The sequence below is a fragment of the Vidua chalybeata genome, chromosome 2, assembly GCF_026979565.1.
Source record: "Vidua chalybeata isolate OUT-0048 chromosome 2, bVidCha1 merged haplotype, whole genome shotgun sequence".
NCBI classification, from domain to species: Eukaryota; Metazoa; Chordata; class Aves; order Passeriformes; family Viduidae; genus Vidua; species Vidua chalybeata.
The window spans coordinates 5,486,448-5,555,842 of record NC_071531.1 but is presented as its reverse complement, the minus strand read 5'-3'; the positions used below and the strand labels follow the sequence as shown (position 1 = coordinate 5,555,842).

At 47.3% G+C, this 69,395-nt stretch overlaps 3 long non-coding RNA genes across 3 annotated transcripts; 1 reads left to right on the top strand and 2 right to left on the bottom strand.

Annotated features, from left to right (window-relative positions):
• Positions 1–30,905: 30,905 nt before the first annotated feature.
• On the bottom strand, positions 30,906–37,632 carry LOC128783975 (uncharacterized). The gene is made up of 4 exons (XR_008429314.1): positions 37,254–37,632; positions 36,132–36,216; positions 31,505–31,676; positions 30,906–31,146 (listed from the first exon to the last, which is right to left on the bottom strand). It is a non-coding gene; the product is annotated as an uncharacterized LOC128783975 (long non-coding RNA).
• Positions 37,067–38,329, top strand: LOC128783976 (uncharacterized). The gene is made up of 2 exons (XR_008429315.1): positions 37,067–37,305; positions 38,073–38,329. It is a non-coding gene; the product is annotated as an uncharacterized LOC128783976 (long non-coding RNA).
• A 21,833-nt stretch (positions 38,330–60,162) lies between these two features.
• On the bottom strand, positions 60,163–60,871 carry LOC128784497 (uncharacterized). Its single transcript, XR_008429505.1, has 2 exons — positions 60,608–60,871; positions 60,163–60,419 (listed from the first exon to the last, which is right to left on the bottom strand). It is a non-coding gene; the product is annotated as an uncharacterized LOC128784497 (long non-coding RNA).
• Positions 60,872–69,395: the final 8,524 nt, after the last annotated feature.

Below are 69,395 nucleotides of genomic sequence, written 5' to 3'. Positions count from 1 at the left end.
CTGCAGCCCGGCTTGCTCACAGCACTCTCAGTTTCTGTGAACTCTCTTCAGCTCATGCTATGAAAGCCTAATTTGGAAGAAACCAAAAGGAGCAACTCCTCTATTGCCCAGAGTGTTCCTGCTCTCACCACCATAAATTATGGGAGGGAGAATTTCTCCAGGCCTGTGCTCCTCTGCCTTTTAGAAGGGAGAGTGCTAAGATCCTAAATAAGAATCCAAAGATCCTAAATTAAATGCTAAAATCCTAAATGAGAACAAAACAATCCTTCCTGGAGATCTTGAGGGAAGACAAAAGGACAAAGGGCATTCTGGAACTCGGAGGAAGAGAAAAAAGAAGCTTGCTTCCAAGGACTCAGCCCTTAAGCACAGTGACGTAGAAAGAAGGAGATTCTGTTTACGGAGGAAGTGAGAAAGGAAATGAGTGTGGGGGAGGGATAAGCAGCTAGCCAAGGAAAGCTCGTCCTTGGGGACAGGGCAGAGAGGTAGGTCTGTTCCCTGGGGAGCTGTCCCTGGAGCAGAAACCTCTCTGGGTGGCTGCAGTGCCTGTGGGCCAGGCTTTGAGGAGACCTCTGTGGGCTGTGCTCTCCTTCCTGCTGCAGCACAGCAGAGCTGGCTCCCTTCCCTCCCCTGGGGGATCCTGGCTGGATGCTTTTGGAATGCTGAATCTGTTCATTCTGGAAGAACTCAACTTCCCTGGAAAATAAAACGTATAGTCAAGGAGTAGGCAACCTAATATTTGGAGTATGTCTTAGGAACTGGAAAATGTCCCATGTGTTTTGTTTCTGATGCTAGCAGGAGCCTGGAGAAACTGATTGGGTCTGCAGCATTGTTCTGCCTGTGGATCAGCACCTCCCAGGCCTTCAGGCAGGCACAGCCTGTGGTAATGCTGCTCCTACACCTCATCCCCCAGTCAGGTCTCAAAACATTCCTTCCTTCCTTCCTTTCACAAGGAGTATCCTCCCCATCCTGCTGAGCCGCTGGTGCCTTTGGCCTGTGTGTCTGATCAGCTGGCAGCAGGGAAGCTGCAGTGATGCCACCCCTGAGGGGCTGCAAAGCCTGTCTTCACCAACCAGGCTGATACTTCAGCTTCTCTGCATCAGCAGTGAGCACGGATTGCAGCAGGGGATGAAGAAGGGAAAACAGCAGCAACAGTGCCCAGAGTGCTGCCCAGCCTTACCTGGCCTGTCTTGAGCAATAGGGCTGGGGCACCAGGAGCTGCCCAGCTGTGGCAGGTGCCTTCTGTCTGCCCCGTGGCCACAGCCTGCAGAGAGGAAGGCAGGCAGACAGGTGAGTGCTGTGAGCCTCTGTTAATCCAGACCCTCTCCCAAGGGCTCACTGCAGTTCCTTTCCTTTCTCTGCCCTGCAGGGGATGCTTTGTTTTTTTTTACCTTAAAAATCTCGCTGTCCTTGAATTCAGAATAGTAGCCAAGGCCAAGGATACAACAACAGGGGCAGGGAAGAAGGTCTTCCTGATTGTTGTCTGATGATGGGAATATTTTTGCATTTCTTGCCCTTTTTACTCTTTTCCATTAAGACAAGCATATTCCTCTGTTCTCCTCTTTTTCCTCCTGTGGCCATAAGCACTAGATGTGGATGAACCTTTGTATTGGAAAAGGCTGAAAAGTGCTGTGTTGGCTCTGGTCAGCAGCACCTGATGCTGGTCTGATTTGGAGTTGTGTGATGGGCTTGCAGAAAGCACCTTCAGCATCATGCCCTGCCAGCTATCAACTGCAGGGCTTCAGAGCCTGTGCCACAGGGGGCCAGGACAACATCAGCCATGAAATGCTACAGGTGTAGCATATATTATGTCCTATTTAATAGAATTTCTGCCCAAAGCCAGAACTAGCCTGCAGCTGAGCAGCAGGGGAGCTGTGTGCAGGCAGCTGGCTGGGTTTGGGGGTGACTCAGCTTGCTGGGCATGTGTGCCCTCAGATCTGGTCATTTCCCACCTCCTGCCTGACTTCTCTCTCTTACAAAAGTATTTGAAGAGCTAACTGAGAGTATGTGCTCAACAGCATGACACAGGGTATGGGTTTCAGTGAACAACCCAGGTTTTCTCTTGAGAAAACCAATGTGGAATGTTTGGGGGAAAAAGTTGGATTAGGTTTTACTCTTTCTCTTTTTTCTCATTTGTGGTGTAAGACTTAGGATACAGAGCAAAGCCAGCAGCACAAAAGGACAGAAGTGTGACTTTGCCAACAGAGAATTGAAGCAAAATGTAACCTCAGCACTGATGATGTCATTTTCCAGATGAGAAGCACTGAAAGGCATTCCCAAGCCATTACAAACACTCTGCTCCTCACCTGTCACTTAGGCAGAGCCAACCCTGTGTGTGAGCACTGCAAAGCAGATCTGTGCCAGTGTTCCTGCTGTACCAAGGGTTCTGCATTTGCCTGAGCACCCTGGAGTGTATCTCTTGGCTCTTGTGGCTGGGATGCTCTGGAGTTCACTCCCAGGCAGTTAAAAGGAAACTTGCTTGTCCTTCCAGGAAAGTCTCAGGGAAAGCAGTGGGAGATTTTGAAAACTGATTTCCTTCCACACCTTCTCTGTGCAGAGCAGGAGCTCAGGGCATTACTGTTGCCCTTGACCACACCAGCTAGTGGAATTTCCCTGAGCCAGAGTCCTTCTAGGTGGAAAGGTATGGGGTAAGAATGAAATTAGTATGTCTGAAGAGAAAACAATTATTGGTGAGAAATCCACCTTTTGATGGGCAATTTTTTTCCCCAAACCTGTCTCCTTAGAGTTTTTCATAGTAGGTAAAAATATGTACAATGAGTGCAAATGGGCTTCTTGCACCTCTAAGGTGCCTTTCCCTGCAGGTGAGGAAGAATTTGAAGGCTTCTTTTGTGTATCTCAGTGAGGATGTGCCACTGATTCTTTCTCCAGCAGAATTAATATTTGCTTCATCTATTTAGAGAGGAATTGGAAATTCCAGCAGCTGCCGTCTCAGAGGAGCACTGCAGAAGGGTATGGTTAAAATCCAGCATTTTGTGGAGCTCCTGGGAAGGCATCTCTCTCCTAATGATGACATTTTTAAAAACACTCTAAAGGTTTGATCTTGGTCCCATTGGGCATTTTGCCATAGATCTTAATGGCTCTGTGGCTGATCTCTTAATCTCCAGTGCACCTGTGCAAACTTGACAGTTTATTGCAATTTCATGCTTTTTGGAAATCGTCTCACACTAACACCATCAGAGAGACCAATTTTTAAGGTCATTAGCTCAGGACATAGCAAATAAGTACTGAGAGAAAACAATCTGTAAATGTCATATTTGTTTAACACACAAAGTGGCTCCTGAAGAGGAGTTATCCTTATGTCTAGAGACAGCATGAAAATTGCATCCTGTGGCTGAAAAATGTGGATCTGTTGAAAGAGAAAGGAGTATATATAACATGGCTGTTTGTCTTCACTGCTCTCTTCCCTATCTCCTCATTGTTCCCGATGCATCTGTTGTTTGACTTGTTCAACAATATTCTTAAATTTTTGGACTGCAGACCAGGGCTTAAGGAATAAATAAAGACCTGCAGGTTCTGCTGCTGAGATTTTATAAAAGGGTTTTTTTTTTTTCTGTTTGGAGGATAAATAGTACTTTCTAACTGCTATTCCCAATAAAAAGAATTGTGGTGAGTGGGAAGTGTTATCCCTTTTCCACCTCAGTATAAAAGAAGTCCACTGATGTAACCTGGATGTAACCTGCTGTAAATGCTCTCTGAACAAACAAACAAACAAACAAACAAAAAAACCCCCAACAAACAAACAAAAATCCAAACCAAAAACCAAACCAAAAAAAAAAACCAAAACAAAACAAAACCCACCCACCAACCCACCAACCAACCCCCCCCCCAGAAAAAAAAGGCAGAAACAGGTGAAAATTTAATGAACTGAATCAAGCCTGTGCCATCAATAACTCTACTTTCTCTATTGTGTTATGATTCCATGGATAAGAGGCTTTGTTCTGTCACCATCTACCCTTCCTCTCTCCCATTCTCAGCACAGGATCCACTTCCCAGCAGTACTGGAGACATCTGCCTGTGAGACATCACAGATTTACTGATTTAAGAGAAACCTTGACTCTCTTCTGGGTAATTTTTGGAGTATCTGTGGGAAGTCACTTAAAGTGACTTTCCCATTGGTGAGACCGGAAGAGGGCAACCAAACCCTCAGCTCCTGAGATGAATATTTCGTAAATATTCACCCTGCCCTGCTTTAGCCATCTGACTTGATACATTTTTCAGCTCTACAAAGACTGACTGTGGCCCCAAGTGAGTCATTTGAAGCACCCAAGTGTTTCTTGGTTGATACACTTGGGCCTCCTAGGGATTAAATGCAGTGGTGCCCAAGATAAATGGGGTGAAATGTGCACTGCTTTATGTGCTAAAGGAACACCAGGTTATCAGCAAGCCCAGATAAGCTTCAGTAATGGATAATTATTACAAGGCATTGTGTCACACTTGGGTTAAGCATGACAAGAATTTCCCCAGTGTAAGAAGATGTCAATGTTTGCTGAAAGTATGTGCAATTTTCTTGCCTGCTTAAAATATTTGTTTGGAGTAAGTTAACACTGTAAATTTACATTTTACAATGTAAACATTAGTCCACTAGCTAGTTTTTCTTTTTTTGGCCAAGTTTCTTTAAATATTAGCAACATGTTTAATGGTTGCTTTATTCATTTCAGTTTCATACATTCCTCTAATTTATCTTACAGCTCAGCAGGGTGGTTGAGGCTTGAAGCAGGGCTTCACTACCGTTATGATGACGTCTGTTTGCTTTTATCAAGCCCAGTGACTCAGTTTCAATTGATTTGTACATCCAGAGTTTCAGCCACTCAAGGGTGTAGATGCGATTTCAAATAAAGAGACACAAACTGAAGTGACTATAGAAGTTCTGTCGGTTTCGTCATGGCAGGGGATTCGGCCTCTTTGAAAATTCAGCTTCTGCAAAAGGCTTGAAGTTTTGTCCAGTGGAAGTGTGAAATGCCAGCATTGGCCGTTCAAGTGGCAGGTGCAAGAAGTCAAAACCTTCTGGCTGCTGAACTGACCTGACACTCTGCCTCAGCAGCAACCCAGACATTCCCACCCAAAACGTGCAGTGACAACAGCAAGAGCAGTTCTTGCTCAGGCAGGTTGTTTCCATGTGCTGGGACTGGGCAGGCACAGCTGTTTCAGGTGGAATCACAACCCACAAACCAGATTCCTGTCTCCAGCAGGGAACACCACCAGCTGCTCTCAGGGAGAATGCTGAAAGTCTGGGAAATAGGGACTTTTCTTAGGAAGAGGAGGGGGATAGGATGCTTGTTCCTGAGCCCTGTTGTTTGCTCTGGAGCATGAGCTGCCCCCTTGGCTTTCAACAAATGTAGCTTGGCCTCTGCCCCACACTCTGCCAGGAGAAAGCCCTGCAGTGTCTCTCCTGCCCCAAAACAACCCCCACCATCAGTGCTAGTGATGCCTTTTTGGGCTACCTAAAAACAGAGACCAAACAAAATTAGGGAATAAAAAGCAATTGTATTTATTGAAGGGCCTTCAGGTACATTTAGGGCAGACAAAGCCCTCCCAGGGGCTACACCCAAAATGGATATGGGTTTTCACACTTTTATAAGTTTGGTCCATTTGCACATTGGGGGTTAATATTCCAATTACAGCTTCAGGTAATGAAGTCATTGACCCCAAATTTGCTCCCCCCCCAACTCAGTTTTGTTTACATTTCTCAGGGCCTGAGCCAGTGAGGTGTCCTTGATCCCCAGGCCTGGAGAGGAATTGTGTTGTCTGGCCAAAATGGGAAAGCAGCAGCTCACACTCTATATGGAGGTTAGAGTTATACACTGAAGAATTGCAGGATTACAAATATATGAAACATACAAAAGCCAAAATCCTAAGGCATCACGAGGGGCCAGCCTGCCCCTGGTCTGTGCCACAGAGCCCTCAGCAGGGCCTTGTGGAGTGTCTGTCCCCTGCCTGGGCCCAGCTCTGCCATCCCAGCTCGGCCATGGAGCAGCTCTCTCCCTTAGGGGGTGTTGTAGATGCTGAGGAAGTTTGTGTGGATCCAGGAGCAGCTTAAACACCTTTGTGGAGGGGAGTCCACTGAGCATCACCAGAAGGGCTGTGGGCACTGCGGCTGGCTCGGGAGAGCTGGGGCACAGGTGTGTCTTTAGGCCAGAGGGGCACTCAGGAGAGGCAGCAAGTACAGCTGCCCTGTTCATGGTGGGCCAGGGGAGCTCAGCCAGGCTGTGCTTTTGCACTGTGCCATCTTTGGCAGGGGTGGGCACCCTCAGCTTCTCACCTCTGCCTCACACTGGGGCTCAGCTGCCTCCTCCTGTGCTGCCCAGCTGCTTTTGTCCAGCGCTGCCAAGACACCTGAGCTGGGTCAAACCCCAAGGATTCTTTGCTTGGGCATTCTGCACGATTTCCCTACTCACTTTTCTGCTGGATCCATCCCCTAAGCCAGTCCCAAACGTGGCCCCACAGCCAGCAGAGCTTGGTGCTGTGAGGGAGTGGCACAGGGGACGAGGAGGGAGGGCAGTGTCTGTTGTCTGAGCCAGAATTGCTGCTGGTGGCCTTGTGATGTGGAGCCACAGCCTGTAACTCCTGGCACCCTTGTGTCCACAGGAACCTTTGCAGATGAAACCTCTGCTGATGGTAACAGCTGTCTGGTAAAGTTAGGAGAAGAGTTCTGATTTACAGCAGCAAGCAGTGATTTTAGAGGATATCCCATTGCTCCAAATACTCCACATCAATACTAGCCAGCCTGAGAACAGGCTGCTGTCCTGTAGGAACGAGCTCTGCAGGCTGCCAGAGCTGTACTGCATCATTTGTAGTCCTATAAGTACAGATCTGGAAAAATATTTTCTCTTTCTCATTCTCTCTCTCTCATTATTCACATGAATAAAGCTAAAAAACTGCCATTTTTTCCAGATTTGAATCCAAGGTTTTATAAAATGTCTGTGGCTTTTTTAAAATTTAATTTCTCTGTTAAGAAAAAAAAAAAAGTAGAAAATATATTCCTACATATGTATAGGCATGTGAAAATATGTTTATATATAACTGCTGAGAAGAATAAGTCCTGCTATCCAATTTTAAGCAAGAAATGGTTCTGTGAAAAGCAAAGAACAACACATCAGTGAAAGAAATGCTGGTACAAAACAATTGCACAGATTCCTCTGTGAGCTCTGATTGCTGTGCAGCTTTCTGGGAATTCAATATAGCCAGAAACTCAGCTTATGGATGGCAGTTTATGGCTCAGAACACTTACTGAATGTGTAGCTGGGTTGGTAAATTAGTTCTCATAAAATGCAGAGATTTTTCAAGTGCGGAGTGCAGCCCCTGCTGCTCACAGATCTTCTTGTGTGTCCTGTGGAGACCACAGCAATCGACACGTGGCATGTGGGAGCAATCCTGCATGGGTTGTGTATCTTGTCTGCTGCACAGAGGGTACATCCCTTCTGCAGCCTGACATCCCGTGATTCACTGACCCTTTGGGGCAAAACTTCCCTCTGGAAGTGGAGCAGCTTTCAGTGCCTCCAAAACTCCTCTGGAAAGCTGAGAAGTTTGTCCTCGCTGAGGACAACACGAATTTAGGTCTGAGGTGTTTGTTGCACCTGAAAACCCCAAACCAAGCAGCCACGGGCTGTAACAGTGTAGGGGGACAGGGTGGGACTGACATCCTGGCAGTACATTCCTCACTGAATTATGGGCCTGAGGCAGAGGCCTCATTTTCTCCAGATGACTCTCAGGAAATACCCTCCCCATCAGCTATTATTGCTTCAATAATAGGGAGGGAAGTGCAACCGGCTTGAGCTATATCTGAGGTACTCCACAGGGCACATCCCAAATCTGGTACAGGGCAAGGCAGCTGAGACAACTGATTGTAAAGTCACTCAGTGGGCATATACAGTTCTCTTTTTGCCTCAGAGTTATGAGGTCATGTGGAAAAATACAGATACTTGTTTAGAAATAGGTAATGCACTGAAAAGAAACGTTACAAAATCTCTTCCTGGTCAACATTTGTGCATTGATCTGACTTCAATGATGGGTCCTCTAGGTAGGAAAACCCATGTACAAATGTTTGCAGGATTATAATCTTAAATGTTAAGTTTCCAGAAAGTCCAGTCCAGGAAGGGAAAAGCCTGTCGAGGGAGAGGTCTGCTGGGATTTGATTTATGAACAGGACATCCTGCTTAGTTCTGAGATCTTGCAGATACTATTCTAGTGAGGCTGCTGGGTTATTGTGATGGCAAAGAAAAGGAGCTCACCCTCTCCCTTGTCTGCCAGAGGCACTCAAACCTGTCTGGGCATCATATCAGTGCTTAACATTTGGCATTTTTTATCATGTTTCATCACCACTGTTTACTGAGTGATGTTAAAAATGCACGGCATGTGTGCAGCTCCCTGCTGGGAGGCTGACATGGCTGCCATTAATTAGTGACATGCTGTCATCTGTGCAATTAAGATCAGTTGATTCCATGACCCAGCCACAGAAGGTGACTGGCCAGAAAGCTGGGGCAAAAGGCAGGGTGAGATAGAGCTCTTGTGAGAGTGTGAGGAGACGTAGGGTTCTAGGAGGATATTTCCCAATTCTTCTGTATCACTGCAGCTGCAGCTGCACTTTCCACAGGCTGTGACATGGGTCTAGCTCAGCCTGTGCACTCAGAGTTCCTCTGTGTGGGAACCAGGGTGCTATGGGGATGTGAGAAAGGATGTTTCACTCCCACATCATTCTCCAGTAGGAGACAAGAGACCTCCACGACTTGCTCTGGGGCAGTGATGTTGACACATCTTTAGAAAGCTGCTTTGTTCTCTGGGATGCTCCAGCCACTGAAGGACTGGCTGCCAGGGGCTGCCTGAAACTGTCCCCTGGCTTTGGCTGGAGCTGAGCACTTCAGCACCTCAAGCTACTGCTCTGCTACTTAACTAAATGATGCCAGAGCAAGTTCCCAGACATTAAGGCTGAGTCATCTATACTGTCCAAGAGCACATCTGTGGTTCTTTCAGATGTTTCCCAGGCATGGCTTGGAAGCCAACAGAGCTTGGAGACCATTCTTGGTAGACATTTGAGATGAAACTGCCTTATTTTGGATGATAAGGAAGTTCAGTAGACTGGAAGCATCTCATGCTGGCTGGCCTTGGCGCCAGAGGACAGACCTGGGCACGTCTGAGACACTGTTCTGGACATGGTCTGGGTGTCTCCAGCTGCCTGTCCTTAGGATAGAAGGCTCTTGTTTTCAGAGTGGTTGGAAAGGATTTTATGGGGTTCTAAAGGTCAGTGCTGGAGCTGGCTGTTCAGGATAATACAGTGCAGCTTCATGGGAGCTGGTATGGAAGGAGCTGGGTAAAATCACTTGTCTGGCTGCTCCCTCATACACCAGGGAAGGAAATATCTGCATTAAAAATGGCTCAGCTGTGCTACCTGTGTTTCCTTCTGGCTTTCTGACCACTGACAAAGCGAACTTATTAGCTTGTTTTATTCCTGATATGTAATTTATTCACCTCATTCCTTTCTACCCACAACCCCACAGCTGAGTGCTGAATATTGTACTTTGTTGGACACTGCAGCAAATCTCGAGCCCACCCTGTTGCCAGTGGGTTATTGGGAGGCATAATTCATCCAGCTGCAGATGAACAGAAGAGTCCTTCAGGGAGAGTATCCTCCCTGCCTCATTCATTACCTTGTCACCGGCTGAATCCCTGCAGTTCATCTTCCTGCTTTGTCATTTTCCTGGGAGTCCTGGCACTTCACTTTTACCTCCAGACGAAGGGAGACCAAAGCAGAAACCCTGAGCACAAGCCTCCTAGCTGCCTTCTGGAGCTCTCTCTGTCTTCTCATTGCCAGGGTCCAGTTATAGCTGTGTCACCTCTGGAATGAAGAAACTCAGGGTGGGTCTGGCTACCCACAGTTTTCACTTGGAAATCCCCTGTTTCTAACCTTGTAAGTAGCCCCAAAGGTATGTGGGGCTGCTAAAATTAAGAGTCTGACCCAGGACTGGGACGGGTGACATGACAGCTGCAAAGTGGCCTTTGCAGAGGTTGTTAATCTAACGAGGGGTGATTGAGCTGTGCCAACCACACACACACATCACAGCTGGAGCAGTGCCTGCTGGGGATGTGATCAGAGACCCTCCCTCAGTGCTAGGACCCCTTCCCAGGGCTTCCAACGTGGGCACAGCCTCAGCTGCGGGACCATGTGCTGGGGAGGTGGCAAATCTGGGTTTAGAGCACTCTGTCCTGGGTGAAAGAGCACTGCAGCCGTGTGACACAGAGTGCTTCACACAAATAACATTTCTTGGCTCAGTCAGAGAGGTGTGAAAAATTCAAGCTGGTGTTTGCTGCGCTGCTCTGTCCCTTCAGGGCTTCTGACTCTTCCCCAGGATTTTGCCCAGTCATCCCATCTCCTTTGCCTTCTCAGCTCTCTGAAGCCATGGCTGCAGGAGTGGTCCACATTTTGTAAGAAATGATACTCACTTCCAAAAATTTAAAAAGCTTTATTAAAACCTTATCAAAAATACAACAGAAGACTGAATAGAGAAAATATTATGGCGCCGGGGAGCAAAGGATTTTTCCCCACCGTGTGCTCGCCCACACAATGGAGGTTTCTCCTTTTAACCCTTTAGCCCCTCCCAAAGTTCTGTCCATCGACTCCTTCTTTGCTGTCCAGTGGTGGAGATCATGTCCTTAAATCTTGATTGGAGGTCAGGTGCTGCCATAGTGACAAGCTGACCCTCCCAAATGTCCCAAACCCAGGCCACCCCGTAATAACAACACAAGGGGGGTAAAACATAACTATAAATCTATAAAACTGCTCTGAACATATATACATGATATTTGCCTTTTAATTGTGAGAGTCAGCCGTGGCATTACTCATCTATCACACTCTTCAAGCAGGTTTGTGCCCATACACATCTTCTTCCACTCAGGTGCTCCTCTGACTCAGGTAATCCCTTGCTTCCAACTTGTCTGTGCCAGCCTCTTCTGCAGCCCAAAATCTGGCTCTCCTGCCACTTGGTCTCATTATACCCAAACTCTGGGACACATTCTGGTGTCTCTACCCCAAAGTAGACACAGGGCTGCAAACCACCTCTGCTTTCAAAGCTCCAAATGGAGCTTCACCCAGTGAATTGGGATGGGGTAGGTCCCACCAGGGGGCCATGGAAAAACCCCTGTGTTCCCAAAAGTGGATGCACTGGAGACAGGGTGGATGGGAGGACAAGGTGTGGTGTCAGCACTGGGAGCAGGCAATTGAGAGCCAGAGGGCTCAACTGTCTTCCATAATCTCATGCAGGGAGCCCGTGGCAAATTGAAAGAGCAACTCAGACTTCTCATGTCTAGCTCCCAACCACAAAAGAGCAGCTTTTGGTGTGATGAATAAGGAGAAAGCCCAGCACATGTGTTTTATCAGCTGTCTCTGTCTGGGACAGAGCCGATCTGGCCCCACACAAGATGTCCTGGGGCAGTGTGTGTGGGAAGTGGTGTGGGCTGGATGGGAGGCACTGGGCACTGGCAGGGATGCATGTGACTGGTGACAGACAGAGGAGCTGCCCCTTTTTGTTCACAGGTGATTTTAAGGTGACTTTGAAGTGGTCTGTGGGATTTTGAGCAGCTTTGTTTGATTTCTGAGAAGAAACATTAAGTGTCTGTCAGTGGAGACTCCAGAAGTGAAATGCCATGCCCGACAGCAAAGCTCCCGAGACAGATCCCCTGTGGGTGTAAATCAGCACTGTCCCCTTGGTGCCATCAGAGCTACTCTGGCTCCCAGCCTGTGCTCCCAGCCATCCTGGGCAGTCAGCAGCACTGGAACAAATTCAGGTGTAATTGCTTCTCACAGAAAAAAACCCAAAACTGTAGGGAAAGGCAGCTCGCTTAGTGAGGATAAATCGAGGTCTCACTCTTTTCCTTGAAGGAAAGCAGAGTTGTGATGCAGAGGCAGCAAGACAGGAATGCCATAAAACAAGCAAATAAGGGTGGAAAAGGGTTTGCCATCTCACAGTCTTTTTTCCCCTTACATTCTCCTGCCACATAGCAACTATCCAAATGGACTTGAAGAAAACCAGAGGGGATGGCTGCATGAACAGCCTTTGAAGGAGCTTGGGCTAGTTCTCATCATCATTACATTGGGTTGTTTTTCACCAATGCTACTGCACTGATTTTCACTGCAGTGACACAGCTGTGAAACAGGCTTAATGTAGTGGAGAATTAAACCTTATGTATCTAGATTTGTTTTTCAGAGCTGTGCTTTTCTTACAGGGAAAAAAGAAAGTGCCTTGAGTTTAAAGGTAAGCTCCAAATTTTCACCGCACCGTGAAGATTTGCAGATATAAATCCCATTTAGATGACTTTTATAAACCACTGGAGTGCTCCACAGCAGTAGGATTTAACCTTGGGATGTTCACTTGCTGTAATGTGATTAATGAGCCTTTCCCCATGCATAACAGATATCTAAGCAATTTTTTGTGTATGGAAGTGGAACAATTGTCCGGCTTTACGCAAATGAGGAGCTACTTCAGTGTCTGCCCTGTGAAGAGACTTCAGTTTCAATGGGCTTCAAGATTGCACTTTTGTGTTAAGTGGAGCTGTGATCTTTTTCCAATGAGTGTTGCTATGCAGGGCCAATTTGTGACGTCCATTATTCTAAAATAAGTAACTTCTACACAGCAGAAATATGCTCCACTTGCACTGCTAATCTCTCACACAAAGGCGTGTTTGGAAGAAAAGTTATTTATTGCAAGTAATAAATGCAGGTTCTCAAAAGCATTTATAACTTAGTTTCCAGAGCACTCCAGTTTGAAATAATTTCCTTTCAATTTTCTATATTTTCAATCTCTTTCCTGGCTGTTTTAGACCATATATTGCATACTTAATTATTCTCCGAAGGAGAATCTCAGCCATTGAAAATGGGATGTACTTAACAAAATTCTTCATGCAAGAATCTGTTCTTCAGCGTTCAACTATGACCTGTTATATGACGGGAAATGTGACTGTGTTAAATATGAATGTTATGTCGAGGTCTCCTGCCTCACCTACAAATGGTTATAGATCTCACCTGTGTAGTTTATGAGCTCTTCTCAGTCACTGATACAATTGTCCTTTAAATGTCCTCTAGTGGAAAATGCAAACTGTAGTTGACACTCACCCAGTTTTTCTGAAATTACAGAGAGCTGGGGTGCAGTGGGATTTGCAGTTGGCTCATCTGTTTTTTTTTTTTTATACTTTACCTTTTCCTCTAGATAAGTTGCATCACTAAGAGCAGAATGGTTTAAATTTGTCCCAGAAGGACCCAGAAACCTTAATTTCACTGGAAACCATGTGAGTTACCAGCTACTGAGGACTCCACTTACTTGAGATGCTTGCATGGGTTTTTTCAGGCTGTCCTTAAGTAGGAAAAAATGCAAATATATCAATATTTGGGAGAATTTCTATGATTAATTCAACAGTTTTTTGTAACTTTGACCATCAGGCACCATGGGACTGGGAGGTGCAAATGAATAACTTCATGGCAGCAATAAAATGAGTGTCTTGCAGTCCTGTTGAACTCCTGTTTGAGGCTGGCTAAGAGATCCCGACCCTTTTCCCTGCCTTAGCAGCAGCTGGCTGTGGCTGTGCAGCTGCACAGTGGGACAAGGGCTGACTCCATCCTGGTTGTGCAAAGGGTTTGCATACTGGATGATCTACAGCTGCATCCCTCTCTTGTTTCATAATCATGAACAAATTTACAGTCATCCAAGTAGGTCTGAGGATAATTAGCCAAGTGGAAATGAATGTTTCTAGCAAATAATTCATGTGCTTAAAATCCCTGCTTGTCCTGTGTGTTTGACTTGCTGATGCCCCTTAGGAACGGGAGGAGCTGCAGGTGTTCCTGTCATCTCTCCGCCTTTGGAGGGAGGGAGAAATAAGAGTTCAAAGGCGGAGTTAAACCACTTTGGTTATACTCAAGTCACAAAAAATCTCTATGTCTCTAGTGGAAACATCCACATTTCCCTCTTATTTTCAAAATCCTTCCAGGATTTCATTCTTTCTGGCAGACTGTGTTAGTCAAAAGAGGTTTTTCTCTGTTCTCTGAAAGACCTCTTCTTTGACTGCTTTGTCATCTGAGGAAACACTTCTCAAGTTTTCAAGTTTTCCTTGAATTGGTTTGGTTTGATTTTTATTTCATCTTATAACCCACAATAAAACTTTAACCTCAGTGTAACCAGTTTTCACAAAGTTTCCTATGACATACAGGGCAAGCTGTGTTGACTGCATGCTGTGGGAGTGGGAAATGAAAGACAGCCAGTCCCTTAGCAAGGTGTAAAGCCTATGTGGGACTCAGGTTCAGCAGCTGAGCTCATGGAGTGCAGGCTGTGAGATGGGAATTGTCCATGGCAGACTGTAGAGCACGAATTTCCCTCTGCAGCCAATTCCAAGGCATCCATACATTGCTGTTTCAGCCCGTTCTGACATGTGTGATGCTGCGTGGCTGGGATGTGCTATTACATTGCTCATAGAGGCAATGTAATAGCACATCCCAGCCAGGTGCCTCTGGAAGCCAGAGTTTTCTGGGGATGGTTCCCTCCCCAAAAATCAGGCTGCTCTGATCACAGTTTAAAGGAAGACTGCAAAAAGCTATGAACTAATCTGTAAAGTCGTGGCTTGCTTCTCTTTCACCTGCCTCCTCGGGACAGTCTCCAGTGTGAAGCTGGTATTAGTGCATGAAACGCCTGTGCCCTGGGGGAGGCACCCCGAAGTGAGTCAGGAATTTGCTGTGTGCATGCCTAGCACACTGCAGCCATGCCTGCTCCATCCTGCCGTCCTCAATATCCATTTGTGCCACTGGGAAGAGAGAAGAAAGCTCTTCCCCTGGTGCTGTCACATGTAATATGCTGTCCAGACTGGCTGCATGCAGGAGGAGAGGGAGTGCCTCCCCTCCCCAGGGCTTGTGCCATTCCCTGGGGTGCTGATCAGCATCCATGCTGACCTGGATACCTGGGAATGGCACAGAGGACAAACCTCACTGAGGTAACTGTAAAGAAAAAATCCTTTAAGCATCATACTGTGGTCACTGGTTGTTCCAGGAGTTGTTTGAACCCCTTGAGCAGGGGTTCCACACACCCCCATGAGTATCTGCAGAATTGCTGGATTCCCTCATGCTGCCAAAGTTTGAAGGTAACTCACCAGAACATTTTTGGGCTTGTTCTGGAGGCTGGAAATTCAGCTACACTCCCATAAAGCTTGAACTCTTACCTAGAGGTTGAGCTAGCAAGTATAAAGAATAGCTCAGGTTAGTTGGCTGATCCATTGGAGAGGTACTCTGGTTTTTTACAGCTATTTATGCAAGAGTGTGGACACATGTATATACACACAAAGAAGAAATATGGGCCATTCCCTTGGCCTCATCCCGCTTTCCATGAGCAGAAGTGCTGCCCTGGAAGCTGTAGCCATTCACGTCTCACAATCTGCCACCTGTCAGAGCAATCTGAGATTTGCTGGTGACAACTGAGTGCTAATGTCTGCCATCCCTGCCCTGCAAATAGCTGAGGCATTCCAAGTCCCAGGCCCCTGGCCCTTGCGTCAGCTCTCCTCCCCGGGATTAGTTCAAACTCAGCCAATCACCCAGTGGCCATTTGGAGTGATTCACTCTTAGCAGTATCTTCAACACTCACTGAAACTTCAGGGGGAAAATGAGTCATTTCACATTATAGAAAGTCATATCTTGCCCTTGGTATTTCTATGTATACATGAGTGATAATCATTTATTTTTAGATCAATTTATCCAGCATAAATGCTGCTTCCTTTGATAAAGGCCATCTTGAGAGCCACTGCTAATATTCTGCTTATTGCAGAAAAGCTATAGGAGTTCATTTATTTATTCATGTGGTTGAATGACAGGGAGCCACAGCAGTGGCTGATTGTTGGGAGTCAGCCTGCAGACAGGGGCCCTGTTGCTAGGCTTATCTGCCCAATATGTGTTCAATAATGCAGTGAAATCATCCCCTTTCTGGCATTTGCTCGCTGCTTGAATCACTTGGGTCTGCCTCCGAGACCGTCTGGCGCTGACGCAGAAAATCCTGGCTTTTCAGGGGGAGCCATTAGACAAGGTATTTGTCACGGTGTCCTGGAGAAGATCTTGGCACTGGATAACCAAGACCAAGCAAAGGGATAAAGCAGAGCCTCAGGCCTCATTAGCTCCTGTCAGCATCCCAAGGAGCCAAAGCGTTCACCACGGCAGCTGTGGGTGGACGTGGTTTTGGTCCAAGCGCACCCACTATGCCTGTGCCACCCACAGCACATCTGTGCTGGGATGTGTGGCTGGTTTGGGATGTTCCAGGCCTGATACTGCACCCAAAGCTTCACCTGCAGCACCCTCTGGATAACAGCCTGGCTTGCTTTGAACCTAATACAGCAGTGTTCCTGCACTGGGGTCACCTGGCCTCGCCTCACCCAGTTTGGCCCGTGGCAGGTACATCCCCTGCCCAGCCTGTGTGAGGAGGGCAGCACAAATTCCTTTGTAATTCCCAAGGGATCCAGCTCTTGAGCAAGCACAAACTTCCATCACCTTCTCATGCATCATCAGAGAAAGGCAGGGAACACCATCTGGCCAAGAGAGGCATTTCAGAGCCCTGCCTGAAGGGACATGGGACAACTTTCTGCTGCACTTTAATGTCTTTACAATACCTCTCTTGAGTTTTATACACATATGTGTGTGAATGTATATTTCCATTCCAGATAACATGCAAAATGACATTTAAAAATCCAAATGCATAGCTATGTGTCACAAAGAGGAATTTGCAAATTTGCAATTTGTTGAGATTTTGCTTGCTGCCCCCGCACCCCCAAACTGAAGAGGATTCGGATGTAATTCCATAGTGAAGTGGCTTTCAGCCCAGTCTGAGATAATTTTATCAGTGAACCTAAAATAACAGCAACCTTTACAAGAGGGGATCTGTGTGGCTCAGTAGCCAGTCGCTGAACACCTGGGGGAGTTCCACCTATGCCCATCTGGCCCCCCAGCAGCCTCTGGAAGCAGGGATCAGTCCCTCCAGCTGCAGTGGCAGGATCCCATGTCACAGCCCCCAGCAGGGAATGTGTCCCCTCAGTTTGAAGCCTGTCCCCTGGGTTTGGGCTGTATCCCTGCAGAGGAGATGTGCAGTGTCCTCAGGCACAGAGGGGAGCAGGGGGGAAGCTGAGCAGTGCAGGCAGGGCGTGCTGCCTGTGGATGAATTCCTGTGTCCTCCCAGGGCAGCACAATGGGTTGATCTGTCTCCTGTGCCAAGCTTGGCCAGTGCCCTTCTCATTTGAGCCTCCTGCCCTGTAGCATATATTTCTTGGGAAATTCTAAGTGCCTTTGCCCTTCTGTATGGAGATGTTTTTCCCTCCCCACTCCTCTCCTGGCTCTACCCTGGCCTGCAAGGCCAGAGTTCATCCCTGCTCTGGAGCCTCCCTCTGGGTCTTGTTCCTCAAGAAGTTCCCCAGAGACAGCTCCCTCTGCAATCAATAAAACCTGGTCCAAACTGTGACTTGCCCTCCTTCCCATCCTCCAACTGTTAAATGCAATTTTGGATATAAACTATCCAGATTAAAGAGACAACTGAGACATTTTACTATCATGCTGGCTCCTAAGTTAGATAAATACTATAAATTGTGGAGCCAGACTCAGCTCTGACTGAACTTTCACATCCAGCTTTAGTTTGATGTTGAAATAAGGTGACACCCTGATTTCAAGAGTACTGACTTATCCCCTATTGGTGTTTATGTAAAGAGAGTTCAGCTCATGGCCTTCTTCCTGCATCACGGAAATACTGCCAGTGTGACTCCAAGTGGTGTTTTCCTTCTCTGTCTTTCACTGTTCACCAAACGTTTGCAGGGAAAACGGGGCTCAGGCAGCATCTGTGTAGGAGCTGTTTGAGCACAGATGTTACATCACTTTGGCTCAGGATGACAGAACATAATTATCAGAAAACATTTCTAAGTAACAGGCTCATTGTCTGCTCTATTTAAAATGATTTCTGGCAAATGATCATATCACAGGCAAAAGACCAGCCATCTTCTTATGGCAGGAGAGATGTGTGTGATGAATATGCATGGAAGGGCCCGAGTGAGAATCCAGCCTGTGAGATGTCTGTCTTCTTACAGTGAAGCTTTCTTGCTACCTTACAGAGAAAATAAGGAAAACCAAGGGAACAGACAGGCTGTGTATGATGGAAGATGTGTGCCTGAAATGTGACATTCAGTGGTTTGGCTGTTTTTACTGCAGCAGCAAAACATTCTCAGCTGGCTTAGGAGAGGAAGTAAGGCAAGTACTTTTCATGCCTCCATTAGGACATATTTGTGTTTTATGTGACTGGATGACATAAACCACTAGTTCTCATCTCTTTCTGGAGCTGTGAAATCTGGCTGCGTTCATGCTGCACCAGGCCTGCTGGAAGTCAGCACATCAGTGAGGATCTCTGTTGTTTGGCAACCATGGCCCTAGAAATTACCAAAACAGACAGCACAGTGTAGTGCTTCTTGATATTTTCCCTGCCTGCAGTCCAGCTGCAGAGCACACTTTACCATTCTCCCTCTCCAACACTTTTTGCAGAGACAAAAGCTTTTCAAATATTTTAAATTATTGCTTTTGTAGTCTTCAATGTTTTTAGATCCTTCATGACTGGAACATGTTGCCCAGAGAAGTTGTGGATGCTCCATCCTTGGAAGTGTTCAAGGCCAGGCTGGACAGGGCTCTGAGCAACCTGGTTGAGTGGGTGTCCCTGCCCATGGCAGGGGGTTGGAACTGGGTGATCTACAAGGTCTCTTCCAACCCAAACCACTCTATGATTCTGTGACGATTCTATGATTCTAAGATCATCTTGCTTGACCTTTGTATGATGGAAGAATTTGAATTTTATACTCCAGCTCCAAAAACCAAGTGAGCTTTTGGTTGATCAGCATCTTTTGTAGAAGTTTTGCCAGACGTAAAGGCCTCGTTAATGAGTCCCTTGACTGACTGTGCTCGGTTTTGGATGTCTGCCAGAACACTCTTTTTCCTCAATTCAGTTTCTCTGCTCCCGTTACCAGTCCCTTGCCTGGTTTGATGAGGAACTATCTCCACTTTGTACAGCTCCCTTGGCAAGGCACCTGGACACTTCCCTCTGGAGAGCTGGTAGAGACCCTGACTGAGCTCTAATGGGTCACAACCTTTGGCAGGAACCTATTCCCACCATAACTTGACAGATCAGGGCATGTCTGTGTGACTGGCATTCCACAGAAGGCTCCATGGCCACGTGCAGGCTTGTGTTCTTAGGGCTGGCTCTGGGAGGTGCTTACCTTGTCTGTGTGGTGTGAACACGCTCACCTCCCATGGAAGTTTCTGCTGGTGGAGGACATTCTGTGTCCCTCAGGCAACCTTGGGTGATCCGCTGGTGTAAAAGGAGTTTCCTGACACCTGGAGTGACCTGTCCCTGCCAGGCAAAGGGCTGCTGTGTTGAACAGGCCAGCCCAGGGGTTGCCTCTTGGCCAACCAGCAGCCAGTGTGAAAGTAATTAAGGAATCCTGGGCAAACTGCAGATGATTTGTTGGGCAGCTGTGATGGAGTAATGTGAGGGAAATGGAACGCAAGAAAGAGGACAGTATGCACTTAGAAATCATTCATTTTATTTATTGAATTACAGCTTGTTTGTTGATTTTTGCTGTTTGGGTTTTTTTTCTTTAAAAGAATGCTGAAAGTGTTAATTGCAAAGAAGCACGATGTATTTATCAACAGCAGAACACACAACTGTTTGTTGAGCTGTGGCATTTTTAGCTTCTGCTCCCTTGAGCTGCTGCTGAGACATTGAGAAATACTTGTTTAGTGGCCTTAGAGTTGTGTGTTTTAGTCAACAAATTTGGCTGTTCTGTCAAGTTAAGGTGACCTTAAAATGCAATAACATTAGACTATTTGGTTTTACAACATTAATGTAAGTACTTTTGCTTATAAATAAGAAGCACCTATAAAAAGGACTCAGTCTGTCCTGAGTGTGCAATTGTGCTCCTTCCACAGGGACAGCCTTTTCCAGAAAAAAACTCTAAATTACCATCTGGATGAAGCCTGTGGAAATATTTCAATTCACTTCAACCAAATCCAGATTTGGCACAACAACAGAATAAGTTCTGGGTATCCACGTTCCCTATCTCTCCCAGATGCACAAACATGAATTTTGGCCCTCTATATTTATTATTAATGTAAATCCCCAAGCACGCTTAAACTCTATAATCAGAAAATCAAGGTGCAAACCCTAAAGCTCTCCCATTAGTTCAGATCTCCTTTTTCCCATGAAAGACAATTGCCTGTGCCATGGAAGCATGTCAGCAGCTTCCCTGTTGTATGGATTATAACCTCTAATCTGCATAAATATCCTTAAATTTAGGTCGCTTTTCCCATTAAATCCCTGAGAAGAACAAGAAGAAGGAGAAAGAGAAGGAGGTCTCAGGATTCTAGTGGTCAGAGCAGAAAAGCAAAAACAGAAACAAAACAGGGAAATCTATTTCCCATGGAAAATTATCAAAACATAAGTTTTCCAATCCCATTCCTGATGCATCCATAGTGACTGTAGAGATAAGAGGTATGTGTGTGTGAAGGCCTTGGGAGGACTGAGGTAAAAAACAAACAAAAGAAAAAACCCACCAACCAAAACCCATAAAAACTGTATGCAAAAAATTTCAGAGCTATTTGTGACATTGACAGCATTTCTTTACTCCTGAAACAATAATGGGAATAAAGTGGGAAAGTGGGCGGAAAAAGAGGAAATGAAACAAATGGAATTTTGGCAGTAGAATATATCAGGAGCACTTAGGTACTTTTGAAAATGTTATTCAAATTTCCCAAGTAGCTGAGGCCATGGTTCAATGAGATCATAAATCAACTTTCAGGGCACTTAGCACTGACCCAAATCCATTACAACCACACAGCACAAGACTTGGAGCTGCTACTTGAATCCCTTTGCTGCATCTCATTCACCAGACACCACAGCTTTGGATGGGTTAATGTCATTAAAGCAGCTTTCAAGCAAACCAGGTGCTCTGTGTCCTCCTGAAGGTGGCACGAGGCCAGGGTGACAGGGTAGAGCTGCACAGACACTGGGGTGTGTGGCTTATGCAATGGAGAGGCAACAGTGTGAGTGTGACTGCTCAGCTCAGCTTTGACCTGCCAGGGGAGAGCAATGGGCTTTGGGAAGCTCCTTGGTCCCCAGCCTCCACTGAAATAAATGGATTGGGAAAGTGGGATCTTTTGAAAACCCCTCTGGGTGCCCTCACAAATGTGCCTCCTGGTGCTGAATTCTCACCAGAAACCACTCAAATTGTGAAATTTCTCCATTTCCACGGATTTGGACATCACCTTCCCCTGTGGTCCATGCTCCCTTGGGCTAGACCAACCTGCTCATTTCCCAGGGATGCCTTTGGCTGGCACTTTGGAAGATGCCATGAAGAAGACTTAGGACTTACCTAATTCACAAGGGCTTCCAATACACAAGTTCCAAGGATTTTCCTGGTGGAAGGGATGAGGAACTCAGGAAGATGCACCTGACTGAACCTCACGTTTCCCTGACCCAGGGTCAGGGCTGTGGAGCACAGGGAAGGCACCACTGGCAGAATCTGGATTCAGATCTGACCCTTCAGCCTGGGACAGGCTCTCGTGGAAGCTCAAAGAGGAAAAGGAGCAGCCTCTTTAATACCTAGCAGGAGGTGGGCAGCCTCAAGGTTTCCTTCAGCAATCTCTAGATCTTGGAAACTGGTTAGGATGAATTTTGGGGTGCTCTGCAGAGCAATTATGTGATGAAAGGGACCTTGGGGTAGGAACTTCAAACTGAAAGAGAGTAGGAACTTCAAACTGAAAGAGAGTAGGTTTAGATTAGATGTTAGGAAAAAATTCTTTCCTGTGAGGGTGGTGAGGCCCTGGACAGGTTGTCCAGAGAAGCTGTGGCTGCCCCATCTCTGGAAGTGTCCAAGGCCAAGTTGGACAGGGCTCTGAGCAACCTGGGAGAATGGAACATGTCCCTGCCCATGGCAGGGGGTTGGAAGTGGATGATCTTTGGTCCCTTCCAACCCAAACCATTCTATGATTTTATGATTCTAACTTGGTTGCTGTGAGAAGCTCCAAGGACAGTGAGGCACAGACAGAAAATACCTCCTTCTGAGGAGTTTTCTAACATGAAGCTGAACGATTTTGCACTACAACAAGCTGAGGACCTTGAAAGAAGAGTTTCAAGGCAGGAAGCAAAGGCCCCTGAGGTCAGCTGAGGTCCATAAGAGCCATTACTTTGCTGTGTCACCGTGGCAATGATGCAAGGTCAGGTGAGGTTGGCTCTAATGGCACACAGCTCACAGGATGCCTGGGGAGCCGACGTGAAAGGGGCACTCCAAGTTGCTAATGCCTTCATCTGGGTCAGCAGCTAATAGTCAGACACTGATTCACAGAACTTCCCTTGCCTGAGAGGTCCTGTAAATAGATGTATTTTTTTTTAAACAGTGAGGAAGTGAGCAGCCCTGCTGAGGATTAAGTGCTCCCCATGTCTGACCTCAGGCATGCTGGCGTTGCCCCAGCCCAAGATGCCTCAGGCACTCTTCTCCAGCTTTCTCCACATTTCCCCTCATCCTTTCCCCCACTCCCTTCTCCTCCCTCCTCTCCTCATGTTGGGGCTATCCAAAATTGAATTCCTGCTGAAGTAGGGAACAAGTGTTGAAATCCCTTTTAATTTTTTTTTTTTCTGTGAAATGCAATTCTTGCTCACTGGTCATCTTATTCTCAGAATATCCCCTGCTGGATGGACCCCTTGCCCCTTTCCCTGATCCCAGCCCTGCATAGCTGCACAAAGAAGTCAGTGTAGTTGCAAAAACAGCTTTTCCCCCAAGGCTTGGTCTGGCCCTGAAGGCCCCTTGCTGGTGCCAGTTCCTGTGCTCAGGAGATTCCTGCTCACCACAGCTCAAACTGGCTGGTTCAGAGGCTGGCTGGAGCCCACTCACATTTTCTGGGGGCTATTTCAGTTAGAACTTTAAATACTGCAAAAGATGCTCAACAAATTTCAGCAGGATCCTTTAATCACAACCATGAAATAGTGGAGTTTTCAGTTCTTGAAGAAGTAGGGAATGGGATCAGCAGAACTGCCACCTTGGATTTCCAGAGGACGGGCTCTGGTCTGTTTAGGAATCTGGTTGACAGAGTCCCTTGGGAGGCAGTCCTGAAGGTCAAAGAGGTCCAGGAAGACACAGAGATTCTTAAGAAGGAAATCCTAAAGGCACAGCAGGAGCCGGTCATCCATCTCTATGTGTCAAAGGATGAGCCAGAGGGGGAGAAGGACTGGCCTGGCTGAGCAAAGAGCTTTGGCTGGAACTCAGAGAATAAAGAAGCATTTATGACTTTTGGAAGAAGGTGCAGGCAACTCAGGAGGACTACAAGAGTGTTGTGAGGTCATGCAGGGAGAAAATTAGAAAAGCAAAAGCCCAAATAAAACTTAATCTGTCTACTACTGGAAAAGACAATAACAGTTGTTATTGTCTCATATAGTTGTTTATGTATTGTCTTATATAGTTGTTTCTATAAATACATTATCAGCTAGAGGAGGTCTAAGGAGACTCTCTGTCCTTTCTTGGATTTGGGGGAAAATAATTAAAGCCTCCTTTGCCTCAGTCTTTAGTAGTAAAACCAGTTGTTTTCTGGGTACCCTGATTTGGAAGACAGGGAGAAGCATGAAGACCCATAATCCAAGGGGAAATCACCAGCTGCAAGATATACAGACATACACAAGTCTGTGCAGGATTCATCCAAGGGGCTGAGGGAGCTTTCCAAGCCACATCCCATAATTTACCAACAGTCCTGGTTAACTGAGGAAGTTACAGTTGCCTGGCAGTCAGTAAATGTGCTGCCCAGCAAAAAGAAGGACCAGAAGGAGGATCCTGGCAACTACAGGTCTGTCAGCCTGACCTTGGTGCTGTGAAGGTCATGAGGCAAATCATCCCAAGTGCCATCATGTGGCACATGCAGGACAACCAGGGGATCAGGTCCAGCTGGCATGGGTTTGGGAAGGGCACGTCCTGCTTGACAAACCTGATCTTCTGTGACCAGGTGACCTGCTTAGCAGGTGAGGGAAAGGCTGTGGACGTTGTTTGTACTGGACTTCAGTAAAGACTTTGATGTCATTTCCCACAGCATTCTCTAGGAGAAACTGGCTGCTTATGGCTTGGGAAGGTGCACTCTTTGCTGGGCTCAAACCTGGCTGGATGGCCAGGTCCAGGGGTGGTGGAGAACAGAATTACATCCAGCTGGTGACCAGGCACCACCAGGGTTCCCCAGGACGCAGTACCGGGGCCAGTTCTGTTCCATGTCTTTATTGTCTGGATGAGGCAATTGAGGCACCTTCAGTCAGTCTGCAGATGACTCTAAACTGGGCAGGAGTGCTCTGCAATGCAGGAGGGACACTGAGGGGCTGGAGCATGTCCAGAGGAGGGCAGTGGAGCTGGGGAAGGGTCTGGAGCACAAGTCTGACCAGGAAGTGCTGAAGGAGCTGGTGGTGTTTAGTCTGGAAAAAAGCAGGCTCAGGTGGGACCTCCTCACTCTCCACAACTCCCTTACAGGAGGTTGTGGCCAGGTGAGGGTCACTCTCTTCTCCCAAATAACTAGTGACAGGAGGGGAAGAAATTATCCCAAGTTGTGCCAGGGGAAGTTTAGGTTGGATATTAGGAAAATTTTCTTGATGGCCAAGTATTGGAACAGGCTGCCCAGGGAAGTGGTGGAGTCACCATCCCTGGAGGTGTTTTAAGGATGTGTAGATGTGGTGCTTGGGGACATGGGTTAGTGGTGGCCTTGGCAATGCTGGGTTAATGGTTGGACCTGATGATGTTGGAGGTCTTTTCCAACCTACACTGTCCTATGATTCCATTATTTGGGTCTCACTATTATTTCCTTCTTTCTATCCCAAATCTCTGTCCTCCAGAGCCCAGCCATTTCTGTAGAGGACCCATCCTTCAGGGCAATATTTTATGCCTTTCTTGATGTCTTTTATTTATCCATTAATGTAAACTCTGTCTGTGACAGGCTTTTAGCATGACTGTTTCTGTGATAAGCTGTTTACTTCTTTTTTCCTTTGTGTTTTGCCTGTAACAAAAAAGATTTACCATTGGGAAGCCTTTCCTTGCCTGTTTTTTATCCCAGATTTTCTGCCTCTTGTCATCTTTTTTTTTTCTTTTTTTTTTTTTTTTTCTTTTTTTTTTTTTTTTTTTCTTTTTTTTTTTTTTTTATTTCTCCTAGACTCACCTCTTTGTATGTTTGCCACTGCATTGGTCTCCTCAGCCAAGCTGACATTTTTCTGTGCAAAAGTGATTATTTCCCAAACCAGGTTAGGTAGATCAGGAAAGAAAGCACAGTAAGCAGAATTTAGACCAGCAGAAGAACACAGCTTTATTTTATTCAGGGAGAACATTAAGATAAATCTTCCAAATCACCCCCCTCTAAATATAAGCTGAGTCTTCTGACATAAATCAGCCAATTTAGCTGCTGCTAAAGGCTTTGTAGTGTAGGCAAGTGCTCCTAAGTGGAGCTGGCTGAAGTGCTGGTGGTTTGACTCTGTTGCTGCACATCAGGTTGATAAGGTCACTGCTCCCCTCGTGCAGCTTTTCTGCAGGTTCATGCAGATCCCCAAGGGAGAGATGCTCTGCAGTGAACCTTTCTGCATTTGTTGTTCTCACATCCTGGGTGTCTTCTGGCAGCGCTCATCGTATGCATCATTGCTCAATTCAAGGCTCTTGTGTTCTCAAGTCTCTTTACAGGCAGGGTGGGATGTGGCTGGTGGAGCTTGGGGTTGTCTGGGCTTGAGTGGAGTGAATCATCCTCACAGAGTAATCTCCCTCTGCCACTGATGCTGAACTGCTGCAAGCTGTTCCTACTCAGCAAAGCACATAAGCCAATTTCTGGCTCCATTTCCATTCAGCAGAACATTTAACTGTGAAGTTAATACTAGACTCATGCTCAAATCCCTTCACTTATTAATGGGTTTAGGTGAATGTCCACTCTGCATCACTGAATGAGGCAGGGATTAATTGCAAAGAGAGAGGAGCTCTGCAGAGCTGGGTTCAGGCAGAAAACTGGTGCACTCCCACCTAAGGCTTCTCTCCCCACCAGCTGTGCATCCAACAGTTTATTCCCAGGGTAAAGTGTTGATACTTTAATCTTGCTCATCAAGGGGTATTTTTATGGTGTTGGATCTGGTCCTGGCTCAGGACCTTGGTGAGCCTCTCAGCTCTGCTGGTGTGGGAAGGGTGATGGCAGCTGGGTGTGGCATTCAGAGGCCATCTCTCTACACACCTGACTCTTCTCATCTCCAGCTTCAGACAGCAGAGGTAGAGGATGCACACAAAGCACAGTGGGCTGACATGACAGCTTTCCCATAGCAGATGTCACACAAGCTCACAAAGGGTAGAAATTGAAATACTCACTTGCTGCAGTGTGTTTGCAGAGGGGAGGAGGTGACAGCTCCCTTTATACACTGCACAGGTACAGACTGGGCAGGGCACCTGCTGCTCTCTGTGAAGGGGATCTTCCTTTCTGTAAAGGAGATTCCTCCCTCACTGTTTACTCATTGTAGAAAATGGTGAATTGAAGATGTTTTAGAAGCATGTTGTCTTCACAAAGTCCTATAATTTAGACATATCTCTTCCTCTGTTGCAGGAGATGACATAATATTTATGAAAGCCCTGGCACATGTTGTCCAGATGTTGTGGATGCCCCATCCCTGGAAGTGTTCAAGGCCAATTTGAATGGGCTCTGAGCAACCTGGTCTAGTGGAAGATGTCCCTGCCCACGGCAAGGGGCCTGCAGCTGGGTGATCTTTAAGGTTCTTTCCAAGCCAAACCATTCTATGATTCTTTAATTCTGTGGTTGATGCTGTCAGTCCCTGAGTGCTGACAAAGACCACAACTCTGTGGGCACAGATCAAGCTCTCAGTCTTTGTACCCCACTTTTCCCACCTTTATAAAGGGAATAATAACAGTTGTTAACCTCACAGCAGTGTGGTATTGGCTGTGTTTAAACAGAAAGTTTAAAGTTCCACACTTGGTGGAACGCCATTTAATTGCTCCTGGATTTAAATTTGGGTTTTCCAGTGTTCCCATTCTATCCATTAGACTGGACACTCTCTGACATGCAGAGGCAGTAGGGGACTGATCTGTGACTTCCAGGTAACAAGGGACAAGGTGAAAGGGGATGGCCTCAAGTTGCACCATTGGATATGAGGAAAAATTTCTTTACTGTGGAAGGGTGGCCAGACATTGGAACAGACTGTGCAGGGAAGTGGTGGAATCACTATCCCTGGAAGTGTTAAAACATGTGGTGCTTAGGGATTTAGTAGTGGACTTGCCAGCACTGGGTTGATGGTTGGATATGATGATTTTCAAGGTCTTTTTCAACCTTAATGATTCTCTGATTCCAAGGGTGCAAATCAGAAGCCTTTCCTTGAACTGAGTGGAGTTGTGCATTGCCAGGCTGTGGTAAGGAGAGGATGTTTATCGCAGACTGTTTTGATTTGTAGAGTGAAAACACAGAGCTTAGTCATCAAAAACAGGGGTTAGTCATCAAAAACAGTTTACCTTCCTCTCAAAATATGAAAAGGCTTAAAAGTTTGGTGAGGTTTACAGGGCATTAAACAAACACTGCTATTACAATTGCCGGTGTTAATTCTCATCAGGTAGCCTTCCTTCCCCATTCTAGGGAGACTCAGAGCTCCTTGTCAGCTGCCAAATGCTGTGACCCCAGTGCCCATAAAAGGTTTCTGCTGTAACTGTCTTGTTATCAGCCCATCAATGTCCTGACACTTCCTAGTGATTAATCCTGTGTTGAAATGAAATTAAGTTTCCATATATTTGGCCAGTGACCCCAGGACTTCCTATTTGGGGAATACAAAGAATAAAGCATCTGTAGCCTACAGGAAGCCAGAGTCTCTGATTTCCTGCAGAGGCAGAACAAGAACAAATAGGGAACACATTTTTCACCGCGGCAGTCGAAAGTGCACGTAAGAGTACTGTTGGCCCCCATGATGAAAACAATTGGAAGGGGGAACATCCCTGGTCCCGAAATTATTTGTGGGTGTTTTGTTACGTACACAATATGCCATTAGAAAATAGATGCAACTCAAGTTAATGTTTTTTCCAGGTGACTATTAAGGTTTCCTTTGGCATAGGTCTTTTGGTTTCCATCAGCGAGATTGTGTTTGTCAGGCAAGTGAGTTTTACTTTGCCTTTTGCTGCACTAGGCTCTCTAAATCCATTTGAGATTAGGAAAATGCAGGGATTTTTTTTTTTTACAGCTTTGTTTAAATGAGCCAGGCCAGATTCAGGCTGATGTAAATGCCAGTGAAAGGGGGCATGAGGAGGTGATAAGGCAGCAAATCCTCCTTGCAGACTAACTCTGACTTGTGATGAAAGGTATGTGGGGAAGTAGAGGCACCAGCCTGCCTGCTGAGGATCCCTGAGGGAGAGCCATTGCTGCCTCTACAATCCAATTCAGCTACTCTGTATTCACAGACACTGTACAGGAAACACTTCTGAATGCTTCCAAATTGCTGGTTGTGTCTTGCACTAATGGGCATCATCAGCTTGGAATTAACCTCTCTGAATAATGCTTCTACCTGGATACACGTAATGGCACATGTGCATCTGCACATACAGATGTGTGTGTGTATGTACAGACAGAGAAAAAGCTGTTCTGTTTACCCATCACCTTGTTGAGGTTGTCTTGGTTGATGGAGTGTTTCACCCAGCTCTGTCAGATGGGTCTCACTCCACTTTCCCAGGTTTGGTTGTTACTGGTTCTTGTAAAAAGAAATTGATTTGTTTCTGTCCTGCAAGGGTACCATATTACCACAACCACTGTGTTTGAGAATACCTTACAGTTTCTTATAGTTTTCCATCAGTAAACCTCTTGTCATGCTTTGTAACCCAGCCTGGAGTGAAAGAGGAGACCCAGGCAGAAGCTGCAGGATGTTGGGCTTGGTCTGACTGGTGGCTGGTTAACACAGCTGTCCTCCAGCAGGCAGAAAAGGGATTCCCTCGGAAGTTGCTTGTTTTGGCATTTTTAATAAATTGCTGCCTAGAGGGAAAATGCAAAATGTTGCTCTCCTTGAAGCCGTGGAGGACTGGCTTTGAAGTTTTGGACCTGAGAGAAAACTCAAAGTCTAACCATAGTATTTGTCTGAAAGAGCATCTTTAACATTGTGTTTGATGGAGTGGGTGTTCCTGTTGCCCTGAAAGTACCAAGTGCCTGAGGAACACAGGATGTGGCTCACAGGTCCTTACTGTGTGACACTGGGATGATCATGTTATATTAAACAAGTCCCAGGGGAGCTACAGAGAACTGTGAGTGAAGTAAGGACAAATTTACACCACAAAATGCTTCTCACCACTGGAATGCCAGAAGCAGTGGGAATCAAAGCTGGTCTGCAGCATTGACTGGATTCAGTCTAGACACATTGAGTTGGGAAATGCCTGGAGTTAATCAGCTCTTTTTCTTAATCCAGGCTCTTGTCATATGGCCTTTGTTTACCCTACAGTTTGGTAGAAGGCTCAAGGAGTACCTGTTTGTGCTGAAATCTGCAGGGATGTGGGAACACAGTGGGGAGCATGGGCATTCACAGAGAGACTGGATCCACAAGTCTCCCACACTGAAATCCTGTGTCTGCAGCGAGCTGGGCTGCACTACTTTTTCATTTTGTTCTCTACCCTGACTTCTGCAAGGCACCGTGTGTCCCTGTCTATGCCAGCAGGCTGGTTAAGTCTCTTCTAATTATTCTAGAATGAATATTGAACAGACAATTCTAGGCAGTGCTGCCAGCTCTAGTGACTTTGTCAGTTTTGCAATATTTGCTTTTTGTTCTCATGGCTTTTGCTCCTAGATTCATGCAATGAAATTCCACTTTCCACTAGCAAACAAGAGGAGGGGAAAGAAAAGCACTCCAGGTGTCCAGTCTACCTGGCAGGGAAGGAAAGTCAGGACCAGTGACACAGGAACTCCCAGGCTGTCAGAACTGGGCTCATCAGCCCCATGAGGGCTCCATCACTCCACCATGGATATTGCAAATAATTCCTGCTCAATAAATCAGACTAACAAACTGCTCCTCCTCTCTCTCACTGCTGCACATCACCATCCACATTATCTCATCACTCTCTTTTCTTACAATTTTCTTTCCTGCTGAGAGCTGCTTGTGGTTTTCTGCTCTTCCAAGGAAAAAGCTTGCAGGGAGAGTGCTGCCTTCCCCACACAGAGGTGCAAGAGCCAGATGCAGCAGGGCCCTGACTGAGCCTGGGGAGAGCAGCCAAGGCGCAGCTCTGACCTCCTTGGCAGATCTGGCCTGAAGAGAGCCCAGTGGAGAGACCAGGGATACCAGATCCATGCAGGATCTTTCCTCAGCAAACGTGGGGTGCTGCCTGAGGGATGGACAGGTCCCCCCAGGGGTGCCCTGGTGCCGTGGGTGGGATCCACTGCTGGTGCCTCATCCTGCATGGGAGCCACACTCCTCTGCTGTTTCTAGCAATGGACACCCCTTCCCCATCAGTCAGGGCTAAGCCCCTCAGCCACCCCTTTCAACACAGATTTCCTGTACTGCACTCTCAAATGCCATGTCCTGTATGAGAGGCACATGGGACACAGCTTTTCTTGTGCTCTTTTGCCATCTGGCCATTGCCTGCAGCACAGGCTCTCTCTGCACATGTGACTCAGCAGCCCAGATGTCCCAGATGTTTACAAACTCTTCCAGCACCCTCCCCTACCCTAAGCCTGGTGCACTTTCTTCCACAGCCCCCAGGCTGATAAGGCTAATCCTTATCACAGCAACACTTCAGTTTTAGTCAATAGGAACACTAGCTCTCATGGGGGCACCTTGATCTAAAGATTTAAATCAAGATGTTTCTTTAAGGAAAAAGTAGTTGTATTGCAAAGGTTGCTGTATACAAACTCAGATTATCTTGTTCAGAGTGTTTATTCTTGCTTTTATTCTTCTCCTTCCTGTTAAAACCCACCATTGTCAGTGAGTTATAGACATGATGCACATCTGGAGATGGAGAAGTCATTTTCCTGCTGCTTCTGTTGGTCAAACCCTGTTCCTTCTGTGAGCACATCAGGTATAAGCATCCCTTTCCCTTTCTCTCTCACCAGCACCAAGCTCTCCTGGCTGTGGCTCCCAGCTTCACCTGATGAAACACAGAAATCTGAGCTCTCCTGCTTCTCTTCTACACAGGGGCAACCCCATGGAAGTCATCAGCACTGGTATCTAATGTGCAGCACAGATGGAAAATGCTGCAATTTCTTTTTCAGTGGTGCAACTCTCCTGATGTAATCATTACCCAAGGATTTCATCAAAATCACTGTTGTGTGCAAAGGTGTCAGTAAACACAGAATCTCCCTGATATGTCAGAGGTGATAACGTTTTCCTGATACAGCACATAAATTGCCAAATAAGTGTTCTCCTCATTTGCATCATTTTACCCCAGCACAACTCCACTAATTTGACAGTTGCAGGAGTTGTGGATCTCCCAGGAGGAAGCTCACCTTTGCAGTTCTTGAAATTGATGATCTCTGGGTTTCCAGCCACTGAGCTGTGATTGCTCAGCAGAAATGAGCTCTACACAGAGCTGATGGAGCTGACAGCAGCAGGGTCATTAACAGGCAGTGAGCAATCAGATCTTGTTTGCATCATTTCAGAGGCCACTTAGAGTTGGAACTGCACAAATGAAAGACAAGAGCCTTTGAGGAAAGAGTGGGTTAAGCTTTCTATCATCAGGCAGTCACTAGCCTGAGTAGTAGTAGAAATTTTGGGTTCTCTCTGATCCATCCTCTGCCCAGTGGCAGAGAGATCAGCTCAGAGGAAGGTCTGACCTTGTTCTCTTATCCTTCCCCTCTTGCAACACCATGCAAGAGACATTTCTGCTTTGCCTTTTCACTGTGTGACCGAATCACTTGTACTCATTTTCACACCCCTTGGGTCTGAGAAGAAGTTGGAGTTTTCTGCTTGCAGTTAGAAATCTGTAGATCACTTTAAAGCTTTTATCCTAGAAAAATGCTCTCTAGGAGCCAAAAAGGTTGCTGGCTCTTGTGTGAGGTTGCTTGTAGTTTATATGATGCCTGATGCAAATAGAAAAACTGATGTTCAAATAGGAAAACTTTTGGTCTGCACTGCAGGTTTGGCTGATAGGAAGCCCTTCTGTGCTTCAAGGCTTTCCTAAGATGTCAAACATTTTGAGTTAATTAGGGTTAGGAGCCATTTCACTGTTTGAATTTGTGACAGCAGAGAGTTAAATAAAGCTTTGCTTACAAAGTCTCTCGCTTGGAAACACACACAAAGCTGTTCAGCCTTAATTCCTGAGTTTGCTTTACGGTTTTTGGGTAAACATTGTCTCTTCTCTCAGCCTCTGTGAAGGAGCTCTTGCAGGTCTTTATTTGCCTTCCTTTCACAGCAGAGTTTGCCTAGGCTTGGTGAGGATTGTGCTAACTTTGCCACCAGGTCTGCAAGAAGACAAAACACTTTCTAGTTGTGCAGCAGCCCTTTGATATGATTGCTAACAGAGAGCTGGGGTTTGAATACAATAGCAGCACTGAGATGATGAGTTAAGAGTTTACAGATGACTTCTGACAAGGCATTCAGAGCATTAAGGGAGGCTCACTGCTTAGAAGTTGAAAAAAGCATTCAGGATTGTCACCTGAGCAAGGTGGTGGTGCCTTGGTTAGGTTTATTCTTGACATTTTCATTAGCCCTGTAAGAATTTTGCAGAAAATATCTGCAATATTTAGGATTTTGTAGAACATTCTTCTTTGGTTTTATTTTAATCATCACTTAATAAGATGTTATGGTCTTGTTTATGCTGGAAAATTTACAATAAACTGTTTTGATATCAGAAAACCAAAGAGGACAGCTTCATGCAGACTCTACGATCCAACATTAGACTCTTTTATCAATTTCACTTAGGCCTCTTGGCAATAGCTCACATTTAAAGTTAAATATAAAAGGTCATTTTTATACTGTGCTAGGAGTATTTCCATGGGGAAGAGATGATGGTGTAATTGCACCATATATGTTATAAGTAACTTCTAACACTTTGATAAGTAGACAAGGTCTTTGAGATTGCATGAGGGAGTGATTCCAGACCTAAATCTTGGCCCAAAGACAGGCTTGAGGCTTCTTCCCACACATCAGGGCTCAGGCCCTCAGCTGGGGTAAGCTGATGCCTCTCTATTGATTTCTGAAAAGCTAAACTAATTTCCAGCAGAGGAGAATCTGCTCCAGATTTCCCAGCTGCCCTATCAAAAATCTTCTCAGAGCACTGACTGGGGAAAGAAAAAAGGCCTCAGCCTGATTTGAAAGAACATAATAGACCTTTAATTTAATTGACTTAATTTTATTGGCAGCCATTGAATGGTGAAATGAAAACAGATGATCTAGATGAACAAGAAAAGGTTAGATAGGAGTAACCCATTAGTAAATATCAAGGCATCATCCTATTGTCCTCATTTAATAAAGGAACGAGTCAGTAAGTATAATCATAAACATTTTTACATTTTAGTGAAGATTTATTTGACATCATTACTAGCAGAGAGATGGATTCTTGGAACAGCAAAAGATGAAACAGTCTAACAGATAAGAAGTTAGCTCCTTTAGCTGGCAGAGAGTGGCACAGCTCTACATCTTGACCTATTTAATTCTACCTTTTTAGCAGCTGAGCTATTACTTTGGACAGCTGTGGGATATGTGACATTTTTAAAAAGTTTTCTTTGACAAATCTTCCATGCTTACATCTTCTCTTGCCCATTTGGCATTGCCCTTGTGGGCTCCTCAGAGCCAGCAGGTCTGGACAGTGAAGCTGGACACAGGGCTCTGTGGAATGGGCCAGCAAAGCAGATTTCCCACAGCCCCCCAAGCCCAGCAGAGCAGGGAAGGGGTGGGCTGCTCTGGAAACCTGCACAGCACAGCTGAGACCTCTGAAGCAGCTTCTCCCCATGCCTGCTCCCCATCCCAGCAATCCTATCCTGCATTCTGTGCAGCCAGGCTTTCAGCTGTCTAGGCTGTCTGGAAGTCCATTCAAACAGGATTTAACAGCCACACTAAAACCTCATCCAAGGACAGGAGTACCCTGAGGGGTAGAACAAGTATGATATGATGTGAAAGAGAGAAAATTCCAATTAGATGCAGGGAAACCAGACATGACTCCTCACTGTGTTCCTTATAATTCACTAGTGGTGGGTGCCCCTTGTGTGGGAGTTTTAACAGAACATTGTCCAGACCAACTTTGAAGAAACTTTTTTTTGCATTACTATCTGCAAATAAATAATTAAACAAACCCTATATATATATATATATATATATATATGTATGAAAAGCTCAGTTTTTTCTTCATTTTAGATGGAATTGGTTGGAAATATAATACTCTAGGAGTGAAGACTTCTTGCAAAGATGGGACTGGGTTGCGCAACCTGGAGCTCCCACTGAGGATCACCAGCCTCACTTTCCCTCTCTGGCAGCTGCCTGGGGGCTGCCCCACTCCCCTTGCTTGTAGAAGCAGCCAAATTCTCTAGAAGCACCCTGGGCACTCAGGCAATCTCCAAAACCTTGCACCACCCCCCCTTGCATTGGTTGCCTCAGTCCTACCCCAGAGGGATGATGGATGTTGCTCTTGTCCCTGTGCCATAGGGAATGCCTAGGCTGTGCCTGTTTCTGCCTTGATTTCCTTCTGCTCCCTTTCTCCAGCTCCACTGAAGTGGCCAAACCTGGCTCTGTGCTGCATCCTCAGGCAAACCTGAGGGTAAAAAGGCAGAGCCACCAACAGTAAAGAACATGGCAGCCCAGTGACACGGTACAGGCTGGGATGGCACTCCATGGAGCTGATCACACAGCAGAAACTTGGTTTTGCAGCGCTCCTGTCCTTTCTCCCAGTATCTTTCCCTTGGGTCTGATAAGCAGAGCCCCATGAGGCTTCACTGTATGCTGGCTTACAGAGCTCACAAAAATCAGTGTTCATCCTTTGGATATGAAGGGCTCTGGTTTTGGGGAGGGACACTGGCAGCTTCTCTTGTCCCAGAGCAGTGGTGAGTTACAGGCATATCCTCTCCTCCTGGGGGGAAAGACTGCTGTGGGCAGAGTCTCTAATACTGCATTCCCACAGGGCATAGCCCAAAGCACTGCAGGATAGATATGCTGCTCTGAGACCAGGTGTCAGAACAAGCCAGTTTCACCTGGAAATCCAAACACTTTCTCTAGACATAACCCCAGATCCAGCCCCTTCCCCTAAAGAAAACCCCAAATACAACCAGCCCCATTCTAAATATTTTCAGTTTTGGCATTTTTCAACAACAACAACAAAAAAGAGGTGAAAAAATTAGGCTCTTCCTGGGAAACCAATTCTTGGTGAAATTTTTCAGTCTGGTCCAGAACAGAACATCTTGCAGGGGATCTCCCTGTTTGAATTCCAGCACCAGCACCAGGCTGTGACTCAGAATCAGGACAGCTTTGCTTGGCTCCCAGGGTTCTTGAAATCTGTCTCAGCACCACAGACTGTGCCTGGTGTGGGGTGGGCTCCACAGAGGGAGGGCTGTTCCCTGCACTGCACCCTGCTACAGAGGAAAAGCAGCTTGTATCTTAACACATTTTGCCTGGCAAGCATTTCAAAGGCTTCTCCTCTGAATCAGGGCTGCAGGCACTGCCTACATTTCCTCTTCACAGGACCTGGCAGGTTGAACTATGCAAAATTCCTTAATCCTGTTTATGTGCTGTCTCCTTCTGAAGAGGCACAATGCTCCTGTGGCCTCTCTCTGTACCTCAGCTTTCCTCTGCTCTGTTACCAGAGTAACATTTGCCCGTTTGAAGGCCAAACACAGGCAGGATGAGAGCAAAGCAACCAACAGCCCCTCGGCGCACCAGAATTTGGGATTTCACTGTGCTGTAAGGCAGGCCAAGTGCAAAGGTACTGTGCCCATTTAGCCTTTTCTGGATTAATGAAGTCCACAGTGTCCACAGCAGATTCTGAGCACATAAAAATTATCCATTCTGAGCTACAAGCTCAAAACAATGACCTTAAGGGAGGAGCAGTGGAGGTCACACTCCTCCTGGCCTGCTTCTCCTGCCCTGCAGGCTTGATGGGGCAGGAGGGGAGTGGATTGAGGACACAGGCAGGGGAGCCAGGGTTACCTGTCTTCTGGGCCAAAATCTTGATCTCAGTGCTCTGAGCCGCTTGATGCAGGGATGCTGTTCTCTGCAGCTGAACTTTGTATCCCTGAGGGCAAGGAGAAAATAAATCAGCTCTGTCCTTAACCTTTGCACAGGGAAAATCACTTCTCTGCTTGCTGGGGAGGAGCAGTGTCTGGTCCTCAGGGGTTCTGCTGGACTGGGTGTCCGTGGGGGATAGAGAGTGACCTGGGGAGCTGAGCATGGCCTGAGGTGGGGATGGTGACACTGGGTCTGGTTGCAAAGGTAGGAAGTGAGGCACTGCTGGAGTGGAGGCAGAGGAAATGCTGAGGCAAGGTGTAAGACCCCAATCAACCACCTTGATGAGCCTTTTAAAAGGGCTTAACAGTGGTTCAGGTACTCTGAGTTGGATGCACAGGAGAAATACCAGTGAGATATTCTTAAGGGGTCAAAGCAACACTAAAGACTTTACCGAAAAAATTCAGAAAATCAGCAAAAGTTTGGCAAAAGCACAAGTACAACATTCAATCAACATAGAGCACTTCTCACAGCATTAACTTGGCCCATCAAACTTAGCAAACTTTAAGCCCATTTGATGTTAAATTACTCAAAATATTCCAGGCAGAGGGAATTAGAAGAAGAAGGAGAAAGAGAGAGAGAGAAAAGATATGGAAAAGCACACATATAGCTACCACCTCCTGGGTTCCAGCGATGGTAGAGGAGAGGTAGGGTCTGGATAAACATGATGGCCTGTGCTCAGCCTTAAACACCCCTTGGCCCTCCTGAGCCCTTCTCCCAGGTGGGACTTGTGGTCACTTGGCCACTCAGGAGCTGGGTCAGGGGCTGCAGGGCTGGGTGTGGAGCACTGCCTCTGCTGTGCCCGTGACTGGCACGGCTGCAGGGCTGGGATGGAAGCTCCAGAGGGGTGGGGTGTGAGGGTCAGGGCACTGCCCCACCAGGGCAAGGCCCCAGCTGCCCTACCCCACACACCTGCATCCCAAAACGTCTCCTGGCATCAATCTTTCCAGTGTCTGACACAAGGGCAGCATGAAGGAGGAGGAGGAGAGAGGAGGGTCTCCCTTTTGGGCATGGCCCAAGCCCTGTGGCACAGGGGGCAATGCTCACCTCCTTGGCTGGGCCCGGAGTGACGAACGTGCGCCGACTGCTGTGGGTGAAGGTGTGTGAAAGCCCTCGGCGTGCTCGTGCCTCACCCCTCTCCCCTCCTGGTGTGTGCAGGTATCCCTCACTCCACCAGGTCCGTGATGGGGCTCCAGTGATGAACCTGAAGGTCTGGATCCTGCTGCTGAGTGGCTCAGGGGCCGGCACACGGCTGCAGAGCGGTCCCAGAGCGGGTCTGGTGGCACACGCGTGTCCAGCCAGCGTTGGTGCCGAAATCTTGGCTTTGCAAAGTTTGCGTGTGGGTATTGACCGAGCCAGGATCCTGCCTGGATATGATTCACCTTCCTTCCCCCTCAAGGGAGGTACATTTGGGGACCTATGGCCAGGCTGGCAGCAGCTCTGTGAAACACTGACTGTCTCTTGTGGGGCTGAGGAGGGAGGTCACCTCAAGCTCATTTCTAGAGTCAGCCTCTTTCTGTTATTTATGACACAATTTTGCGTTACGAGGGTTGCTCGTGAGCCTGTTCTCTAGGATGGCAAACTGAAGGACCATATGTCATGGTTTGGACTGCCAACACATCAACATTGCAATCATTTGCAGACTGTTTTCTATTTCTTTGATTCGGGAATGTGTGTAATTAGCTCCTCAGAACAGCCGGGTAGAGGAAACGCGGTCTGTTATTTAGGCAGAATTAACATCCTTGTTCTCTGCATTGTGATCCTTAGTTTCCTAGTGCTGCTGCCAGAGCAGTGGAGAGATCAGTGCTGAGACATGTGTTCTTTGAGCCTGCCTTCATTGCAAAACTATTTCTGTTCCTTTTCTAGGCTATCCCATTGACCTACAACTGGCACAAGACGTGCTGATGCTGTAATTAGTAAATACCCTCTGCAAGTGACAGCAAAAGATTTATAGCCACCGTTGGAGGCTTCACTTTCAGCAAAAGGAGAAGCACCAAAGTGTTTGTTGCTGTTTACTGCATTTTTATGCAGATTCCCAGCAGGGTCCAGCCAGCATTTTGTGCTGCAGGCCTGGTAAATAAATCTTTACTGACCTGTTGTGGCAGAAGCCACGTATGAATGTGCTGGTGGGGCAAGAGTTATGTTATTTTAATAGGTTAACAAACCCATACAGGCTTCTGCACTGTTAGCATTTGGCCTCCTACCAGGAGTATGATCATTCTGCTACACTTTCCATTCCTATCCCGGTGGTTTATGTGGGTTGGTTTTCAGCAGTGCCTGTGTACAGCCAAAAAGTAGGAGAGCAGCCATGCCAAATGGCCTCCCAGTCACTTGTGCTTTGGAGGCAGGAGAGGGCTCTGTCCCCAGGGAGAAAGGGAAGGAGTGAGAAGGAAGGATATCAAAGAATTTTCATTCCCATATTTGCCCTGGCATTGAAACCTGTGGTGCACGTGCAAGGAAAAGGGAGTTTGTTTTTTGCCATTTCAAGTAGAATGTCTTCCAAAGAATTACCAGCTCTGTATTGTGTCTAGTGGTTAATTGGCCTCAATCAGGAGAGCTTGGCCAGAGCTGTTTCTGGTGCTTGGACACCTCTCTTGCCCTTTTTTTTCCTCACCCCTTCAGAGGCTTGTGCACCCATGGATTCTCTGTTGCTTAGAAAATGGTGAGGTTGTATTGGTCTCTCAAAGAGGAAAAATTCTCTTCTTTGCCTGGCCTGACAAACTCTTATGGGGATGATATCTTTGATTTTGTTGCCTCAATAAATTCAGTCAAAATTGGCCAATAAGTTCAAAAGTTATTAAAGTCAGTGGGAGGGGTGAAAAGTTCTTTGTTTCCATAGGAAAACATGCAGAAGGGGACAATGTGTGCATCACAGAGGAAAATGGAAATTACTATTTGCAGCCTTAGCATGCTGTAACTTATCTCCCCTTCCATCTTCTCTTCCACATGTAATACAAATGTTTTAACTGATCATTTTATTTTCCCATCCATCGTTTCTGCTCCCTCGGCCAGCTCCACAGGCAGCATGGACAGACTCCTGGGGTCATTTGGAATGCCTTCCTCTTCCCTGACACTTTTTGTCCTTGGGATACCCATCCTCCCTGCCTGGAGGGACACACTCAGCTCCTCATCTACAAATGCAGCCAGGTTAGAAGAGGGGCAGTTTGTCAGGTACCTCCTCATGGCTGCTGGCTCCCACTGCACTGGATCTGCTCTCCCAGTGATCCCCTTGTCCTGCTGAAAGGCGCTGTGGCCTTGCTGGATGTTTGGACACAGTGCTGGGCACGATAGCCGGGGACAGAGCCAAAGTTTGGTCAGCTGGATGAGCTGGAACACGTCCCCTGGGAAGCGCCTGACTCGGCTGCAGTAGCTGGCCTGGAGCTGGCCCTCAGACTCGTGGTGTTTCAGTTGGGGGGATGCTATTTTGATGATGCTTCTGCAGATTCAATGTCATTTTGGCCTTGTTCCCATTGACGTTGTGTCCATAGGTCTGGACATCAGCTGGCCACAGCCTCTCCTCTTGCTCACCTCCTTTCTGCTGCCTTTTGCCTCGCTGTCCTCAGCCCTAGGTTCTGGGCTTTGCTTTCATTTGGGAAAGGGCTCGACAAACTGCTTCTGCCTGCATTTATTCCACCTCCCTTCTTCTCCCTCGTGTTGCTACTTCGGTTCATGAACTTGAGGTGTTTTCAGACTTCAGGATACCCTTCTGTTACTTAGTCCTATTTCTAGAGGTGTTTTGAGGAGCTTGAGGTGGTCACCCCTCCTGCTGTGAATCATTCTTGCCCTCAGCCACCATTCCAGTTTCAGTCTATTTCTTTTCCATTTGGCTGCCACTTAACCATCCAAAGGTTTTGGCAACTGTAGTGGTATAACCAGGCATTAATTTGACCCCTAAAAAGGATTTAGAAATAATTGGGTTCTGGGTTTATTGGGAATTCATTTGATCAGAAGAATAGGAGGGGGAATTATTTGCTGTCACCCAGAGGATGGCATTGTGACTGTAAATAGTGTGAAAGGCAAGAAGCACTAATTGTGCTGCATTAACTTGTTTGACCAGAATCTGCTTGGAAAATATAGAGGTCTTGGTAAGTTTTTTGGGAAGAATGAGGCTGCTGCTGATACCTATTTATAGATGACAGTGACCCTGAAGGTTTCTGGTAAGATGTTTGCAAAGCCACAGCTATCCTGTGAACATTCACGTAAATGAGTTGGCATTTTCCCAATGATAAAAGGCCAGCTCCAATATCGAATCATAGAATTATAGACTCATTTAGGTTGGAAAAGACCTTTAAGATCATTGAGTCGGTGCATCTGATCTCTTTCTGACTACATGTTGCAGGGTATTTGCAAATGAATGTAGAAAATAGATATCTGGGGTCATAAAAGGACATGTTTGAGAGATTGCTTCTGGGGCTTTTCCCAGGGTGATACTGGTCTGCCAAGCAATGGAGACTGTGAACATGGAGCTGATAGCAACTCATTAATATGGTTTGTTTTGACTCAAAGGCCCCTTTGAGTCAGTGGTTAAAATGTTCCCTCTTCCCTTGTTTTCTGCTGGAGTCAGCCTGTGACTTTCAGTAATAATTTTAATCTCTGTGTTAAGAATTTAACGTCAAAAGCATAACTGCACTGCATTAATTAAGCTTTATCTAATCTCCAGCTAAACTGATAGTCAACAAACAAGCAGAGCTTTCTCAGGATGGCATTGCCTTGCATTTACGTGATTCCCAGCACAGTTTCACCTCCTGGGCAGAAAGGTGTTCCTCAGTCATTGTGTGGTGCATTTTCTGGGAGGAATGAATCCCCTCATAAAAGCTTATCTATGTCAACCATAACATATCTCTTAGCCTCTTGTTCCAGGAAATATGGGGGGCAACAGATCCTTTAGGACTGCACAGCAACCTCCAAGCGGCCACAGATGTGATGCCTCATAAAGTGCTCAGTTTGTATGATCTGTTCTTATTCTGCAGTTTTATATTTCTCTCATTGCTGCATCTACTTGCTCAACAAACTGCCTCTTTGAGGAAGGTATGGATGTCCACTTCCATCATATCCAAGCTGGAAAATATTACTAAATCTGTGCCTTGCACAGAGGTGCTTACACAGAGTTGTGAGTACATCCCCAGGACTGATCAAGACTGAACTTGGTTTGCTATTTGTTGGCAACATAGGCCAGATGGGCATTTTGAATTGAAATGGAATGAAAGGCAAGAAATGAGGTAGTGAATATTAATATGCATTAGTGGATGCCTATGCAGGTTTTCAAGGAATACCAAGCTGCTATCACAACTGTTTTCATTAAAACTAAGCCCATCAGGACCTTATGTTTTCACAATAGGATTCTTAGTTTCTTTTTCTCTCTGAGACAATCTCACTGTTGTCCACATCTGAACATAAATATCCCATTCCAGCCTGATTTTAGATCCGATTAACTCAGGTGTTGTCACTGACTGTGAGTTCCAGTGAGGCAAAGGCATCTGGTCTTCTCCTGGCTCTAGAGTCAGAACTGAGCAGCTCTGCTGCAGGAAGAGAGACAGAGAGAAAGGGAAATGTGCACTAGTAAGGCCCATGGGTGTTAAGAGAGCTATGAGAGAAAAGGAAATAATAAATGAAAAATCTCTCCTGATTCAGGAGGAGATGCATTGCCTTCTTCCAATGAGTTATCACCCTTGAAGTCTTCCATGGGAAGAAACACAGAAGGAAAAACCTTTTCACTTGTACATAGTGGGATGCCAGCATGTGGCAGCAGCTCCCTGCCTGACAAAGAGGCTGTCCACATCTCACATAATCTGTCTGCTCCCTTGTTTATCTGAAAACAAAGCAGCAAAAAAATGTGCACATCAGAAGCTCTTCTGACACTGCCAGAGGAGCTTAGCCTGGGTCTGGCTTGAGGGGCTGCAAGAGGTGAACAGAAAGCAGGGGGAGAAGTCCTGCTCTGATCCCTTTGTGGAGAGCTCCAAGGAGACCAAGTAGTGTGGAGGAAAGGAGGGATGTGGGGTTTAGGAAATGCGGAATTCCTTTTCTGCAGGAGGAGCTCCTGTTGCTATTCTGGTTTCTGTGTCTTCAATCATCAAATGCAGCTTTTGTCTTTTGATAGGACGAGGAGGAAAGTAATGTACAATGGTGTTCTGACAGCCTGGCACACCCCAAATCTGTGGTTTAAAGCTTTCTTTGTGCTGAATTTGTTCTTGTAGTGCTAATGACCAGGTTGCCATAAATAGCCACTAAATGGGTCTGACACGGTAAAGGAAAGTGAAGGTCACTGTTGGATCTTGTGCTGTATTTTAGATCTCTGTATCAAAGAACTTCACAAGGAAGGGGAAGGTGCATTTTCAGCTTGGGTTTCCTTTTAGATACAGAGGGGGAAACTGAGGTATGAGAACGCCTGCTTGTCAGAGCAGGATGGAGATGAGGATGGAGGGGGGCTCTGCCTGATGTTCTGCAAGGTCACAGCCAAGCAACAAATTATCACCACACAGGGCACTGAAATCAAAGGTAAAACTGCCACAGAATTCAGCCCAGCTCCAGCAGCCTAAGCTTTGAGCCAAGTATCCCAAACTGAATGCCTGTGTGGGGAAGGAATGCAGGCGTATTTGGGATGCTGGGATGAAAGTGCTGTGCTGGCCACAGTGGCTGCATAAGCAGGGATGGAAGGGGACATGGAAGGTGCTTGTGTGTGAAAGCATGGCCTATATAGAGCTGATAGCTCATTTTAGGATCCCAGCACCTGACAATCTGTTTTCTTTATCACTGAGCTGGGCTCCCTGAGAAGACATCACCCTTTTCATGGGTGCCAAATGGGTGAGAAATGCATCCTTGTGAGAAGCCCAAGTGCCCTCCCTGTCTGCCTCACTAACAGGTGCAGATGTGTGTCTTGCACCTTGTGTGGGGAGCAACTCACGGGGCATTTTTAAAGATGGGCAGTGCCAGAGGTTTGGTGGCTGCATTTCCTTAATGTGCCCTAAGCCAGGCTTTGACTGTTACATCTTGAGCACTGAACCACACCACTCCTTGGATGTACCAGACCTCACTGCTGCCCACACAAGCTCAGTTATGCCCCAGAACTAGGGGAATTTAGGATGTGCTTTCCTTTTCAACCTGCCACAACAGCGGGACCATCAGGTCTACAAGTGGCCAGACTGGTAGGCACTTCACTGAGTGGAGATAAGGCAGAGCCTGGCTTGGATGCAATCCCTCAGTAAGACTCTGGCTGCACAAAAATAACAAATCAGGCAGGGCAGAATCCCTCTGAGACTGGAAACACACTCTTCTGGGTACCAGTGGTTGGATGGAAGGGAGAGCAAGGCACAGTGCAGCACCACCAGGAACACCAGCTCTGCTCCCAGTGACTGTGGGTGCCAGAGGGCTCCTGGATTTCGCCTGCAAAATCAAGTACAGTTCTGCTAAGGAGGTTGGTTTTCACTTGAAGGCTGTGTGAGACTGTTCTGGGTTGGCAATGCTGGCACATGCCCCACTGCCACACTTTGGGGACCACTAGTGGCACCATTGCCCAGGGCTTTGTGGGGCTGGGCAGAAAGCAGCTTCACTGCTGTTGCTGGCAAGGGGATCATGGATGGGCAAGGGACACGGAGCTGTCTCACAGAGAGCTGGCACCTGCTTTATTACATGGTAACCACATTTGTACTGGTGGGAGGACACAGAAATGACAGGCTACCCCCATGGGGTTAATGCTAGACAGTGATGGCATCTGCCTGCCCCTGAGGATCTGTGTTTAGTTTGCAGCAGCTCAGGAAAGACTCCAAAAAGAAGAAAAAGAGGGAGAATTTGTCCTGCAAGAGAGGCTGTGGCTGTGCTAAGAGGGTCGAGCTCATTTCTGGACAACTCTCAGCAGCCACTTCAGTTCATGTGTTTGTGAAACACCCTGTACTGGCTGGCCAGCCCCAGAGTGACCTGTTCCTCTTCTCTTTCTAAGAAATGACCACTTACTTGAGACATCTCTGTTTTTCCCTAGCACCTGTGCGTGCCCAGAGCTTCCCTGCCTGGCATCAGCCACTGTCAGGGGCTCGGGTGACAGAGGCTGAGCCTGAGAAGGCATTTTCCAGAACAAACCACTGCCCAGTACAGAACCCTCTTTCCAAGTAGGACAGGCTGGGTTGGAGCCCAGGGAATGACCTTTCCTGTGTGGCATTCTCCCACGTAGTGTGACCTGATGTCACAGCTGCTAGGCAGTGTTGTGACGTTGCAGCCCTTCCTCAAATCCAAATCCAGGCACTGCTGGTAAACCGCACAGGATGCCAACCAAATTTTGCCATTCTTCACTTAATGTTGCTTAGGGTGAAAGTATTTGACCTTAAATTACTCTCTTTTTTTTTTTTTTTTTTTTTTTTGAGAAGGGAGCTTGTTTCTCAGGAAAGATGGGTTTGATTCTTTGGTTTTGGAATAAATCTGGTATGAATCCCCAAATCCCCACATGGTTTCATGCTGCTTGTCCTTCCCACCCAAACAGGGGCACTTCTGTAGTGGCTGGCATCAGATGTCTGTTGTTCAGGTAGGGAGACTGAATCCTGCTCTGTGCTCTCAGGTTGGGTTCAGGCAACCACCCAGGAGCAGGGACATTCCTGGCTGCAGAGCAATGCAGGCTGTGTACCCACGGTAAATGGAGTTTACCACAGGCTGGTAAACAGCTCTGTTTAGCACGTCAGCTCAGGTGGGGGACAATCCAGTGTGAAATGCTTGCACTGAGCTGAAATCACTTCTTTTCCACTATCTGCCTTCATCCTCATACTACTCGGGCAGGCAGGCTTGAACCTGTGCTAATCTGTAGAGAGGGTGAAATGCAAAGAGATAGAAAATAAAGCTCTGAATCTGCCACTGCACTCCCTGACCTCATCTTTTGCAGGCTTCTTGCTACCAGTGCAAAGAAGCAGAGAAGAATCACAGAATCATGGAATGGTTTGGCTTGGAATGGATATTAAAGATAATCCAGTTCCAACTCCCCTGACATGGGCAGGGACACCTTCCACTATCCCGGGCTGCTCCAAGCCCTCTCCAACCTGGCCTTGAACACTTACAGGGATGGGGCATCCACAACTTCCAGGGCAACCTTTCCCAGTGCCTTACTACCCTCACAGCAAAGAATTTCTTCCTAATATTGAATCTAAACATAGTCTCAGTTTGAAGCCATTCCCCCATGCCCTTCTCAAAACTATCCCTTTATCTGTAGGCTGCCTGTGGGTTCTGGAAGGCTGCAAAATGTAAAATATATTCCTCCTAATTTCCCTATCTGACTTGTGTGTTGTCACACAACAGGTTTGTTTTGCTTTGGGGAGTAGAGAAATGAGATGGAAATTACAGAGGTCCTTGATAGAAATGTAAAGATGGAAATACCCACAAAATCAACCAAGTCAAAATTCAAAACTACCTTCCAGAGAACTGCACTCAAGAATTTGGGATCTGTTATTGCTCTAGTCAAAGGTAAGTTTTTTGACTTAATAAAAAAGAAAACAAAAAGGGACCAGCTAAATTAAATAACATAACTTTTGGAATCTGTGTGGTCAGATGATAGTATTGTGTTAGCATTTTGACCTAAAAGAAATCAATTAATAAAATGCTCATTTTATATAGATGGCTAATTTCTAATATTTGTATGTCTTGCTTTCCAAAGTCAGCTCAACTATTGGGAAGAAAGCTTGATTGCTTGGTTTTTTTTTTACTTTATTGCTGCTCTACCTTGTGCAAATTCTATCTGGGGCTTTTTACTTTTCAGTGCTAATGATGACTCTGAAAGCAACCTGGCTGGGCTCTGAGAATGCAGGTGGGCTTTGTACCAGGAGCAGTTTAGCAGACCTTCCTCCTTACCTCCTGATGCAATTAGCTGTGCTCCTGCTGTGCTCAGAGAATCCCCTCTGAGTGCAGCTGCAGTGAACAAGCAGAAATTTCTGAGGCAGCACAAACTTGCAAACCCTTCCACAGGATTATCAAATGACAGCAGGTTGGAGGTATGTGATGAGAAGCACAGGTTCACTGACTAAGCATCCCTGAAGGGACTGCTGCTTAATCCTTTCATACATGGTGCCCTGTCACCCTTCTCTGAAGGAGCAGGAGGAGGCAAATGTGCTCTGTAATTGAGAGGAAGGTTGATTTACTGCTAAATGAGAGTAATATGCAGTTTGCCTTCTTACTGATTTGCTTACAGAAGATCAAGCAGGCCACTCTGTACAATCCTTGATTTGTCCCCACTCCTCTCTTTTGGGAGGCCAGAGAGAGCTCCCACTCAGCACACAGCAGTGGGAATTAAGCAGCTCCTGCACCTAAGCAAGCCCATTCCCCTCAGGATCAGCAGCTCTGGCTGTCACAGTTGCACAGCAGGACATGCATGTGAGTGTATTAAGGTAACCCTGAGGGTTTTCCATGCAGACAGCACTGGGGCAGAATTTTTGTACCAAAGTCCTGCCCAGGTTTGTACAATCCATGCCAACAAGCTTGTGTTAATATTTCACTGATATCTCTATCCAGGATAGGTCTTATGAGACAAACGTGTGTAGGTATGGAGCTGCATTCCATCACACCTCCTGCCTGCCAACATCATCCCGGCACCGTGCCAGTGCCTCCCTGGAATCTCCCTGGCATCAGCTCTGCATCACCCCTGCATTTCCCTGGCATTCCAGTGACTGCACATGACTGCATCATTTGCCTGGCTGCTGGGAATGTCCTGAGAGCTGAACGAGTGGCATCTGCTTTGGGATCCTGTGAATTCCTCCTGCTAATGTCCTCTTTTGTCTCCTCCCTGCCCTGCCTCACCCCTGCCCCTGCCCTCTTGTTCTGTGGCAAGGGGGATACACAGCAGAGGAGGCATCACATGGATTTGTCTGGCAGGTTTGTAATGAGAGGAGTGTGATGACCCTGCACATTCATCAGATGGTTGTTTTCAGCCTGGACCCATCTGTGATGTTTTTATTATTTTTTTCCTCCCTCTGCTCGGCTCAGGCTGCTCCGGGAGAAGTGGCACGTAGGCACATACGTCCTTGCACACACTATACTTGTATAAACTCCATCAGGAAGTCATCTGGCCAAACTTTCCAGAGCTCTGCTTTTAACTCTTCCCTAGGCAGGCTGTCCTGTCAGCCAGGGGATTTCCAGGGAGCATGGACATGTGCATTCATCCCTCTGTTCTCTTTACTGATTCCCACCGCTATCCTTCCTTACAAGCCCCAAGCTACATGTGGATGAGCAGCTTTTGCACCCATCCTACTCTGAGTTCCCACCAGAAAAAAAGCTCCTTTACCTCTGCTTATGCACTTGTGCACCCACAGGGCTTTGCAGTAATGCACTGGCTTTTCTGGAGGGTGAAGTAGCAAAATCAATTACCAAAAAGTGCCCCAGTGGGGCAGGAGGAAGGAGTGTTGGTGGGATAAGGCTTTTGGCAGGGGCAATTCTCCCCTGCAGCTGTTATTTCAGAAGTGTGTCCTTACTAGGCACACAAGTAGCAGAGGAAGTTCTCACAGCCCTTAAATATCTTCTGTGGTCAGGGAAGGATTAAAAAAAGGCAGCCCCTTCAGAAGTGACCCTGCGTTCAATGAAGACGTGCCTCACTGTGCGTCCCACTCTGCACAATTAAACACCCACCAGCAAGCAGAGATGTTTCAAAGGGCTGAGAAAATCCCTGTGAGATGGCTCAGGTAGCAGAAAGGCTGCTATTCCTCCCCAAGACATGTGTGGATTAATAGCTAATTGTTAAAGGCAAAATAAGTCATCCCATGCTGTTGGTGCCTGTTAACTACCCACTGACAGGTTTCAATGACTCTTACAAGATTTATCCCTGGAAGTGTCCAAGAAATGACTGATGTGCCACTTAGTGCTATGGTTTAGTTGACAAGGTGGTGATTGATCAAAGGTTGGACTCGGAGGTCTTTTCCAGCCTTAAGGATTCTGTGATTCTATTCTATTTTGAAGCCTACTGCACAGGGTTGAATAACTGGAATTGTTGGAAATGTTATCCTCTGCAACAGGGCATGGAGCAGGGATGTCTGAGCTCATTTGCTGTTTGGCCAATGGCTCCAGCCATATTTGCTCATTCTTGCCTTGGAGTGAATACAAAATGTGTGTCAGATCAGCACTTGAGATGTGCCACCAATGGTAATGCTGCCTCTCTTGACTTACACTACTATAACCAGCCCAGAATGTAATCATTTATCCATGAAATTGTTCACAGGCTTTGTCCCTGCTTTAATGCATATTAATCTTCTCCAGTGTTACAATGCCATGACATGATAAAATAGATAGTATAGGTCTTGATTTTTCTCCTGGGTGCACAGGTGAAAATAAGTGGGTTGATTTAAGTTAATTCGGTTATTCTGGTGTTAATTTTGCCTTCTCTATCAGATTTATGGGCATCTGTATGGAATAGAGGGGTGTGAGTTTGCACTCAGCCTGGCTCAGACAGCTGTGGAACAGAAGGGATTCTACCACCAGAAATTCCCAAAAATTTAGGTATGACTTTTATGACAGACTCATGCTGACATGTTTCTTTTCTCAAACAGCTGTTTGTGTGCCATAAACAGCAAAGGAGCCTCTGTCAGACTCCTGAACTCCATGAGGTACAAACCACGACTGCTCACCAGCTGGAGTCAGAGGTATTTACAATTTTCCTTGGTCACCTCCTCGACTGCAGTTGGAGGAATCAATCAAGCTCTCATGGTCCCTCAAGGAGGTGAGAGCTGAGGAATAAGCAGGCTTTCAACCATGCACGGTGTTTTCTTTTTCTCTTAATTTCTTTCTTCAGGTCATTTTCAACATGAGTTATTCCTCTGTCTCCTCAGCTGGAGGATCCTAACTCTAATTTCTGCACTTCTTCTCCCAGGAGACCCCATCTGCACCCAGCTCTGGGGTCCTGAGCACAAGAAGGACTCTGACCTCTTGGAGCAAGCCCAGAAGAGGAGCATGAAGATGGTCAGAGGGATGGAGGAGCTCTCCTATGAGGAAAGGTTGAGAGAGTTGGGGTTGTTAAACCAGGAAAAGGGAAGACTTTGGGATGATGAGGCACTGGAACAGGTTTCCCAGAGAATTTGTGGATGCCCCATCCCTGGAAGTGTTTGAGGCCAGGTTGGATGGGACTTGGAGCAACCTGGAGGAAATACCTGTAATTAAATGGTTGATGGTGCTCATCAAGGCCCTATTTTTTGTCTGATGAGCGGGAGCAAAGAAATTACTGAACACCTAAATCACAACACCTCTCTCTGCCACCTTAGGTAAGCCAACACTCACCAAGTGATGAGCAGAGATTTGCCTTCTGATTTTAATGCACTGCATATTAATCATGTGCAAGGACTGTGGGATTGTTCTCAAAATTTCCAGCAAACAAGTCAAACCTGTACAGCTCAGGGAATTTCAGCTTCATTGGCTGTGAGTTGACAGTGGCACCTTGTGTGGCCCCGGTCACAGCTGGGACCACCACCCTGCGGTCTGTTTTTTAGTGTGTCTCAGAACACCCTGGGCTAAGTCAGCACAAGGATAAATCCCTTCTCATCAAGCTTTGAACCTAAACCTCAGGCAGGAAGAAACTGCCTCACATCCCATGTGGCTGCTGGGCTTTGTGCTCAGGGGTAACCTGACAGGCAGACTGGAGAGAAGGCATCCTTGTAGGTGCATTTCCACCTCTGGGACAGAGCCTTTGGGATTAAGTGACCAATATTTAGGACACAAAAGGATGTGCAGTGCTCAGTCCTGACCTTGCTGTAACCTGTGGAGAAGCAGCAAAGATTCTCTTTAACCATGTATGGCATAAACAATGAGGAAGGTGCTTGTAGCAAAATCAGGAAGGAATCTGATAGAGAGCCCCAAAGATAAATGCCACTTTAGGCAATGTTGCTTTAAGCTGTTGACAGGAGCACCATCTAGAGAGGAACTGTGAGCTTTAAGTGCTTCTGTGCTTCTGGGTGGTTTAAGGTGTCATGTAAAATGCATTTTGTGTTCTTGTTTCATCTCCCTCTCTCCACTCTTCTCCTGTGAGAGCGCACACACCGAAAGCATTAAAAACAGACTGCGGTGAGTTTGCTTCACTAATACATCTCCACATCAAAGGCGTTGCTGGAATCTATTGATTCTGGCACAGTTGCAGAAACCAGTGACGTTTTCAGTGAGAAATCATGCACTTCTCAGTTGATTTCGGGAAAGGTTAAAAAAAAAGGGAAGAAAAAAGCTCTACCATGTGCAAATATTCACCCCACAGAGAGGCTGATAAACCGTAAAATGTTTGGTCTGGCTCCCTTGGTGCCAGCAATTACTCAGGGATGACTTTATTGACAGACGGATGAGCTTTAGCTTACATGATGTTACAAAAACCTGTCCTATTTAAGTTTTGTTTTCTCTGTTTGTGAATAACATGTGACAGTCCTTGTCTGACGTATTCTTCCCTTCCTATTTCTGAATCAATGCACCCTATGCACTGGGACACAGCCCCATGGCTTATCTCAAAAAGCCCAGAGATTATCAATAGCCCCAGGTCAGCAGCACAGGGCAGGTTGTTGTTATGCTTTGGGAGTGGCCCAGGCAGATTCACCTCCAACACAGGTGTATCTTGACAGCATTCTCATTGGAAAATCTACTTCTGCTCACAAGATCCATCAGCTGTTTCTACTGAAAATACTTCTGCTTTTAACTTTGCCTCATAGACATGAAACCATTGTATTTGTTTATTACTTTAACTGAAACTACTCGTTTTCTACTGAAAATGTCTCTCTGCTGTAAGATCTGTATTACCCTTGTGTTTTGGTGAAAAATCTGAAAATGACATAAATCGAATCACAGCATGGGAAGAACAGTTTTGTTCTTCTCTGGTTTTGGAATTTTAGTATTTGTAGAACTCTTTGGCTCTACTTTATTTGCATCCTGCCCATGAACAGCTTCCAAAATGTAAAAGCATTAAGGTGTTTCCAGAAGGTGCCTGCCATATCTTCTCCTTGGAAACATCCTCCCTGAGGCCTTCCCAGTCCCAGCCACTCACTGCTTTCTTCAAACAGAGCCCCTAAACACAAGTCAGCAGCTGCAGCCCTCAGGTGTGGGCTCTGCTGTCACTGCCAGCCACAGCTTGTCCTGGCAGTGCTGTCCCCTGCTCACCGAGGCAATGGGACCTTCTTCTCCTGCCTTGCCCACCAGCAGTGGGCTAGACCCACAGGACACAGTGAAAACCCACCCTCACCTCCTCAGTGGGAAGAGTATCCGCCTGGGCACCTCATTACAGTGAGATGGAAAAACATCCATGCAAGGATGAGGTTAAGTTTTCCAATACGCAGCACAACAGTAATCAATACTTGCATCAATACTTAATTTATCTATGTCAAGAGGAACGGCTCCAGCAGGAGGGAGTGAGATCATCTCTTCCGACGCGCCGTGTGCCACAGCCCAGTCACACGGGGTGGCAAATGATGGTTTTAATCCCTTCACTCTCAGGCCTTATTTCTCGAAAGCTTGGATACGAGGGTGCTGCTGCCAGCAAGACAGGATAGCCCCACCCTTAGCTCCTGCACAGAAGGAACACCTTAACCCCTCTGTGAACCTAACCCCAGACCCCTAGCCCCTGAATAAAAACCCACTGGGTTCAGCATGAGTCTTCTTTGATCCTGGGAGAATTTTCAGCTGCCTGTTGATGAAAGGCATTTGCCTCATGGCCACTGAGTCAAGCCTCTGGAGGACTTTTCTGCTTCTTATGAGGAGCAGCAGTTTCAGTAAGAGGCTGCAGCACTCCCCAGATATTATCTCCCATGAATGTGTTCTTCCTTGCACTGCAGCAGCTGCTCAGCCAAGGGATTTTCAACGTTCCCCGTGAGATATTCATTTTTGGGTACCTCCCTGCAGGGACATCAACGCTGTGACTCAGTGACACTGAGAGTTTGCTGGGAAGTGGGGGAGAGCTGGCTGCCACACACAAGTGGTGACATAAGTGGTGGGCAAGTTGGAAACAACAACTCCTCTGTTGCAACAGGAGGTGAAGGTTTCATCTCCCCGTGAACGGTTCCCCTCACAGTGACTAAGCTGTTCCCCTCATCCAGCTAATGGAGAGACTGTGCCATGTGCTGGGTATTCCTGTAAACCAGCCAGCTTCAGGTCATCCCATCCCAAGCCTTCTCAGAAGGGATCTCTCAATGTGCTGGTTTCATGAAAGGTGCTGAATGCAGACTGAATTGGATTTCAATCACTCTTTTCTTCCTTGTTAAACACTTCCTGTAGGAGTTGCAGTTCAGCTGACAAGGAAGGTAAGGATTTCTCCCTCTTAACCCCTGTGTGTTCATGTGTTCACAGCTTGGGTCTTGCTCCCGAACTGTGCTGTGTGTTATTACCCCTTTGCCTGCAACACGAGATGGCCATCAACATTTTCACCACACTCTCAGTTTTCACAGAAAATCTATCTGGTGTTAGTGACAGCTGTGAACTTAGAGCACAGTGTCTGCTCTGGGGTACCTCAACCAAAACTGAAGAACTGAGTCACGTGTGCGTTCTGGGACAGGGGTGCTGGCACACAAGCCTGTCCAGGAAAAGCTATCCCAGACCAGTTCCAGGAATCACTGAGGAAAACTGAAGAGGAGAAATTGGACCCAGTGGATTCAACCAATCTCAGATTGCAGAGAGATTCCAAATTAATTGACAATCCTTCTTTCTCCAAGGGTTTGTGTTTCTAAGCTTTCAATGGACCACAAGTGCCTGCAGTTCATGACTACTTTGGGTTAGACCTTACTCTGAAAGCCTGTTTTATGACTATCTCATTATCTGAGACAGGTGTCCAGCACCCAAACAAGTGTCTCCTGCTGCCCAAGCAATCGTGCAGGCTGTCCCTCCTCTTCCTGGGGACAGGACAAGAACACGTGCCAAACATCCATCAGACAGGCGAGTGCATTGCCGGAAGGGGCTCAGACGTTGTCATGGTAAGTGAATTCAGCAGCCTGCTCAGAACACAATAGAGTCTCCAGTTTATTCCTAAATTATTAATGTTCCCTGAGGGGTGGCTTTATACTGCTGACTTGGGCACTGTGGGAACACAATCTCTTCCCAGCGAGGCAGTGGGCTCCTCCCCTCAGTATCTCCAGCTGGGATCACAGTGGAGCTTGGCCCATCCCAGGTGGGTTATCGAAGGGGGCAGGACGTGGCTTTCAGTGCCAGCTGGGAGAGGATGGCTACAGCATGGGGTGGCAGCTCCATGAGTGGTGCTGTGGGTGGCAAATGTCCTCTCCCCTGGTTAGCAGGCTGGCAGCACCTTTCCCCATGGAAAATAACATTGTTCACTGCCTTGGGGTTTTTTGAATCTCTGTTGTCTGCTACATACACAGGAGGATGACAAGCCAGGACCTGGGCTCCCTCACCCCACAGACTGTGATTCTACTGTAGGGTGAACACCCCTCAAAGGCTTTTAAAGGTGTTTCAGTTCAGTCTCACTGTGGCCTGGAGAACATCCCAGAGTGCACGAGCACAGACACAAAGCTATGGGACACTGTCAGAGGGGAGAGGTGTGGGGATTCGCTCCAACCCCCAGCTGTTTTCCAGGCAATCCAGATGCCTCCACCCTTACACAGGAGCTGTGTCTCTCCCCTGGACAGTGCAGCACAGGTATCCCCCAGGCACCACAAGGGCAGGATGCTGGGCTCTGGCGAGACATGGGTCTCTTGAAGGAGAGGGAATGGCACAAAATGGTCACAGCAGGGATTCCCTCTGACAGGTCCTGGTGCTGATCCTGGCTCTGAAGGGGTCCTGGTTTGGCTGCTGGAATAAAGAGTGATGCTAAAGGAAATACCTCTGAACCTTGGGGAATCATTGCTAAAGCTAACAGAGAGTGAAAGCCATCCTAAAACACCCACCATGACAAACAGCCTGGCAAGAGGGAGAAATAAGTGAATCCCAACAGACAGAACCTAGGATGAGCTAGAGCAAGTGGGGAAAGAGGAAAGGTAGGGAGAAGATATTGAGACAGCCTCTGCATGGTTCCACTTCCCCTTTTTTCAGTCGTGTGGCAATGCCATTCATTAGGAAACATGAATCAGTGACATTTCCCTGCTCTGTGCTTCCCAGGGAGCTGCTGCAGTTCTCCACAAGTCATGGAGCATCTTCTCCCTGCTCCTGCACTGGCACAGGCCAAGGGCTGAGGCCATGGAGCCACCAAGGACTCGCCCTACCATGGCTGAGCCCTGAGGGTGTCTCACAAGGCTTTTGGCAAATGTCAGCAGGAGCAAGGGTTGGCACTGCAGCAAAGGTGGAGAATGGCATTTATGGTGCTTCAAAGACACACACACAGTTTTGGCACCCCCTGTCAGCCTAAGAGTTGTCACTGCCATAAAACCTCCAGCAGCATTAGGGTGTTAGCTTCACCACATCTCACATTGTCTTCAAGGAGTCAGGCTTTGTCCCTGCTCTCAGGAGGCACAACTTTTCCTGGCTCAACAGCTTCCTGGGGAAGGTGGATTTACACCGACCCCAGCCGTGGGTGGTGAAGCGTGGATGCCGTCGGGCCTGGAGATTTCTGTCACCTTCTGTCACCTTCTGTCACTGGCTCCTCACTTCCATGCAGAGCACAGTGAGAGCTTCAGCCACAGTGATTGTGTGTCTGAGTCACCTGCATGGGCTCTGAACCTGGCTGTGTCCTCTGGACACAGTGGGCCATGGCAAAATGTCACGTAGTACATCTTGTGGTAGATAGAGAGGTCCTCCTCCTTGGGCACTTTCCAAAGTGACACTGCCCCAGGCAGATCAGGCACTTGGGTGCCAGCTTTGGAGGTGGGTGACAGTCACACAGAAGAAGGGAAGCCATAGCCAAGGTCACTGATTTCAACGGCAAGTGGCACAAAACTAGAGGGAAACAGGATCTGGAGATTCTGCAGCCATCAACTCTCTTCCAGCCCCTCAAGAGCAAACAGCCCCCAAAGGAAGAGGAGGGTGGCCCCTTAGCACTACTGGTCCCCCTGACTCCCCTGGCTCTGTGGGTGGGTAGAAAAGCCACCCACTTGGTCTTGGTGTCACCTCCAAAAGCCACTCAGTCCCCAGTAGAGCCTGGTGGTGACTGCAGCCACCAAGCCCCATGGTGCCACAGGACTGTCCCCACTGATCACACCCTCCCCTACACTAGGGCCCTGCAGGGTTTGGTGTGGCCACAAAGTCTGCTTGGAAATGACATTTCAGTCCTGCTGGCAGCCTTCCAATTTCAACATTCTTTTTTTCTTCCTTGAAAAAAGTCAAAGACAGAAGTGAGGCTGGGAGGGGGTCAAAACAGAGACAAGAGGGGCTCAAACCAATGGCTTCTGACACTTTGTTTTGCTCAGGCCTCCTAGAAAGGCTTATTTGGGAAGGGGACATTTTGAAATGTCCTATTTAGATGGAAAATGCCTTATCTAGTAAAGAAAGTTAACCTCCTTCTCGTCTGAGACGCCTAAAAAAATTTCACTTGGCTTCCTTCCACACAGCTGACGGACGACCCCATTCCAGCCCTGCAGCTGCATGCTGGCTGCACTGCGTCCTGTGCAGGGGGCATGGTGTCACTCCTCTGGGGCCTGGGATAGCAGCCAGGGCCCCTGAGGGTGGTCCTGCTTCCCCCAGTGGGGAGCTGAGGGGATGGGTGCTGCCAGGGGCACAGGGCAGCTCCCTGTCTGCCTCTGGCTCTTCATCTGGATGAGTTTTGGCAGTAACTGCAGAGTGGAGACAGGCTTTAGTTAAAGAGCACTGACATTTCCATTGGTCATAGTCAGCCTGCTCCGTTTCATCTCCATCTCCATCTCCATCTCCATCTCCATCTCCATCTCCATCTCCATCTCCATCTCTCTCTATCATCTCTATTTCTCTATCTCTATCTCTATCTCTATCTCTATCTCTATCTCTATCTCTCTCTATCTCTCTCTGTCTCTGTCTCCCATCTCTATCTCCATCTCCATCTCCATCTCCATCTCTCTCTATCATCTCTATCTCTATCTCTATCTCTATCTCTATCTCTATCTCTATCTCTGTCTCTATCTCCCATCTCTATCTCCATCTCCATCTCCATCTCCATCCCTCCATTTCCAAGGCAAGCCCCTTCCTTCCTCCCAGGAGCACAGCCATGTCCCCAGCTTCCTCCCAGTGCCACCCCTCAGGGATGGAGTCACAAACTGGCTGTCCTCTCCCATCAGGGTAATGCCACAGTTCTCTGGCTGCCTGTGCTCAGTTTGCCTGTGATCCACCTCTCACAGCTCCATCTGGGGAGGGTTCAAAGCCAGCTCCAGACACAGCCATCTGTCCTAGCCATGATCCACCACCTCAGCAGATTACCCCGAGGGGCAGGTGGACCAGCCAGGCTTGGGGAGGGCCTGATCCATGTGTGCAAACATGGTCCCTGCTGCTGGGAGTAATAAAGGACTTTCTGCAATTACCCCGCATGTTTTGGAAGCCAGGATTTCAAAGCAGCAATCAAGCCCTAATTGATTAAATGCTCACCACATTCCCGGGAGTGAGCTGCTGCCCCCCGGATAAACGGGAATAAGTCACAGGCAATTAGCGATTTGCCTGAGGTGCTTCTGCTTGTTGGTAATGTCTGGGCTCAGACTCCTCTGGCCCTGTTAGTCATTAGACCACACATCCTCCATCCTCTCCTGGTGGCATCCCAACAGCCCTGGCAGGGTGGAAAGAGCAAAATAATCTAGCTTCACGTTTATCCAGGAAAAAGTTTCCCACAGTCCCTTCTGGCTCTTTTTGTTTTGATTCTGAGGTTTTGTTTTTCTGCAAAGTTAAAATAAATCTTGAACTGCAACTGCTGGGCTTTTTTGAACACAGTTGGTTGCTAGAGCATCGTTTGAGGGAAACACATTAAAAAGCAGAACAGAGTGTTTATTGCCAGAGCCAGGCTGGCTGGACAAGGCTGATCAAGTATTTTAAGCAACATATGACATTTATGCATTGCAGAAAGCAGTTGTGGTCTCTCTCAGCTTGTGTCTGCTGCTTCTCTTCCTTCTGGACAGAATCTTACGGCTTTTGTCTCCAAGATTTTGATTTGCTGTGCAATGCAGGTCCCAATTTTCTGTCTGCTTACCCTGTGCTGTTCCTGAAGTGCAGGGGGACCAGGGGACATCTCCCACCTGCCCCTGCTCCCCAGTGACCATCTCTTTTGCCCACATCAGCAGTGCTAAGGGAACTCAGATGGTATCAGTGTCCAACAAGCACTGAATCACATCTCAGTTGTCCCCTGGCCCAGCCTGTGATTTGGGAATCAGTGAAGAAATCTTTGTTCTTTCACACTTTCTTTCCCATTAAAGCCACTCTAAAGCAAATGTCATCTTCTTTAGGAATATGGTGTTTTTGAAAAGTTTTTAAGATTGTTTTTATATTTCTCTTTTTCCCTTTACAATTCAGTACTATCAAAAGGGACTGGAGTGACATTAATCAAGTTAAACAGGGTTTTGACCTTCTCTAGAATGTCTAAGTGTCCAGCACTTACTGTCTCCACCTTGCTGCACATTAGTGTGTTTTGGATATCCTTCCCACATGGAGGGCTCTTTCCAAGAAAGCCCTGAAAAAGCACTCGCTTTGCAGGAAAATGGGTATTTGTAGGTAAATGCAGCCCTTTCCCCCAGACTGGCTATTTCAAAGCTGTGCAGTAACCACCCAGGGAATTTTTTCAGCTGCACGCACACTGCTGGTCTGTAAAACCCTGAACTTTGCTTTGACTTGGGGTCTATTTGGGAATATCTTGACCTGCCATTCTGGCAGTGTGGGATGGAAGTGCTCCACTGCTGACATCTGGAAAGCTGGAAGGAAGGGACTCTGTCCTCCCAAACCGTGCTGCCCACGGTGCTGTGGCTGATGTTATCCCACCGTGAGCTCTGGGAAAGGGCAAAGCTCCTCCCTGCCCAGAACCCAGGGTGGGATCGTGGCCATGCAGCACTGAAACCCAGCTTCAAATGCTTCTCCTGGACAAAAGGATCTAATGAAGTCCCAGAGGGCTGAACATATACCAAATTAGCACTTTGTTTTGGGATACTACAGATTTTTCAGACAAAGTGGTTGTGTTTCACTTGAAGATGTGGCCTTTAAATTGCAATTAGCTATATCTTCACTCCAATCAAAGTTGTCTCATAACCAAATGGTGTCCTAAAAGCTGATAAAGCAGCATTCCTGACCACTGCACACATTTTTTTAGTATCTCAGTGATATGGATTTCATTCCTTGCAGTCAGCGGAAAAACCTCCAGTGACTCACAAGGGATAGGAATCCTTAGGAAAATAATCCATGCTGGAAAACCAACACTTCCTCTCCACTATCTCTGCCTGCTGCCAGCGGGGGTGAGAGCAGCACAGCCAGACAAGGACTTCTCCTGCCCACACCGGCTCGGGTTACACTGCGGGGTAAGGAGGGCACCCACAGCCCAGGGCAGCCGTGCTGGCAGCAGCCCTCGCTGTCAGCCTCAGAGAACAAATCTGGCTGGCAGCTCAAAGCCCTGTGTGGCTGCTCTTCTGAAGCATTTAAAGTGTGATTTCCACGTGGAATCGATTACCACACCTCACCTGGCTCCACACACTGGGACACAGGGTGGAGATGTGACCCAAGGGAGATGTGCTTCCTGGGGTGAGGAGTTGCACCCCAATCTGGTCACACTTCCATGGGGCACCTTCAGTTTGTGTCTTCTGACATCTCCTTTGCATTGCTGCTGCTTGTGCACAGCCAATTCTTCTCATGGCTGCTGTCCCCATCCTGAGAGTGGGATCAGATAAAGTGGGATGGGACGGGATGGGATGGGATGGGATGGGATGGATGGGATGGGATGGGATGGGATGGGATGGGATGGATGGATGGATGGGATGGGATGGGATGGGATGGGAGTTGTGCAAGCAGAGGAAGCCATCCCAAGTTGTGAGTGACATTGCCACCACAGTGGGACGGTAGCTCCCTGGAAGAGCCCATCACAGGGAAATCTTCTCCTTTGGTGGCTGGGGTGTGTGAAGCTGTTCTCAAAATTTTGACGGGGGTTGTCTTCCTGGGGAGTTGAGATGAGGGAGTTGTGGTAGTAGGATCTGAGCATGCAGGAAGTGCCAGTGTGACAGCATGGGAAGCTGCACCCACGCTCCTCCTCCACATCACTCTGCATGGAGCTCCCTGGCACAGGACCCCAGCAGGATCTCCCCTCCATCCATGGGCTATGCTTCCCTCAGGACTGGCTGCTTAGCTGCAAGCACACCCTGGTGTCTCAAAGACAGAGGAAATCTCCCTTGAAACTAAGTGGCCTCTCTGGCTGCAGCTTTATCTTCTTCCTGTTTACTTCGAGGTCCCTGAAAGGGCTGTTTGTTCCCACCATCACAGGGCCCAGCGCCTCTCAGGGATGTCAGGATGTCTCCCATGCCCTGGAAGTCCTGCACTGGCACTCCCTTCCCCTCTCCATCTGCCCTCAGCCTGTTCTGGGCACAGCAGGTCCCCTGGAACACCCAGCAGTGCCAGTGCCCTCCCTGCCTGCGGGGCTGCCCCTTCCCTCCACTGCCATCCCACTTGCTTCCCTTCCATGTTTGGTCAAGCTCTTCATCCTGACATTTAAAACTCTGCTCTGAGCAGCCTCTACTCACATCTCAGCTCAGCTTTCCTCCTCTCCTCATGGTAGCACCACAGCCTCATCTCTTCTGCCATTCTCTTCATCTCTGTCTCCTGCTCCTGCCTCCCACTCCCCATCTCTCCAGGCTGCTCCCTCTGGTCTTGCTTTCACTCATTGAGCAACTGGCCCATCTTCCCCACACTGCCCCAGAGCTGCCTTCCTTCAGCTTGCCTTTCACCTATGCTCCCTGCTCAGTGTTGTTTGCTCCTCTTTTGGGCCTTAGGACAAAAATATCTCCCCACCCAGGCAGCCTGTGCTGCTAGTCAGATTTCCTCGTGAGTTGTGTGAGCAATGTTGTTTCTGTGCTGGGCAAATACACTGACCTAAGAGCAGGCAATTCCTGTGAAAATGTGTTCTTATGTTACTGCTTTTCATCTATCTTTTTTTTTTTTTTTAATAGGTCATTCTCACTAGTTTAATGCTTGATTTTTATTTCTAAGCACACAGGCACGTCCCTCCCTCTGTTACTGAGTGCAGGAGGTTATTGCAGTGTTGCAACTCTGTCAAAGAAAACTGCCCCCTATATAGAGCAAGACGTGCTGAAAGCCCCAAGGTCACAGCCATAAATGCTGCTCACCTCCCTCTCTCTTGTTTGCTCTCTGCTTAAGGTGTGTCAGGCATTGCTGTGCCCCCTTTTCCTTCCTTCTGGAGGTGCCCATCAGTTTGTTCTTCTGGCAGTAAAACAGAGCAGAAGCTTTGGCATGGGATGGAGCCCCTTGGCTGCTCCTCAGCAAACCCCCAGGTGTCTGTCCCCCTCCTGCTGCAGATGTGGCAGGACACGGGGCGGGAGGTGAGGGCTGTGGTGGAGGATGTGGGTGATGCAGATCCCACTGCTTCACCCCTCGAGGGAAACTCACACCTCCAGCCTCCTCTGGAGCATCCTGAGTCTTAGGGGGTGGGTAACTCCCAGTCACCAGTGTTGGAGTTGTCCCACTTTCCACAGGCTCTCTAAATAGCGAGGAGCAAAAGAGAGGATGGTCTGGGAGTTGAGAGGCTTCCTTGTGTGGTGGGACACGTCGCTTCCACTGCTTGGTCTGAGAGAGGCAGATGGGTTTCCCACAGCTCTGTGCCCTGACCACAAAGTGCTGCTGCTGGGGCCCAATGGCTTTGTGACATCCCCCTGAAATGTCAGCTGCTGAACGGAAGCTGTGTTCCATGGCTGGTTGGAGCTGTGTTTCTTGTGGATAAGCTCTCAGCCAGAAAAGAAAACCTGTGTTAATAAAGTTGTAGCCTAGAGACAAGCAAGAGCAGATACAGCCTTGAGGGTCCCTGATGCAGAGTAGCTCCCTGCAGTTCCCAAGGTGAGTGAGAGGATTTCTGCACTGTCTCATTTTAGAGTTATAAAGCACAGGAGAATTTAGCTCAATCTCCATCCTCCGGGTGCCTTCTTGAGTCACTGTGACTTGGCTGGCATTGGCCACAGCATCATAAAACCATTGACTCAAGCGTGTCTGGCAGGTCTTTGGATGACATCTGGTCCCAGCCCTGCTCAAAGCATGGCCAACATAGTTCAAACATCTCAGGGACTTGTCCAGCTGAGCCCTGAGTGGTTCTAAGGCTGCAGATTACACAGCATCTCTGGTCAGCCTGGTGCAGAGTGTGACCACCCTCACAGGGAGAGAACTTTTTCTAGGACCTAATCAGAATTTCCCTCTTGCAACCCATATCTGTTGCCTCTCCTCCTGTCCATGTGCACCTCCACCATGACACCCTCTGTCCTCCTGCCAAAGGACTCCAACTCCTTGGCTTGTGCTTTTGCAGTTCTGGCCACCGAAAATGCCAGCTGTCAATGTGGTATTTGCAAAGAACCAAGATAAGCTTCACTATTTGCCTATGAGACACAACCCCTGGCACAGGAAGTTTCTGATTTGGAAGAAAGATTAAATTCATGAGGCTTTGTGCCCAGCCCACCTACCTGACATGTCCAACCCATTAGTGAAGCTTGCATGGTGCAGAGATCTGCCCATTTCATGTGCCAGTCCTCCAGGAGTATTGCACCAGCCATGCTGCATTTTATTGCCCAACAAAGTTTGGATGCTATTAACACATCCATCCAGGAATATTTTGGGCATCTCCATCTGCTCTGGGTTCACTGGGCTCCTGAGGAGCTCTTGAAAACATTGCAATGCTCTTCAGTGTGGTGGTGAGCCCTGCAGAGTGGTGTCAGAAAGGAAGAGGTTGGGGTCTTGCCACAGAGGAAATGGGAGCAGAAGGATCAAAGTCAGTGACTAATGATGCAAGCTGTGTATCCAAAGGGTGTTTCTACCCCTGAAAACACAGGAAAAGCTATAAGCCTGGCCTGGGGTTCAGACCAGGCACAACTTTGTACAAAAAAGGGAAAATAACAGATGACAGACTCGAAGTTGCAGCCCTACTGGGTTCTGTCTGCCCAGAGCTGCACAGGATCTTCACAGCTGGGACCCCAGCTAACAGCAAGATTGTCTTGCAATTACCTCTCCTTTGACTCATGGTGTTCCTACAGGATGCCTTGACTATAAAGTTGCTCCTTCCCGAGAGCAATTATCAGGGAAGCATTCATTTTCGCTGTTTTACACAAAGCAGTCATTAAACACGCCTCGTGTGCAGGGGAGGGGAAATCAGCTGTCAGTGCTGGGTCTGCTGAGTCAGTAAGGATGTTCTCTGGGATGTGCATCACATCCCAGGGGCCAGACCCTGAAAACTGGGTAGTTGCCCGCTGCTTTTGGCTAGTCAGAACACCTGAGCCCTGTGGCACTCATACTGACAGACAAAAAACCCCAAAACAAAGAAACAAACAAACAAAAAATTTAAAAAAACCCCAACAACAACAAGAAAAAAAAAACTCACCAAACAAAACCACCACAAAACAAAAAGAAAACAAAACAAAACAAAAAAAAGCCACAAACTGATTTTATGGAGTACTTGTTCAGTCATTTTTCTAGGCCCCTTTCAAGCAAACCTGGAGCAGCCCAAACCAGACCCCCAGTGTGAGCCAGCAGCACGGACTGGCAGGTCTGCGTGCCCTTCTTCACCTGTTAATGCAGGTAACCTGTGAGTGCCCATCTGAGGCTCACTCACTGCACTGGGCTCCTCCACACAACCTAAAACTGAGACACTTGTTCCTTCTGCACACACTGTGTGTCAGGGAAGCCTGACTCATGAATCAGTCTCCTTCGTGACTTACTCCTTCATGGAGTAGAGGCAAAAAAGGATGTTCCTCCCCAAGACATCTGTGTCAGTCCCTTGAGCCAGCAGAGCCGTTGATGTTGGGGTTGAGGTGGAAGCAGAGGGCTCATACTGCTCTTCTGTATTTGCTCAAGCTCTCCAGTCATTAAAGCAGAAATTCAGCCTGTTTGCAGATTCCTAGATCACTGCTCTTTACTGACCTTGCAAACACATCTTTGTGGTGACGTGACTGCTTGACATAAAGGCTCTTTCCCCAGGATCTGGGAGAGGAGGGAAGAGAATACTGGATCACATTGATCAGAGAGGTAAAAAGTGCACATGATGCAGTGTCTTGTGTTTGTTTGTTTGTTTTCTTTTTGTGCATAGATTAATTGAAGTCAAAACCTAACTCTGGTCACTGCACAGAACATCTAACCCAGTGGGTGGGCAGGCAGCCCTCTCCAGGCTCACCACATTCACTCTCTGAGAGTCCCCAGAGCCCTACCAGAACTTGTCCAAATTCTGTGCACACACTCTGCCAGATTTTGCATCTTTTTTGCCAGATTTCTTCATCTTTTTAGCAGGGTGAATAATGAGGATGCACTGCTCAGCTGCCTGCGTGGGGCTGCTTACGCAGAAAGGCGCTGCAGTTTTGGAAATTGAAGATCACACCACCACAATCTGTTCCCTGGTGGCAATGTCCACCTTCTTCCATTACCTCTGATCACAGGATGGTGCTGCAGCCAGAAGCCCAGAGGCCTCAAATCGAGCAGAATACACTGCCTGTGTTCCCAGCAGTTAGCACACAATTCCAGAGCAGGTAGGGGATTTCTTTGGATTCAAGGAATAGAGACATCAGAAGCAGCTGCACTGCTATTATCACCTATAAAAACCAGCTCTCGGTGATTCCAGGAGAACAAGGAAGATGAGGTAATTACGGTTTTGGCACAGTTAGCACTGGCTGAGGGCATTTTCAGTCAAGCCAGGACAGAGAGCGTGTTGTTCCTATCCAAGGCACTTGAGACAACTGCCCACGTTACAGGAGCCCCTTCTCCCCTTCGGAAATCCAGCTGCTGCCCAGCACATGGAAACACTGAGCAGCTGCTGGGGGCCATCCATGAGAACCTGCTGGGCACTTTTAGATGGACAGGATGCAGTTGTCCTAAACTATGTTGAACCTGGAGCACACCAACTATCCTGGCTCCAGAGCGAATGAAAGACTGGACAGCTGCGAGGGCTTTCAAGGATAATCGACTGCATCGGCCAGGGAGCCACTGGGAGACAAAGATGAGCCATTTGGGAACCCTGGGAGGAGCCATTTGGGAACCCTGGGAGGAACACTTCCCCTTAGACTCCCCCCAGGGTCAGGAAGGATGGAGGAAGGGATGAATTGCTAGTTGGTTTGCTTCTGCCTGGACTGCCTAGAGCTAGCTTTAAAAAATGTGAAGGAAAGCTCAGGATCCCTTCCAGCAACCTGCATGCCTAAGCAAAGACTCCTGCTGTGAGGAGATACTAGAGACAAGGGCAAGGACTTCTTCTGGGAGAAGCAACTGGCAAGGTACACAGAGCTTCCCATGCTTGGCAGGAATAAATGGAGCCCACAGAGTCAGCAGGCAGAGAGGGAAGGGTCAAGGCTGCCAGGAAAGGGTTACTCTGGAGCAGGCCCCTGCTGCTGGGCACTCTGGGCTTACGGCAAATGGCAGCAACGATTGAGGTGGAGGGGAAAATGTGAGATTCCATGGAGCTCTGAAACACACAGAAACAGGGTAAACGCTACAATTTTAGCTTTTAACTTTCTTCCACTTTTTTTGTTTGTTTGTTTTTTTGTTCTACTCTGACAGTTGCTATTCCTCTCCCAGGGGTTTCAGCCAGGCACACATTCCACTGGCACCTGAGCAAGAGGGAAGCCCAAGAGGAATACCTGTGTCTGTGTCCAGCAGGGGTCACTGATGATTTTCTTGCTTTTAAAGCTTTTCCCCTCCACTTACTATCTTTTTTGGGGGGAGGTCTGCCATACCAAGAAAGCACCCATGTCATAGGTAGGAATGCCCTGCTGGAGCCAGACAGGAATGTGGTGAAATGTCCTCTCAAGGACACCTTGATCAGGATTGCAGCAATGGGACAGATGCAGGAGGTGAGCAGTGCAGCATCCCCCTCACACTGGGACAGTGTCTAGAGTTAAATTCATGGCCAGTGGACCAGCTCTGGCTGTGAAGGTCCTCTCAAACAAGACACACTATGCATCCAGCACAAGTCTCCAGCTCTCTCAGCTACTCCAGGGAGGAAAGGTTGCTGCCATTCCTCCAGGATAGGACCCAGCCTCTTTCATCTTACTTTATTAGGATGACTGGTTTATGGCTCACTGTGTTTTTATTGTGTTCACTAATGGATTTTATGCAAAACAATTCATTGATGAAGCTGTAAAGGCTGGCAGCCTGTGCTGGTGATGCTTCTGCAAAGTTTCCCTGTCCTTCCTGGTGATATTTGCTGGGGCAGTTCAGGAATGTTGCTCCCTCTGTGTCAGGACATGGTGATACAGCTGTACATAAACTCCACTCTGCTCTCTTCTAATGCCAGGAGAACAGTCTGCCATTAACAATGTGACCAAGAGAAGCTGTCTTTCTGTCTGCTGATGAAGCTGGATGCAGAGAGAGCTGGTTATCACAGGAAATTACTCAGTGCATGGCTTCAGTGGCTGGCACTGTATCACCCAGTGAACTGCACTCTGATAATGCCTTTGCTGTTCATTTCCCTTCAGGTTTGGCCTTGGCATTTTTTTCTGATTCCCAAACCAGTATTTCCTTTCCATAAATGTTGCTGCATGAGTACATTCTCTCTGAATGCTCATGTGGCTGTGGTGTTATTTAACAAGACTCATTTCATGGAAAAAAAAAAAAAAAGGGACTTTCTGAATACCCTTCTGTCTTGTGAAGATGCAGTAATAGGTGTTCTCACCACAACCCCATCCTACTTGTGGTGATGAGTGTTGCTCCTTCCTGTACTTTGTCCCAACTATACTGCAAATTTGTATTTTCTCAATTTGATGCGTGTTCTGTAAGACAGATTATTCCACTTTCCCAACAGCATTCCACTTTTCCCAAAAGTACTTCTACTGCTAACAGAGAAAGTACATATCCCTATATAGCTTATCCCTTTGATTTCAAAGGTGAGAAACTTTTTTGTCTGAAGAAAATATTTATCAATATTGCCAGCAGACTAAAGCCTCAAATCCCAGGTTAGCCTGCCTTTGATATTGCAAACCAGCAGAATATTTTCATGCTGTCAGAGGAAGGAACATGAAAATATATTGACTTTCTTATCTAGTATCTCTTATTAACAAATGACTCTACGGAAAGGTTTGGCCATCATGTTTGTTTTTATTGGCACACCGTGAAGCAAAAAGATCTATCTGGATGCCTTGCAGACTGTACACCTTTTTACACCAGTTCCCTCAATCCCAGATCATTCCCCCTGATGGGATGTGCCATCTGCAGCTACAGGGTGGAGTGTCCTCCCACAGACCCACAGAAGAGGTTTTGCACTGGAACCCACTCTAAATCTATGCCCATTTTGTTCTCTTTCTTCACACTCTTCCTCCTTCCATTATGAATGACAAAATTTAGAGATTTTCAGCCCAAAACACCCTGCTGCTGGCATGAGTGCCATGACATACCAAAGCAGGAACATGCTGACTGGGGGAATTCACGTCACAGACCTCAGCTCCTATGGAAGCGTCTAACCAACATTTTCAGATGAGTTCAGTTCCTGACTTTCTCACCCTTGCTTGCAGTGAGAATTTCTGCATAACTAGGTCTCTTCTTAATCTGACACTCTACCTCTTGTGCACCTAGAAGCGTTATTCTTTAAAATAAATGCCCACAGAATATGATCTTGCCATTCTCACATAATTAGAACACCTTCTGAAAAGGCATCTCTTTAGACCAAGACACTTGTCTATCTTCACCACCAAGATGAGCAGTGGCAGATTAATTGTAAGGGTTTGCTCCTGGTACATCCAACAAGACTGGGGAGCCATCTGCCCAACTGAAAGCATAAATTAAGCAGGGGAAGAGAATCTGTGTCACTGATCTTGTGAGAGGTGATGAGTATCGACAGAGAGGAAACAGTTTGAGCAAATCAAAAAATTATCAAGAGTGTGCAACAGGAAGACTTCTTGAAGACAGCATGTCCTGCAGAGTGTGAGGACAAAGCCGTGTCCTCTCTGGTTGATTCAGCTGCGTAACAAGGAGAGTAGCTCTAGCTGAAACAGGAACATCTGGTTTCCTATTTGAGGAGTCACAATCAATCTGCTCCAGTAGCACAAACTGCTTACTTCACCCCAAACTTAAAGCTCTTGTGAAACCATCACTGGAGAACCATCTGGTTTTGAGTTGCCTTGTCAGTATCTGTCTTATGAAAGATATTTTCAGGATGTCAACAAACAGCCCCATCCAAAAAGTTCTTCCATGTTTCTTGTCATCCATGATGGCGTATATTTAGATGCCATATGCCCTGTACTTTTCTTCCCTGGAAACTCAGGGCTGGCTTGTGCCAAGAATTGCACATAAGACATTTCCCATGTGTTATTGTTCATAGGCTCTTGCTCAGCCCTGGGACTGGAGCATAACACACGTGTGCACGTTTGAAAATAGATTGTCTTGGTGTCCCACTCACAAACTGTGAGCCCACCCACCTCCCCCACTCATGCTTCACTGGAGTCATTTCGTCGGTTGGGACGCACAAAGCAGGAATTTTGCTACCCCTTTGTCCTCTGAAACGTTATTTATTCTCTTCCCCTCCATCACAGCCCACGTGCAGAACCAGCGTGTAAGAACGCATCACGCATGATTCAACGCCACGCAAAAATTCTGCTGAGCTTCTCGCACCCGGCTCCAATGGGAACCTTTGTCTGGTGTGTGAGTGCAGAATGCCAACCTCCCAGTGTGTAAAATGCACTTGGCTCCAAACACCCACACCCAAAACGCCAGAGGACTCGTTACATTCGTGGTCCATAAAGGGGTGGTTTTGTTCTGTGTCCCGGCTCTGCCTGACTCGGGGTGAATGCAATTGGAAATGCCAGAGAGGCAGCTCCCGAGGAACGTAAGAGCAGGATTACAGTTTTCCTGACATCGGAGGGGGGTGACAACAACGCAGCTGACGTAGGAGGGGACGGATTACAGCGCATCTGACAGAGCAGCAATTATAGGAAATGTATTTGCAGGCATGGATGGGTGGAAAACGAATTGAATATGCTGTTCCAGAGGAGGACAATAAAGGTGTGCTGCAACAGTCCTTCCCCCCACTGGAAAGCCGCATTTCTCACTTGTGCAGCGGCACAAACAATCTGTGCTGCATGGCAGGAAATATCCGACGCAAATATCGCATCAATCTCTGAGGAAGGATACCTGTTTTCGTAACTTGCTCATTGACGAAGGGCTCTTGGTAGTGGCTCAGACAATAGGTGGATATATCAGGTTTTCCCTGTGGAGTAACTGTACCACTGGCACCGTGCTGTAAACACAACTTTTATTTTGTTTCTGCTTTCTTTCAGAGGAGCAAAGTAGAGAAGGGGAAGGGGGAGGGGAGAAGCTCCTGATTTTTTGGTATGCCATAGACAGATGCCATTAAAACCCTCCTCAAAGGAGCCTGTGCACATGCCCTTGCCTGGCAGAGGTACAGGCAGATGAAGAAATTATGTGGGACTCTGGGGAAGAGATTGCCTTTCCATTTCAAACTGCAGCGAGAGCACAGTGGATCTCAGATTCTAATGCATGAATCTAGAGGAAAGGTGAGGGGGCCCTTATTAATGTTATCCCTGGGGAATGATTTGGAGCTTTCCGCATGAATCACTCACCAAGCGAGGGGAGGGGAGGGGAGTGGAGGCTGCAGCGAGGGGACATCAAAAGTGCCTTGCTCAGGTCACTGTTTCCAGCACAGCCCCCAACAGAGAACATACATGTGCAGTGAATTCCATTGTCTCAGGATGCTTCCTGTTGGGCACGTGTCCACGGCGCCCACAGCTGCACGGCCGGGGTCACCCCCCATCCTATGGCACTCCTGTAAAACGCAATAGGACACTTGGGACAGTCAGTCCAAAAGGAACGAGGCTGAATTCCCTTCCTGCCCTCACAGATTGTCCCTCCAGCCCAGCACAGAGCAGACATCCAGTCCCTGCACTGGCTGAAGGATAACTGGCAGGTCTTTCCCAGGTGGGAACACCTCATGGCAACTCCAGCTGCCGTAAGGATGAGAACAACAGCCTTCAGTCTCCTGGCCTGCCCAGGGGAAGGTTCCTAAACTCGTTGGACAGGGGCTGGTTTCCCACCACTCCCATCAGGCTGGCAGAATTTCCCCAACTCTTTTGTACAGATCCCAAAGAGAGAAGATCCCTCACAAGGAGAAGGGGAAGGATAATTTCACAGGAATAAAAACCCCTATCAAATGCATCATGGGCATGACTCCCTCCCACCTCTGCTCTCATATCTGAGGTCTACTTAGCATTA